At 38.1% G+C, this 72089-nt stretch overlaps 2 protein-coding genes across 2 annotated transcripts in view; both read left to right on the top strand.

The window, feature by feature from the left end:
- Nucleotides 1-27348, top strand: part of KCNH7 (potassium voltage-gated channel subfamily H member 7) — a gene marked incomplete at its 3' end in the record, with an annotated part of 239809 nt that extends 212461 nt beyond the window's left edge. Inside the window, exons 11-16 of the mRNA XM_082001369.1 lie at nucleotides 496-701; nucleotides 3357-3456; nucleotides 16705-16956; nucleotides 21935-22103; nucleotides 25542-25734; nucleotides 27082-27348. Of these exons, the coding sequence (XP_081857495.1) occupies nucleotides 496-701; nucleotides 3357-3456; nucleotides 16705-16956; nucleotides 21935-22103; nucleotides 25542-25734; nucleotides 27082-27348 (1187 nt within the window). The remainder of the gene's footprint in view (nucleotides 1-495; nucleotides 702-3356; nucleotides 3457-16704; nucleotides 16957-21934; nucleotides 22104-25541; nucleotides 25735-27081) is intronic.
- A 14095-nt stretch (nucleotides 27349-41443) lies between these two features.
- Nucleotides 41444-71477, top strand: IFIH1 (interferon induced with helicase C domain 1; the record flags this gene model as incomplete). The annotated part of the gene is made up of 16 exons (XM_082001345.1): nucleotides 41444-41956; nucleotides 43739-43895; nucleotides 47282-47452; nucleotides 54001-54081; nucleotides 57539-57759; nucleotides 58606-58816; nucleotides 61909-62126; nucleotides 63685-63801; nucleotides 64300-64423; nucleotides 64513-64743; nucleotides 66456-66712; nucleotides 68222-68371; nucleotides 69060-69221; nucleotides 69556-69746; nucleotides 71091-71184; nucleotides 71295-71477. Exons 1-16 carry the CDS (start codon nucleotides 41507-41509, stop codon nucleotides 71475-71477), a joined length of 3018 nt encoding a protein of 1005 aa, XP_081857471.1. The 5' UTR covers nucleotides 41444-41506.
- Between the last annotated feature and the right edge of the window lie 612 nt (nucleotides 71478-72089).

The raw sequence follows: 72089 nt of genomic DNA, 5'->3' as shown, positions 1-72089 counted from the left end.
TCTTGCATTCCCTCTGAAAAAAATAAAAACTAAGTCATTTTCTACTAAAATGTATTTCAAGTACCGTCTGTTTCTTCATGTAATTCTTAACAAAATGAGATCCCAGGCCAGACAGGTCCTGGACTCTACTGAATGACAGAAATTACATCTTTGTCATCATTAGAATGTGATTTAAATCAGCAAATAATGTTTTTATGAGAAAGGACAAAGGAACCTGCTCTAGTCATGCTGCTTTTATGGAACTGGAGAAAAACCGTGATTTTCCTTCTAGTTAGTCCAGATGTACGTCTGTGTAATTTCATTGATTTTAATAATTTTACTTTTACTATTTAATAATAATACTCTTGATTTACAACAACATATGTGTAATGCTAATCTGATTGTATCACTTCATGTAAAATCAAATGTTCTAAACCACTATCATAAAGAAATACCTCATTCAATTTAATGGCTTATGTTTAAAATAATAATCTCCATCTAATTTTCTTTCTGCAGGGAAAAATGATATTTTTGGAGAGATGGTACATCTTTATGCAAAACCAGGAAAGTCAAATGCAGATGTGAGAGCTTTAACTTACTGTGACTTGCATAAGATCCAGCGAGAAGATCTACTAGAAGTTTTGGACATGTACCCTGAATTTTCTGATCTCTTCCTCACCAATCTAGAACTGACTTTTAATCTGAGAGATGAAACTGCAAAGGTACATACAATAAGTGATTTTTTTTTTTTAATATTGGGACAAATCTGTCCCACAAAACTTGAAAATAGCAATTGAAAAACCAAGGTTAGCAAAATTAAAAGCTAAAAGCCTGAGGCCAAATCCTATTTTTAAAAACTATACTCACCTGATTGCTCCTACTGAAGTCAGTTAAACTCAGCAGAAGTCAATGAAATGATTCAGGTGATGTTAATCTAATAGGATTAGGTTCTATATTTAAAGAGTAGTAAAGTTACAGCCAGGGAGATTTTAGATGTTTTGTTAAAGTGATGGAAAAATGTGGGTTTTTTCAGATGACTATAGACTGGGTCACCACAAGGGGAGCTTTGGGCACTAAATATAGTTGTACAGCCATAAAATAAAGATAAATCAGATTATCCAGATTCATTCTGTGTCTAACAATAGAAAATACTTAATTACCTTTCAAATATGAATTGTTAATTCTCTTATCTTGGAGTGCACCCTACCCCCTAGGAGACTAAAAGCATACAAGGGACTTTTGAAATTTCACTCAGTCTTCAAATTTGCAGGGATTTCTTGGCCTCTTTTTCCCACAGTGACTCTTCTAAGTGTCCCCTTTTGCCAAGATTGCATCTTCAAGAAAGTAGAAAAATTACCAGTGTTTTCTTATCTCAGACTGCCGGGGTCAGTCTGAATTGGGACAGAAACAGGAGGTTTGGCCAGAAGGGGAGAGGGCAAATGATATTGCCCAGCTCATGCTACTGGGACTAAAGCTTTCCCTAGAAAGCCGCAGGGTACATGAACACTGGACATGAAATGTGGACTGCGCTGCCCGTAGAATGACTAGTTTACATTTCATGACTTCTGAGATACTGCCATTTTGTGGTTTCTGACTGTACATTTAAGGAAAAACAGGTTCAGTGAGAAGGAACAAACATAATTTAGCTTCAAAGGCCTTCTGAGAAACAAGGAAACAAAGGACACTAAGTTTTGGGCTGTAAATGACAAGGACATCTTTGCTAATCACATGTGGATCTTCAGCTTAAAAAATTAAAACAAATATAACTTCTGACAAGAAATGTCACTTCTTTTTATGCTGAGCCTTTTTTTTACTAAAAGATCATTCTGAAAATAAAAGACCAATCCCATTCTTTATTTTAAAAGTCATGCTTTTGTGCTTATTGAAAAGGTCATCATTATTAATTACATGTGAAATACAATACAATTAATTTATAGTCTAGCGATAAATTTAAGTTAAAACTGAAAGTCCACATATTTGAAAAATTCCTTGAGGATAAATTCACACTAATAATTTTAGTCTGAGCAATTATTTCCTGCAATTACATTGTCATCAATGTTTTATCATTATTTTTTCCTTAGATCTGAGTAAATTGAAACAAAATTCCATTTTCTGTGTTGTGGTGTAGAATACACAAAGAAAACCCCCACTGTTCATGTTCCTTAGAAATTTTTCAGTTGTTATTTCTTACTGCTGTACCAGCCACTAAGAAAAAAATGCTAGGCTTCACAGAGACAGGGAAGGGAGGACAGGCTCACCCATGCCTCTGAATTTCTAGCAATTCCACTTGCCTTGCAAGTGTCTATTGCAATCCAGAAAATCATCCCCCCAAAGAAGTGATGAGCACATTCTGATCTTCAAAACACCACACAGATCCAGATTTGTTATTTGAATAATAGGTGCTTCTGCCTCAACTTCTGCTCCTGTCCTCCTATTTATGTAAAAGTGCCTTTTTCTTCCTGCAGTTATTCTACCAGTGGGCCACCACTGAAGCACTTTACCCACCAGGTTTACAATGAAGGGAATAGAGAAAGATGTAAACACTTCCCACTTCTTTCCCTCTGCCCTTCTCCCACATGCAAATCTGCTTGCTTGAGTGGTATGGGAAGCCTCACTAGCACAGGGAAGGGAAGTAGGCTGAAGCCAATGCCATGGGTATGTACACAAAGAGCATAACTGGTGTTATATTTGCTTATTTGTAAATTTCTCAGTTTTAAATAAGTAGAAAGAAGAATTAAATGTATCTTGTATTTATTATGGCAAAAAAGCACATCCTTCTTTTATAAGATGGATAGAAAAAGACAATATTGTGTTCTGCTATGACATAAGTATCTGAATTAACTAAATCCGATAGAGAGCAAGGGAGAGTCTAGTAAGATAAAATAATGAGGGGTAAAGTGTCTGGTGTTTGACAGCCTTACATTTATTGTTTTAAAATGTAACCTTTATAAACATTACCATGTAGTTAAATGTAAATCTAATTACAATCAGTTACCACACTACTTGCAATAGTATACATTCTCTGTTATAGGTTATTTAGGTTTTTTTCATTAATTTCTCTAAGATTACTTAAACCACATCTGTGCAAGTTCAGGAAGCTGATAACACCTGAACATATGTCTTTCCATGTAAACTTGTTATCAGGTTACTTCTATTTCACCACCAAGTGGTGGCATTGTTGGTTTTTCTCAATCTGCATGAACTTTTTAACATTAACATTCAGCAATACCATTAGCTGGGGATGGAGAGGTTGATGGACTTGTGTAATATTGCCTTTCTTAAAGCTTGAACATGATTACCAGTCAATCACCTATTGAAAACCTGCTCTCTTTAGATGGGACTAATCTTTCATTATGTTTCATATTTCATTAATCAAGTCTGACCTCGTAATAAGATCACAAACTACTAATGATACGGATGGAGATAACTGCAAACTACGAAGACGGAAATTGTCCTTTCAAAGTGAAATAGAGAAAGGTAATTAACTTCATTTCTTACATTAGACAGCACTGCTTCATTATTCATTGGTATTTCACTTGGTAATGCTGGGTACGTTAAGGTCCCATGTTAGCTGTAGCAGCTCTTAGGAATCCAGCTCAGCAGCCAAAACAATCTGCATTGTCCCCTATATGGTTATATATGACTAGAGGGTATCAGTTTCACCTTTCCATGACTTCACACCTATCAGTGCAGAGCTGTTCAAACACTAAGCTACCTTACTGCTCTTGAGATACATATACACATCTGTTTTCTGAAATACCAGGTTTTAAACTGTCTGAAGAAGCTAGTCTATTGGATTATCTATTAGCAGCGTTGATTTTATTTCCTCTGCAAAGTGCTTTGTTGAACTTGATGCTAGATAGCGTTTCTCCCCGGAATTAAAATATTTTGTTTTCAGGACATAGTAGCTTCAACTTTGTCTGATTTTGTTTCATATGGTAATGTGTAAATTGCCCTGGCAGGAGTTCAGGTAATATTTTCTGTGCTTATGTTCACCTTAGAGGCTTTTGGGAGTAATCCTAATGATGGAAAATTCAGTTAAATATTAAACTATGTCACCAGTATACAGTACTGCTAAATACCAGGAACTGTAGATAGTAGCTCTGGTTGGAAAGCAACAGTCATGAAGACAGCTAAACTGATACTCATTTTTATGTTGGGAAAGGACAATTCTTTGAATAACATTATACTTTTATGGTCCAATCGTCTGTCTGATAAATTACTGTTTCTGGTATACCTGTCTTTCATACTTCACAGTTATCCTGTGTTATCCACAGTTATCCAATCCTAAATGCAGCATAATACCAATTTTAGAGTTGCAGAGTAGCTGATAATAAATGGGAAGACTTTAAACATACGTAGCAGGTATAATGTTCAATGAAGGAAGACTTTAAACCAGAGTGTGGCTACTCAGAACAATGACATTGCTGTTCAATCAAAGAAGCGTCTTTAGGGCAGGAAGCCAAGACTGACAACAAAACTGTCAGGAAAATGTCCCCATGAAATATTCAATCTGCTCTTCACAAAGAATCTGTTGACAGAGGCGCTTTGCCTGAATAACCTTCACAATTCTTATGGGAAAACATATGCTGCCACCTAGACAAGATGGAAGTGATCTTTCACGTTGTGCCTGCTGCAGAATTACAAATAGGCTCCTCAGGTGTCAATGTGGTACCTAGACCCCCAGGTTTTTATGGTTCTTGTCCAGTAGATTACACTGAACATCCTCTTGGAGACATTTATTTGCATTACTTTTGAAAGAATATAATTTCCCACAGTTTTTTCTTAAAAAAAAATACTTACTTCATTGGCGAAGAAGAGACAAGACTGGCAACAAGCTCCTTAGTACTGGTAATACTGTATAGTATCTGGTAATGTCTGAGTTAGACAGAGCGCGGTACATTGGAAGGCCATTTGAGAAGATGCAATCTAAGAGTCTTTTGCCAAGAACGGAGTATACTTTTGGCCCACTGGCTTGCTGCCCCTCTCTGGTACCTGTTTAGATTCTCTGTATGTTGCTATAGCTACAGCAGACATCTCATAGTCATAGACCTTAAATGTCACTTTTCTGTGGCCTATCCTACATCCTGTACAAGGCTGCAGAGTACTACAGGTTACTACTGGCTTGTAAAGTAGTATTCTAGCAATTTCAATATTTTACATATAGGAGGGAGTGGCATCATATTTTGATCCAGCCTAGTTAGAGTATAAGGATAAATATTTGGGACGATCCTGCAGAGTGCCTCAGAAGAACTGGAGTAGAAAAGATAGAGTTCCTGAACACACAGCTGGTAAATGCATTGCTGGTCACAGTACTCTTACAAGTAAAAAATGTGTCGTATGAAGACTTTTAACAACAGTATTTTTATTTCAGAACTATACTTTGAACAGGAGAGAGACATCCAGTATTCTCACCTTTATATTTTGATATTTTACATCTCACTAAATTCTTATTGATTTGTAAGGGGGTGGGGAGGTGCTCATGAAATGGCCTTCTTGCTGGCATTCTTCACGTTCAGTTGTTGACCTGCTAGCATATTATGCAGCTTGAAATTGTATTGTTTCCATCTTTAGTGTGATCATTAGCGATTTTCTCCCTTTTGGAGTGCTAAAAATGGGATTGTGTTATCTCAGCCTTTAGTTCATGCTAGCCTGATTTGGACCTTGTTGCCATGGTAACTCTTCCTGCATGAGTTTTATCAGGAGTTAAACAAAATCAACACAGCTCTCTGTTATGTACTGGCACTTACTACCGCTACTTTTCCAATTCCATGCAAGACCTTCTCACTCCATCTGTACATATTTCCACCATTTCTTACCTGTGTGAACAAAGATTTATCTTAGCTAGTGCATTGGGCTCTGCTATAATTTGATTTTAAAGGGCACAAGGCTACTTGAGGGACCAGCTTGTTCTCTGGTTTCCAGAAAGGACTGCAATATCACAAGAGGTCCCCTGCAAAAATTAACTTACACTACATTCTTGCTCTCACCCAAAAGAAATTTATTGCAGGTCTTTCAGAATAACGGATGATATTCCTTGCACAGGTGCAGGTGCAGCCTTAGCCAGTTGCCACAGATGCTTGACAGTCAGCCAAGAAACTCTCTTCATGACTGCTTAAAATAAGCAGTATTCCTGCCTAGCAGTTCCAAACAAAGCTCTCAGCTGGGCTGGCAAGTTAGTCTCCTGCTGAAAACTGAGGGACAACAAGCTGCCCCATCTACATTCAGTTGTCTCTTTCAGCAGTGCAGAATACAATACTTTCTTGGCCATTTCTCATTTTCCTCTAGCAGTTCTGTGGGAGTTAGCCAATTTCAAGGGAAATACATTGCTAGTTCTGAGTGCAGATCTATTATCCCATGCTGAATGGGGCATCACTAGAGTTGGTTACATAAATATGAAATCCAAACATAGGGGTGAAAAATGCAAAAGCTCCAGGCAGAGTGTAAGTAAGCTCACTGAGATCTTGAAAACTTGAAGCTTTGGGAAGACTTTTCTGCAGTTCAAGCATTATTATTTTTGTTAGCATCTTGTTCACATTTTGTTAATGTTGGCTCTAAGATCTTAACCTTCTTAGGACTGTTCCACTGTCCAATTATTCTCATTAAAAGATATCCTTTGCATTTAACTTTAACTCATGTAACCCTTAGCTGAAGGCTACCAAAATTCTGGACTGTTCTGGCACGCACTCACACTTAATTTTCTTGAAGCACTAGAAGCAATCAGGTACGAAACCCTTTCCAAGGATAAAACTGGTCATGGGATAAAACTGCACTTGTTACATAGCTAAATTATAGCCGTCCTTTGTTCTTTTAAAGGGCATATAAAAATTTTCCATCATATCCAGAGTAATTAAAATACTGGCTGAATAAACCAGCATGGATGTAGTAACTGGGATTGTAATGATAGCCTCACTGAAATAAATCATTACTCTGGATTTTTAGCTGTGATCCAAAACCAAGAACATCATCCCACAGACTCTAGCAGAGAGGATGCTAAGAATTCTACTGGAGTTATATTGTTAAATTAGTAATTGGAGATTCAGGTGCTAATGATACTTAATCTTTGTCAGCTGGCCCAGGGAACTCATAACAAGGAATTTTTATTTCCATGGATGTGATTTTAAAAGGCCACAAAAGAAAGTTCTTACAGAATGTTGTTACACAACTATTGCATGCACTTGCCCATGTTGACACAGATTGTAGCAATCAAGTGGAATATAAAATAAAGCATATAGAAGACAAGGAAATCTTTCAGGAACAGGTTTTTCTGCCAAAAAGTATGAGCTGAAGCAGTACCTAGAGAATGGAGAAACACACCCTCTGCCCCTGCTCTCTCCCATTCTTGTCCCCTTCCCCTAGCTTATTTATTTAAATGTTTACTTTATGAATAGATGACTCAGCCAAGCACTGTGCTGTGTCCCCAGCAAGAAAGCAGGGTAAGAATCTGGAAGAAAATTGAAACTCTTACTTAACTGTGTTAAACTGTTAGTATTATGCTGATGAAGTTTGCTTCGGCTTAATAAGAAAAGAGTTTCTAACATTCAGGCAGAGTGCCAGGTGGTTAAATGATCAGGAAACAACTAATGTCTTGGCAGGCAGCATATGGCTTGAAACAAGACCTCATGTCCCCTAAATCTTTCCTACAGCATGAAATCCCTAACAAAAAGTATATGGTCATCAGAGAGCCTCTCACTGTGGTTTTCCACCACTGCTGTTATTGTTATTGCTGTTACCACAGTGCCTAGGAGCCACCTCAGGGAGCTTCCACAGAAGAGTCTTGTTTCCAGGATTTGTTTCCAGAGATGCTGTTTACAGAGACCAAATCTGATCAAAATGTTGTATGCAGTCACACATGCCCATAGCCATCCTCTGAAAATAAAAGTAATAATAGTACTACAGTGAAAGCTGAATTTCTTGTAAAAGATAAGAGAATTCTAAACTTGATAGGAGAACTGCTTTGGCCTTTGCCTTGAATCCCTTCTGAGGTGCATGTTTATAATTCTTTGTTTCTGATTTTTTAAGTATAGTATTATTTCCTGAAGTATAAATCAAGAATTGTCCTTCCATTATTATCTGATTAGCATTAAAGTTGACACAAAGCCAGACAAAGCAAAGAAAATTCAGAGATAAGGCTGTCACTCCAACCCTAACTTATCTCATTGTACTAAAAATGGCACAAAAGAATAAATGAAGGATTGCATACTCACTTCAGCTTTAAAATTCTTGGCTTTCTAAATGTGCCTCAAATTCAGTTATACAAAACTAGCTACTTTCTTAGTCCATTTTAAAAAAGGAACATGGATCCTTATGGAAAAGTTACCCAGTCTTTAGTCCAGGATGTTGGGGGAGGTTTCAGTATCTTCTGCTGTTCCCTATTTCCAGAATCATCCAAACCTTCTTAGCTCAGAGAGAAAACACAGCAAAGGACACATTAACTTACCAAACTCTCACAAGCAGCACTGAGACAGAACAGTAATTCAAACAGCTCTCTCCAGTACAGTTCATTTCCTTCACCATCGCTCTCCAGCCTACTGAAATCTTTCAGCAAAATTGCAGGGACTTGCTATAATGATGGAATTTCACTAGTTTGTATCTGTAGGTTCCCCAGTGAAGACTCAGGAGTTCCCACATTATGAATGAAATTAGAATTAAAGGAATTTTCTATCATTAAAAGCAGTCACAGAAAAATAAGAACTTTAAACCTTTTTACTACTGAGAGGAGAAAATGTTTTAACTTTCCTAAAATACCACCAGTAACCTACTTTTCCTAGGAGTAGGAATCTTCCTGCATCAGTTTCTAGACAGACATTGATTTTCCTTGGTGTTAGTGAAACACCACACACATATCTGACAGTACATTTTGTAAGTAGGGGGTCCTAAAGATAGGTGGGAAATCTGAAGGGAAACTTAATGAGTAGAAGTGAGGAAGGAGGAGGAAAACAAATGTGTGCTGAAGAATATAAGGATTTCCTCACCCCAGGTTTCAGCAGCCATTGTAAGTCTTTGGCATTGTTTCACATTTTGAAGTCTGACAGGTATACAGACATCTGCTGTACCAAGGTACCGAACAAAGACTTATAGATACACAAATCCACGTGCCTGGTGGAACTTCAGATAAATTCTCTCTACCAGTTTATGAAATGTCTCAAGAAATGTGTGTGTTCTAAAAACTCTTGTCTCCATGATGTTCTGAAAATGGCCAAGCATTGGTATAACTGCATATGTTTCAAAAGATTATTTTTAATCCAAGAAATCTCTGATGGAAAGAATCTATATTCACTTGTTCTTCATTATCTGCCAGATATTATGCTGTAGAAGGGCATAACTGTTTATGATGTTCACAGAAGGAAAAACTGTAGTACTGTAGCCAGTCCTCATTTTACCATAAAAATCCAGCACTGCTCCTAAATTAAATCATTAATGAATATGTGATGACTTCAGGTTTCATTACATTGCTCTTTTTTATTTCCAAAATTTATAATCCTATGGTCCTCAAATGTGAAGAAATATCTTTATCACTGAGTAGGCACTGTGTGCTTTACTACTTCCTCTAAATATAACTAAAAAGCTGCAAATGTAACTTTCCACTTTTAAAAGAGAATTCTAGTGCAACTAACCACCAGAATACTATGTGATTATTTAGATTAACAAAAGTAAATAAAGTGTATGTGAAAGGCAGCCTTTATGTTAATTCTCTTACTGTACTAAGCTTTATTACTACATTATTTATTGACGATCTGGATGAGGGAATTGAGTGCTCCCTCAGTAAGTTTGCAGATGACACCAAGTTGAGTGGGAGTGTTGATGTGCTGGAGGGTAGGAGGGCTGTGCAGAGGGATCTGGACAGGCTGGATCGATGGGCAGAGGCCAACTGTATGAGGTTTAATAAGGCCAAGTGCAGGGTCCTGCACTTTGGCCACAACAACCCCATGCAATGCTACAGGCTTGGGGAGGAGTGGCTGGAGAGCAGCCCGGCAGAAAGGGACCTGGGGGTGCTGGTTGACAGCCGGCTGAATACGAGCCGGCAGTGTGCCCAGGTGGCCAAGAAGGCCAACAGCGTCCTGGCCTGTATCAGGAATAGTGTGGCCAGCAGGAGTAGGGAAGTGATTGTAACCCTGTACTCGGCTCTGGTGAGGCCGCACCTTGAATCCTGTGTTCAGTTTTGGGCCCCTCACTACAAGAAGGATGTTGAGGTGCTGGAGCGTGTCCAGAGAAGGGCAACGAAGCTGGTGAGGGGTCTGGAGCACAAGTCTTATGAGGAGCGGCTGAGGGAACTGGGGTTGTTTAGTCTGGAGAAGAGGAGGCTGAGAGGAGACCTTATCGCTCTCTACAACTACCTGAAAGGGGGTTGTGGCGACGAGGGTGTTGGTCTCTTCTCCCAAGTAACTAGTGATAGGACGAGAGGAAATGGCCTCAAGTTGCGCCAGGGGAGGTTTAGATTGGATATTAGGAAAAATTTCTTCACTGAGAGGGTGGTCAGGCATTGGAACAGGCTGCCCAGGGAGGTGATGGAGTCGCCATCTCTGGAAGTGTTCAAAAAACGTGTGGATGTGGCGCTTCAGGACATGGTTTAGGGGACATGGTGGTGCTGGATTAATGGTTGGACTTGATGATCTTAAAGGTCCTTTCCAACCTAGTGATTCTGTGATTCTGTGATTATATGTGATATATAAATAGTTTTCCTGTTCAGAGACGCTTGCTATACAAAGTGCACTGCAGATTTTAACAGTACAGTTTGTGTTCTGAGCTTTAGGACCAACTACTTCTCCTCACCATACCGATTTCTAATTTTTCATCTGAGATCGTTTGGAAAATATTTAGATCTGAACTTCTCAGGCTATCCAATACACATTTTACACATCTTTCAAACTACTTTCCCTTTTTCATGCACACTAAATTTGTGGGTTTTCCATACAGTTTTCATGCATTAAAACACATCCAAAAAGTAGGTAATTTTTCTAGTACTAATAATTAGACATTCTGTTAACTTAACTTGAATAGCGCTATAATAATCAACAATGTTTCAACAAGGAGCAAGAAAAACCTCTAGAGATACTAATTTATGCTTTCTTATCACTTCAAGTTATTAGCTATAAGGACTTTATGATTAAACTTTCCTTAAATGTTTTTGCTTTTTTCTGTACTATTTTGTCCTCAGGGATGTATTGGTAATGTGCAGATGTTGGAGCACGCTATGCTTTCAGCAGGCACTCAAAAATGTTTATGAAGGCAGCACCTCTCAGTTTCCCTGATCACCAGTCATGACCTAAGATGATCATGACAGCAATAGAAGATTGTCCTGAAAACAGACAAATTTCTCTTCAGCTGAAAAATGGTAGAGTGCTTTGTTCAAGTTATTCATCTTCTGGAATGGACTTTCAGATGACCTTTCCTGGGACATGTTCCTTGTCAGGACATGAGTTGAGGCTGGTTTTGACAAACATCCAGATGCCACGATATGCAGCGTCAGAAATCTGAGGCTGAGTATAGGCCAAGTTCATTCTGAGGGACAAGAGCTCAAGCACTAAAATTCAAGATTTATAAATGTCTTAGGTTTGTTTAAGTGAATTCAGGGTAAGTTATAGTACTTTCTGACGTTTGAGAAGGGTTAAATAGATCTATAGGCAAGGCCAAAATCAGTTTTCAGACAAATTTTCTGGTAGCAAAGGTGGAGTAGCTCTTGTTTCAAATGTCACATACCAAATGAAGTCCAGAATTTTATCTATTGCTTGTCATGCATTTGTAAAGATTGTGGGGATCACATCCTTCTCCCGTTGGAAAATAAATCCACTAAAGTTCTTGATACTGTTTCCCATAAGACTGTTTGCAAATCAGTACAGTTTTCTCTCTGAAGATTTTAAATTCATTAAAATTAAGCAATAAATAGTTAATAGAACTTGTGAATTAAAAATACATTCTGAAGTCTGTCATTGGAAGGTCCTGTATGAACTTAATTTTCAAGGAAAAATGTTAATTGTACATTGGGTTAAGAGACCAAATCTGAAAGACCCAAGTCAAAGAAAGGACAGCAACAGGAACAAAAGCCTCAGAGATCTTGCCTGTGGATTTCATTGTTACAGTAATATATCTTAAAGGAATACAAATTACTGTAACTTTTGTCTGTTATTCTTAGACACATGAAAAATACAGCAAAAGGGTGTATCTTGACCATAGAAACAGTTACCCACTGGATGACCAGACAATGAGTTGCTTTTCATTTTCATGTTCACAAGCAATCAGCTTCCTCCTTTTTTATATTCTTCTGTTACCTAGTCTATCAGAAGGCACTCAATTATATTTAGCAATGTACTCCATACTAGTCACATTCAACTAAGTATGAAGCAAACAGCAAAGAAAAAGAATTAGGAGCATTTTAATTAGCGGTTTAATAATCCTAAAATCCCTGATAGGCATTGTACAGAGTAGTTTAGCCTACATACGACTGGAATAGATTTCTCTGGAATCACCCCTCATTATATATTGGTCCTGCTCCACAGTACTAGTAATTTTTGATACTACATAAATATTATGTATCGATTATATTGTTCTTAAGCCACTAAGTGAAAAGCAGCGATTGCAAGAATTAGGATTACCATTTCCCCTGACTGATTTTATGCTGCTCCCCATCTGTATAGTGGAAAAGATAGGCATGGTTTGAACGTCAGTGTTCAAATTATGCACCAACAGCTTTTGATTTTTTTACATCTTTGAGATTTTTCACTTTTTGTACCCTGTTTGTGGTATTGTATATAACATACTATCTGTCTGAAATGCTTGGTCACTGACTTTTCGTTCCAGATATTTGCTGCCTGTGTTGCATGGGTGGGCACATAAGGCATTTTTGTGCTCTCTGACAAGGTAACTGACATTTCTTAAATTAAAGAACAGATAACAAATAGTCATGATGACTAGCAAATATTTTGTTCATATGTGAGAAAGACAGCTAGACCACCACACAGGAATATTTGTGAATATCACATAAGAAAGAGCTAATAATAGTTGCACCTAAATACTTAATGGGAATCTGAAGATCGGCAGACCCTTTGAGCAATCAACCATACCTCCTTCCAAGTCAGAGTGTGCATTTCTCCTTATGAAGGGACGTACTTGGTGTAGTGTGAAAATCATATGGTAGGTTTTTTCAAAGGAAAGGGAAGATGTCCTGTCTGCTGAACAGATTTATAGTTATGCTGATCATGTTAATGATAAGGATTATCTGTTTTATGATTTGGGATATAAATTGCTTTCTGTGGGGATGAGGAAGTTATTCACCTCATTTCCTACACAAAATTGAATTTGTCTAGGCATATTATGGAACTCTTTATTGGATGGCTGAAAAAGGGAGTAAAAATTTGCCACCTTCTGAAACACTAGGCTATATAGTTAGCCTGATTAGGTATGACAAATTCCACTTAATGGAAATACAGTAATATTAAACAATGCTGCTCTACATGTAATATATTACTGACACTATCACCAATATTGTTTGCAGCAGACTAATACATTAAGAGAAAATATATCTAGATCATGCAGACTGCCACTGTTTGAATAATGCAAAAGCCACTGTTTGAATAATGCAAAACTTCAATACTACATGCTGACCATGGCACACAAAAGAAACTTGTTTGACCTCTGGTAACCGTCCCACCAAGCTGGATTTACGCCAGTATTTCTGTGAGTCTGTCATAGCTATATTTCATTGTCCTCATGACAACGCCATTTCTTCCCTTCCTTCACCAGTGCAAGCACAAAGAGCAGGACACAAACCTTCTGATTTTGGAAGACTTTGGAATTTCCAGACAGCAAATGTCAGAGGACATTATCTGTAAACTTGGCAGGCACCCAAAACACATAACAGGCTAAAGCAAGTCCCATAAAGAATGTAAATTATGTTTGTGCATGTTTGGTAAAGCAGGAAGTTACAAAATAATAATCTTCAGCAAAACATAGTTTCTAGAAATCAGAATCAGAGAGTGAAACTTGTCTTACTGAAAACTGAAAAAAAGAAGGAGGAAGCACTAGGATGAGGGGGGTTTTTTTAATCATTACATTTATCTTGGGAAACAGAAGAGAAAGGAGAAGAGAAACCGTTTGAAAACTTGAGTCTGTGTGATAGAAGGTGAATTTATCTATACGTACACATACACAAATAGAAAACTCTTCTGGAAAATTCATTACAAACCAATGACTGGATTTCGTTATAAAAAGAAGGAGGAATTGGAGAAATTCACACTCTGAATAAAGCGCTATCTATATATTATTTAACTGAGCTACAGAGGCACTCCTAAGATGTTGAGCTGAGTTACAGAGCTTACACCATCATCAGGTCCTGAAGAGCCAAATAAAAAATGCAGTTCCCATTTTAATTCCTACTCTAGGTGCAGAGTATCAATGGCAGTAAAGTCAAAGATGCATATAGCTGATGAACAAATATTCCCTGATTTCAGTAGGCAGGACCATACATTCAACAGATCTCTGCTTTTATTCTAATGCCAGTGAGTTCATTATAACTGGACAGCATTGAGAAAAGAATACGTTCTGTTGTTCTGATATAGATAGAGACTAAATGCAGGGATATCAATTGAATTACCCTGGTTTTACAGCAGTGTAATCCTTCGCAGAATCTGGCTTCTTGTTTTTAGATATTTTAGTAGTCTGTGAATATCACAGCTAAGACAGTCTGCTATACTTCAGCTGCCATACAGTTTTTTCATTAGAGTCTCGATGTCCTCTTAAAATTAGTCCACTGAGTGATTTATATTCCACAGGGTGCTCATTACAGCTACTGTTAGTTCACAAAATCCCGTGAACATAAAAAATTATACTAAAAAATGGCAATTTCAAACTTCCATTAGGAGGTCTTTTTCACAGGTTGAAGTCAGTCAAGTAGTAAGTAAATAAGAGAATTTACTGTAGTGTGACTGTATGTATTTCACCATATATTCCCACAAGAAAAGCCATGGGAGACATCTACATTAGAATTTTCTTACGAAGCTTTATTTTGCTTTTGTACTGTTTTGGAGATGGAATTGCAGAGAGCATGGTACTTGACTCTCCAGTCTGAGCATCCCCTAAGAGCTTTACACCAGCAGTCCATTTGCATTTGTGTTGATGCCTTCGCAGTATCAGAGTATCTCTTATAGCTAGTAATCTTGCTTAACAGAAGCCAAATAAAGTCACTTCAGTCCAGGGCTGTGTTAATTGCCCTTGGAGACTCTAGAGGGTACAGTTACAGGAGCTTTAGTATTGGTTTTGTTTTGTTCACCATTACCTGCCCTCACTGCTCACAGATGTCTGGGCTCCTGCAGAGTGTTCTGTACAGCTATTGCACTCTCTTTATGTGCAGATAAAGAGGATTGGATGAGGCCACAGTTTCATTTTCTTGTAGTGACCACAAAACAGAGAAGAAACCTAGGGAATATACTAAACGTTGTATTAACCACTGCTGTAGGCTGTAAAGACTACAGACATTGCAGAGCTATGTTGATTAGTAATTAGCACAAAGCAGATGGGAAATCATGCTGTCTCCCCATGAAGTTAATGCAAACTAGTTACAGTATTTATATGTTGTTGAGACTACCCTGCTAAAATGTGTTTTAAATAAATAGCAAAATTGAAATTATCTTGACATTTCAGTTAAAAATAGGTAAGACCAAATATTGAATTGGAAATTAGCTTCAAGTTTATGTTGAAAAGAGATCAGGAGTTCTCCACATTCATAAATGATCATTTTTGGGTTCAAATCCTATTTAATTCTTACAATGTGTTTTTAAAGGCATCTACTTTAAATCTAGTTTTATTTGCCACTTCTTAAGAGGACTGAATCTGCTGTTCCTCACTGCAGACCTTGAATGTGATTAATGAAAGATTCATTCTCAACTTGATCGGTATTCTGCTACTATATATCACAGCATGTTGTGTACTCTTCTTGTTCAAAAGACTGGAGGTTCAGAGAATTAATTGCAATTAATTCTAAAGACTAAGGAATTTGGGCTAATTCGGAAAGTTGTTTTGAGATGATTCCACAAAGACAGACAAGGAACTCCCTTCTTTTTGTACAAGTAGGGTTTCTCTCTACCATACCAATCCTAAATATAGGTTTGACAATAATGAGCATGTAGAGCTACGCTCTCTATTTAGGTGGGCCCAGACATTTTGAGGTTGAGGGGTTGATTAATACATTTGCCCTTTCTGGGAAAACTATAATCAGCAAAGATGCTTTTATGTGGGCACAACTTAAATGGGTAGTTCTGATACCAAGTCCGAGATCCATGACTTAGCCTGTCAAGACTGTGAGAAATGCCCAAAAATGTGAAAAATTGGAAGAGGGAGTGGAATAATAAATTATTTTTAAAACTTTGGAATATAAGGCTTTCTCAAATCTCAACCTCACCTGGAAAAAACAGTGAGAAAACAGGAGGACTGTGTTGAATAAAGCCTTTGCTGTTTTGATGTAAGCAACTTTTTGCATAATGAGTTATGGTTTAGGGACTGCGAATCCTTACTACATACATGCAAATGTCTTCTAGAACTTCAAAAGAAATATGAATCTCCTCTGATACAGGAATCAAAAAAGGCTTTAAAGTAATTTATTCTAAGAGACAGTGAACTTCCTAACTGATATCATAATCATCTCCATCCTCAGACCAGAATAAACTAGAACACAGTTTCATGAACTGCATATTATCATACACAATTGTTTTTATTTAACAGATTATTTCAAAGAGGATGATCAGAGTGATCCTGAACCCTCAGGGGACACTACCAGATACTATCAATCTATTAAGAAACATTTCGAGGAGAAACGAAGTGGGTCATCATCTTTTGTGTCCTCCATTGAAGATGAGCAAAAGCCCCTTTTCTCTGGGATAGCTGATTACCCATCTGTAACAGAGAAAACCACAGAGGTGGACTTTGAAGAAATGGTTCATGCCACAGAAGAAATTCTTATTGGCAAAAGAAGCAATTCTTGCAAAGGTAATCTATCTGATGCTATTTTGTAAAGTTTGAGTAGACAACTTTTTTTAGTCTAATTATAAAAAATCATTTTCTGAATGGTTCTATTGATTCTTTACATAACATTTTCTTTTGTGTTTCCTGAAAGGTTAGCGAGAAAAAACAGTTTAGATAAAAGATTATTATTTCTCAAAAGGATTAGTGTAGTTTAATACACTGGCTGTGGGACTGGATTACAGACCCTCCAAAAGGCTATTCCAGGCTTTTTTAATAAATAATCTGGTAACTGAACCGCCTTAGGAAAGTCATTTAAACAAACTCTTTAAAGTTGTCAACTGGTACTGGCCTTCATTGAGTGTCCATGGATGAAAACTGCACTCAAAGCAGTAAATAATCCCTCAAAGGATGTTTGATATGCCAGGGTTGGGTGACAGTAAAAAAAACTAAATAATGACAGATAGATAAACCTAGTGATGGTTGCACATGTACAAAAAAAATGTTTTCAGGTAATTAGTTTCATTCTCTGTATTGACAAGGCACAAATAAAATTAAGTGAAAAAAAATCATAATAGCTTGAAAGAATGCTATCCCATTTTGCTGCACGTGTTGGTTAAAAGGAATACCATTACATCACACAGATGAAATCCTGACTTCCATAAGTAAAACACAAGAACAAAGATTTGGCCTTTTGATAATGACAAATGATCAAAAACTATTAAGCAATTTGTTAATTTCACATAGAGTTAAATCACGTAATTAAAATTACATCTAATATGTTAAAATATTAATATTCTCAGTGATGTGAAAGGAAATTAATGAAAAGACTCAGATTAATAAGCAATTTAACTGTTACTGAAAGTTCATTTGTGATTGTTTCACTCTGAAGATAAGAATTACATATTTACTGTTTAACACTCTTTTCCCCAGCAGTTTGATTCCACAGAGGCAATTTAACCATTTAACCATCACTCAATAAAGTTTAGGCTTTTAGGCTATAATTTTAAAGTGTCATAATGATTAATCAGGTGAAACAATGTAGTTTTTACATTTCAAAGGTATGACTATGTGAAGCCTGGTCTCCTCGGGTTAGGGCTACATAAATCTGCACCACATAAACTTGTTGCACACATAATGCAATTTCAAAGCTTACCTTTCCTCTACCAATAGCCAGAAATGTGTCCTTGCAGCTATAGCAACGTTTTCCAAGGCAACCTATCACAGATTTTATTTGAGCTAAATTTGGTGTGCCTAAAGGTTACATATTTTGATTAAGACCACATTCTTTTTTCCACTTCGTAATCTAGCACTTCTGGTAATGTGTGTGAAAGCTCATTACCTTTCTTGCAACTTTCATAAAAATTTCAAGGTCAATAAAATGGGATCAGCTTTGATTGATACATGTTTTAAGCTAAATTCTTATTCCTGCTATTAATTAGAGGGTGGTTAACTTACCATAAAAGTAGTTATAAACATAATGAAATTTTGAAATAAACTCTGCTTGTATGTATGTATGTTTATAATCCACATATAATTCTTGAATACAAATGCACTTGTATAAAGCTACCACGATTCATTACCACTGTGACCGATACATATTTAATTACCTTTTGTTTTGTTTTAAGCTTTGGTCATTATTGTTGATGAATGGAAAGACTATGCATTGGATAATGTGGGCAGAAACTGCATAAACTTCTCTCTCATAATCCTGAATTGCAACTTGTAATGTTAAACACACGGCTCTTTTGAGAAGACTGATAATTTTCCCATAGCTGGCAATCTATATATTGTGGGAAAATGCGATTTCCTATTTTCAATTGGTCATCACTTGGGCTCTAAGATCGATTGTTCAAGTGAACCAAGTTATACATTTATTGATTTAGTTCTCAGTCTAGGATTCTTCAAGCCCTGGAAGAATATAGTTGGTTATAACGTTGTAACTGCTGTTAGGCTTTTCTAGGGATACATGTGTATGTGGAAATTACCTGAAAAGGTGCTTAGAACAGTACAATACCACATCTTATAGTGTATTAACTTGTTTATAGTGTATGAACTGGTTTTATAATTTGAGTGCCAATTCATTTGCTTTGTCACAAATTTAATGTTTATTGTAATAGTCCACAAATACATATTCTGGGACAAAAAACAGCTGTGATATCCCTGGTATAATCCACGGCATTGAAAAATATGTGATTTTATTGAATTATTTATTGTGTAAAATAACCAACAACTTGGTTTTTACAGGACATTAAAAAGCAATGAAATGTATGGCCTATATTTTTAGTTTATACTCCTGAAATTCACTACTTAAAAGTAAATCCAATGGATTTACAACATCCATAGTATAGAATTTTACCTCTGAATTTGTCCTTGTCTGCAACCTTCACTTTGCTGAGAGCTTTCCAACTTCCTTGGACACTGCAAATTGTGCCACGTGTGCCTGCTAACACTAAATTACATGCTTCTCTGACACTGTTTTGCTATTTCCTTCTGTTGGCTTAAGTGGTTGAGAAGCTGAACAAGTTTCCGTGTAGCCAAAACAAAATCTCTTTCCCCTTCCTTCTGCTCAGTACACAAAATCAGTTATAGGTCATGTCACATGAAATTCAAACACTCTTTACAGCTCCAGGAAACTTTCTACCACCTGCTAACCGAAGATCAGACAATGCAGTAAGCACCTTCCTCCAATAAAAAAGAGAAGCAAGCCTCCCTCTCCACGTCACGTAGTCAGAGCTCCCCTTCCTGGCTAAATCTGCTTGAAATACTAAATTTAAGCATGATTTTTTTTTTTTTAATTTCTTTACTTAGAGCAGCACTGCTCAAAGATGTGTTTGAAAAGGATTAGCTAATAGCATTTGAACAAACCTCTCACATGTCACCCACACTATGTTTTTTTCTCTTTTCCTTGAAACATGGCTCTGGCTGCCGTGGTTGCTTAGAAATAATTCACAGTGTGAAATGAATGTAACCTATGCTGAGTTATCAGCATGCAGTGCCAAGAGAAGTGTTAGGAGAAGCTCTGAGCACACCATTCAGGGACTACTGGGGCATGTGGGATTCAAATCCAACTGCTCATACAACAGAGGCGGACACTTTGTAAGCAGTCAAGGATTCTGTCCAGCTGTATGTTGAAGCAGCAGCCTGAGCGCAGTAAGAACTTTTAATACGTTCTGTAACTTCATGAAGTTAAATAATTACAAATACAACCCTAATGGGAGTTCTACTGAACAGGTGTTAAAGTTTTAACAGCCTTTTTTATGACAGCAGAGGAGAATCTGAGTGGTACTGAGCAATTTTTGACTGTGCGCATGACAACAGATTCACTCAAAGTAACGAAGGCTTGAGGGGGCTGAGGGTAGATGTAGAAAAAGCACTGTTCATCCTAAATATGTCACCTGTAGTCGCTGCAAAGCTCACAGCATTATCTTCATTCTAATACAACTAATATATCCCGCGATAAATGATTTGTAACCTTTCACCAGCTTGGCGAACAGGAGAAACAGCCTAAAGCCAGGAATGTAAACTAATTAATAAACGCACAGAGGTGTAAATTAAGTGAATTGAAAGAAGAAGGAGAAATAGCTCAAATCAGAAATCCAGGCAAAAGGAAGGAGAGCCGCTGAGTTCTGTTTGGGTAGTAAAGTGCAGTGTTTGATCACAGAGAGATCCAAGAACTGAGAGGAATAAGAGAGATGGAATTCAGGCACAGCAGGTACAGGGTGGGGCCTGAAGTAATCATCTTTTTTTTTTTAAAAGGACTGGAGATAAATAAGTAATTATGAATGGCTCGTATAAAGAGTATGTTTTTGTATACTTTCTATACTGTATATACAATATATATGGATTAGAAGGAGAACTAAATTCATCAAGCTAGCTGAAACTCATAAGATCATAGTTATGCAATTGGACCTCTTTTAGCTTGGAAAAAATTTATTTTCTCTATCTTAATGCAAAATTTTACCTCTAGTTCAAACAGGAAAAAAGAAAAAGAAAAAAAAAAAGAATTATTATTTACTGTGAAGCTTCATTTAATATTAAAGTGATCTCTGACTGACCCAGCAATGCTGAATATTTCATTCTTCTAGGATTCACAAATTATTAAACACAATGAACAGGTACCTTCCACCCCACAGCACTGTAAGAGCCTCTGAGACATGCTTTACACTATGATGTAAGGGTTGGGTTGGAGACTAGTGATATTAAAAACTACATCAATGAGAATTAATTTTGTTTTTGAAAATAATAACCAGTATCCCTTTGCAAGCAATATGAGCTGCATTAAATGGTCTCTGTCTGTGAGAAAACATATTACACTTCACCAACCTTGTTAAGACAAGCAGTGTTACAATTGTTGGTAAGAAAGGCAGCTAGCTGAGGTCTGGCAACTTTATCTAAAGGGGGCATTCCAATCCACTGTAATGCATGTCCAATGCTGTAAATGCAATGCAGCAAGTCCTGCTTTTACACCAGAAAGCTAAACAGTAAATACACTTCAACAGCACACTCAAGGGCAAGAGAAGAGGTTTTAGCCAGGTCTCTGAAATACACACAAAGACATTCAAGTACATCATTTAATCCGCTTAGCTTAGATCAAATATTTCTAACTTCATTGAACAGTGAACTGCTAAAAAAAAAAAAAAAACAACACACGTTGAAAAAAACTGAAAATTCATTGGTAAAATAATAGAAAGAAAACTAAAGAAATAAGAGCTATTCAGTGGCAGAACTCTGATAATGTTGACTGGACAAAGCTGCTTGTTTATCTACAGCTTCAAAATGTTAGCATGTTGATATTGTTAGTTTAGAATTTTATAACTTTTGGATGTGACCACTTTTATCTTTACTTAAACAGTAGTAAGGAACAAAGAGAGTTGTTCAGGCAGTGTGCCAGCATACCAATCTGATTTTCGAAGTTTTGAGAAACACCAGTAAGTGGGATGCTTGAGGGGTGCCAACAGAATGTATATGAAACGATACTTTTATATGGTTTGTTTTTCATCAGATATCAGTGATAAAAGAGACTGGGAGCCAGAGAACATCCAGGAGTTTCAGGACTCCCCAACTCAGCCAGCATTATCCCATGTTACATGGGGCATTTGTGAAACTGAAAGTGACTTTATATACGGGGAAGTGGAGAATCGATTAGATTTACTTCAAGAACAACTCAACAGGTAAAAACAGAGATATGACCAAAAAAAAAGATATATGTGAAAGAGTACATAATACAACTGATATTAATGATGTTACAATAGGAATGAATTTGTGCAGGAAGTTTCCAAAACCATTCAGACCTTCAGAAGTTCAAAAGTACAAAAATATGCCTGATGGGACTATCACTTCGTTGCCTATATATATTTTGAGAAGCCTAAATATCACCTATGTTCAGTCTTCCAGATTCTTGGGAAGATCTGCTCTGGGAAGGCTGGGTACAAAATTTTTAATTCATTGCCAGAATATTCATGTCACTTACCTCTGGGTACCCACATTAGCTGCTCTGAATTGCCTTGCAGAAGAGCCTTTCTCTTCAATTGACTGTTTAGGAAGTCAACGTTTCAATGAAGAAGCTGTAATGATGCACCTAAACTTGTTAAATTTAAATTTCACCTCACCCAGAATGTTGTTCTCTTAACGGTGATCCCTAGATATTTATAGGTCCACAAAATGATGATTTTCAGTATCTTCGATATCTGAAGTACTTTTTGTTTCCTGGAGATGCAAAATAAAACAGTTGCCTTGTTTAAAAAAGACAAATTCCCCTTTTGATACATTAATGGATTTTGCAACTGCCTCTATAATAAGTAGGACATGGGAGTTTGCAAAGGCAAAATATTTTTACTTGTTACAAGAGAAAACAGATGCTTTCTTTGTCAAGTATTCACAAAACATGTGGACATGGCACTTCAGGACATGGTTTAGTGGGCATGGTGGTGTTGCACTGATGGTTGGACTTGATGATCTTGAAGGTCTTTTCCAATCTTAATGATTCTGTGATTTTGTAATTCATTATTACCTTTGCTTAATAAAATGGCTCTTCCTTCTCTCGTTTGCTCTCTGATACACTACTCTGCTGGCAGCTAAGCAGCATAGCTTATAGCATCTTAAAATATGGTTACAGAATTTTGATCCATCCTACACTATAATTTACCATGTAATTTCACTTAATTTTAAATTGCCCTATGCTCAGGTCTGTGGTTTTTTTATTTTCATTCTGCAATTCCATTACTTCCAATATTTTTCCACGACAAATGCTATGACACACATTCAGCCCTAATTATACTTTATTAGCTCTTCATTGGCATTCTGTGCTGTATATTTTAGCAATCAGTTTAAAACCAGGTTAACTGCATATTGCTTCCTTCATCTACCATAAACCAATCAAACCATAGTATTTTTCATTTCTGAAGACTGTATAGTACATTAAAAAGACATTTTTAACATGTAAGCTTAAATTGCTGTAATTTCTAATTGCAGTGAAGTCGTGTAATCTAAGTAACTGTAAATGCCACGTAACTAAACAGCTGCATGTTTCCCATCAACACTGTGTAGTCTTTTGGTTACATTTCTTTTCCTGAAATCTTAAGCTCTTGAAACTGAAGTTATACCTCAAATTTACCCATAGTTTTAGCAAATTCTTATGCAAGTTCTCAGTATTTTTTAAGGGAGAAAATATCATTGCTGTTGATAAACTAAAATTTAAATTGTTATGGATTTTATGAAATAATTTTATTCTTTAACTCTTCACATGTTTTTAAAGCTTTTTATGCTTTCAGGATTTTGGGCCTTGCTGGGTCTTCTATGAATGTAAAAGACAATATTCTATCCTGCTTATGTTAGATCTGACCTGCTGGACTGAAAACCAGGGTCACTTCTTTCTGACCTTTTCCATGCCAAGTTAGAGGCTTGGCATAACACTCAAATTATTAAATGGATAGAGAAGGATGGAAAGCCATTGTATGAGGAATATGTCCCTAGAGCCATCTCTGTTTCTCCTCTTTAAGCAATTGGAATTTCATGGAGTCTGTGGGCCAAGTATCTAAGGTTCTCCTGTTTGTTCATCCTTGGGTGGCATGACATGAACTTATTTTAAACTTTGGAGAAAGGAGGGAGAAGATGTGTATGGAATTATGATGAATAAAGACTACCAGAGGTATTCTTTGATTTGAAGTACCAGGAAACTCCCATCAAGTGCTAACAAAGTAAGAAGGGAGCAATTTTAGAGTTAATTCAAAGCCAAAGACAATTGTTGATGCAAGTCCTCCAATGCTACATGCCTTTTATTCACTAAGATGTTAAGGCCCAGGTTTAGCAGATGGAAGCTCTCTGGATGGTGGCATGCTGCTGCTGCTGCAGTATTTTTCCCTGTGGCATCAGCATCATGCTTGCATGGTACCAGCACAGTTGCAAGTATCAAAGAACCAAGGGAGATGAACAAAAGGGGGAGTAGGGTATGACTGACTGTAACCTCTGGGTTTGGGCCTTTCTTCATGAGAGCTGATGTCACAAAACAGCTTCTCCCGATAGAGGACGAAACAATATCCTAAATATCCTTTGGGTGTACCCTTTCGGATTAATTTCATAGGTGCTTTTATAAATAAATGACACAGGCAATGGACAACTCCAACATGATAAAAAATAATACCAAACAGTGAGGCACCTGGTGAAAGCAAAAATCTGTCAGCACAGGATCAATTCTGCTGCTGTAGGGAGCCCAAGTAGTAATATTCACAACATTAAAGGCTGCTGGCAAAGGTTTGTTTGCTCTGTCAGAAGATGAGTTGCAATACAGAAGGCTGTATATCTGTATTACAGTCTGTCATAGCATGTTTCGTAGCCTTCCAGCAGCTGGGGAGGCACCATAGGCATTACCTGCTGCTGAGTTTGTCATGGATCTTGGCAAGACCATTTGAAAATCATTTCAGTGCTATGGAATTGTAAGTATGAAGAACATAAGCAGCTCAAGTGTTTCAAAAGTCATGTACAAACTTATGAAAATGAAAAAAAGAGAGAGAAAAGCTACTAAATTTGAACATCAGAAATGTTGACAGTAATTCTGAGGCCTGAATAAATTTTCACAGTAAGGAGACTTGGACTGTTGCTCTTTTTAATGATCTTGAAAACATCTTTCATTTTCTAAGTGTGGAAAAACATAAATGTCATTTTCTGCTTATTTCAGTGCATTGTATTAGCATCGGGATTGTCAGAATTAATTGTCAGATGCATCAGAAATAATGTCCCATCCTCAGACAATACAAATCAATTTAGTTACAATGGTACATATATTCCAGTTAATTTCAACCAAAGACCTGGTCCCCCATGTCACTTTTTGTTGCAAACATAAAGGACAGTAATGAATCCATTCTTAATGTAGCAAAAAGATCAGAGACAAGCACGCAGATATGTTCTGCAAAGGCAAGGTAGAGCCAGCAAGCTTTGGAAGGGCTCAGTACTCCCTCTTCTGTTCTTTCCTGTTTAAGACATGGTCATGTCATAATAAGCAATAGTTTGTTTATTAATAAGCTGCAGGTCCCTCTTGAATGCATCTGTAATAAGTATGTTAAAAAATACCTATTCCTGACCATGAGTTAACTAATTCTGTGTTACTTCTCTAGACTTGAATCCCAAATGACTGCTGATATCCAAACCATCCTGCAGCTTCTGCAAAAGCAGTCAACACTCATTCCGCCTGCCTATAGCATGGTGACTGCAGGTGCAGAGTATCAACAGCCAGCAATCCGGGTGATACAAAAGCTTCAGCCTGCAGCATCAATTAAAACGGACAGAAGTTTCAGTCCTTCATCTCAGGTGTGTTCATGTCCCATAGGATCAAAAGAGGTTTGCTCATCTTTTTAGCTTATGATGGAAGAAAAGCATACCAATCTAGGTGCTTGTTCACTTACTTAGTTTAAGGAATACAAAATTATTATTTTGACCTGGCACCTCCACAGTGGACTTAGATGCCACAGTTTCAGAGGCTGCATTTTCTGTGATCGTTGTAGAGATCCATACAACAATCTTATAATCAGACTGATTTACTTAATTATCACGCTCTTCTCAAAAGTTAGCAGAAATCACAAATACTAGACACGGCTGTAAACCACAAACACTTCCTAGCATCAGACCTGCCTGCATGCATGCATCTGCCATAGATCCCATTCATTAAGTCCTGAGAAGCACCATGACTATGTTTTCCTCAAGGTACAGACCAGACAAGTCCAGCTGATGCAGCGGCTAAAACCATTGTTATGTCCAGTCCCTTGATACTGCTGGAAATATGAACCTACAGAGCTGTGACATATCTGCATTTCCCGATACGTTTTCCACTCCAGCTCTGTTCAGGCAAAATTTGATGATTTTCCAAATTTTGGATTTCTGGAGTTTAACAGCTTGGGCAGAGATGTGGCATATTATTTCCAAACAGGCTGCTATATATCTAGGAATCCTAAACCAGTCATGTAGCATACGATTAGTAAATCCAGCATGCTTGGCTGTGTCAGATTCCTCATGCGTATACTGGAACACATATGGGCATAGTAAGTCCAACACATTCAGAGGCATCAGTTCACATGCATAAAGTTTTTCAGGGCCGCAAATGTGCAGCACTTTTTCAGAAGTGTAAACCTACTGTGCAGATACCTGCACAAAATATATACACATATCTCTGAACAGAAATATGGGCACCCTCTGCAAACATCAGCAGGCACACTGCACACTTCACCCAAATTCCAAGTTTAACAGTGAAGAAGAACTGAATGCTGAGACTGGAATCCAAATGGTTATAATGTTCAGAATGTTGAAATTCCAGAGTTATGTCTGAAACAAAATTGCAAATTCAGAAATGTTGAAATCCATACTCTTAGGTCAGGTCTCAAGAATATTCAGTCCTTGAGAATGGGCTGTTCATGTGTGTATCTTGATGCCACAGAAGTCTGAGAAGGGGACAAGATATCCAGGCTTCTACAATTAATCAACAGAATTGCATTTAATTACATTAAATCAAATGCAGTGCCATGTAAAATTATTTCAGTACACTGCTTAATTTTCAAACATGGTTTTCCAGCAACCATATGAATGTGCTAATTTTGAGCAGAACAAGAGGCTGGAAGAAACCGATTTAATTATTACCATCTTGTTTCTTCTCCTCCCTTTCAGTGTCCTGAATTTCTAGACCTTGAAAAATCGAAACTTAAATCCAAAGAATCCCTTTCAAGTGGAGTGCATCTTAACACAGCCTCAGAAGACAACCTGGCTTCTTTTTTAGATCAAGAACATGACCAGTCTGTAGAGTGTCCACCACAGCATTGTAAAACTTACCTCCAGCCAATTAGGCACCCTTCCTTGCCAGAATCTTCACTAAGCACTGTAGGAATCTTGAGTCTTCATAGGCATGTTTCTGATCCGGGTCTTCCTGGGAAATAATACTTTTATACTATTATTTCACATAAAAATGTAAGTGCTTTTAATGGCTGTTTTTCCTTTTTTTTGTATTTAAATCCTCTATACTTGACTCAGGGGCTACAAGGAATATACCATTATATGCAAAAGTACTGTATATTTTCCTAAATCTGAAGCTTGTAAGGTAAAGTTGGGCAGTTCTGATGTAAATATATATATATACACACACTAACTGTATGTTCCAAATGTAAAACTGCCAGCATTCTCAAGGCACCTTATATTTTTATTTTTTTTAAATAACATGCATGTTCTGAAATTACAGTTTATGTTGCATGGAGATTACCATTTACTACTGTCATGGAAATAGTATTTTATTGTGGATATGTCTTCAGAGCAAATAGGAGACCAATAACAGTAATTCACATAGAAAATACGCCTACCTGACCAAGCTAAAATTCAAGCAAAATCTTCTAGCTCACTTTTGAAAATTGATTTATCTTTCCTGTAGTGAGCTTTTTACAATAAACCACAATGATTCTGAATCTAGAAGTCTTCTAGGTTGGTTCTGAAGGTCTTCTGAAGGTTCTTTCTCTCCTTCAATTAGGAGAGAAAAACCAGCCTCCTTCCAAATCAGTTGAAGTAGGGCAGTATTTTTAGAGACAGGAAAACTCTGCCACATGCTGGAAAGTATCACCATAGGCCACATCCACAAAACCTCATGAACTGAATAATTTGTTTTGAGTATCCTATTTTTTTTTTAAATTGCATCATAGAAGTTAGCTGTCATGAGCAGGCAGATACTCTTCATCTGTCACACAAACATAATCAAATGCAATAAATCTAATTTCTGTATAATACAGAAGACTGTGTTCCTTTTGTTCAATACAAATTATTAACAATTTGTTTAATTAAAAATAATTTACGCAGTTTTGTTTTATAATTTTTAGGGTGGTTGTTTGTAGTTATCTGTTTTGACTGACTGGCCCCTCTACAATGATCCTAGATAGGGTATATATGTATGTGGACACACACATACACCGTGCACACATTCCTGTATGTGTGCATGTGTGTATTTTATATATGTACATATGTGTGTACGTATGTGTGTATATATTTATATGCACACATACACACAAGTGTGTGTATATACCTACACTTACATGTAGGAGTATAGATATAGAGCTATATATATGTATATATGTAAAATTACTTTCAGGAACAATTGTAAACTTTCTTATTACAAAACAAGTAAGCTTAGCTTGTGTCCAAAGCTGACTACATTAGAATAAAATGATTTAAGGTCTGTAGGCTTTAAATACAGTATGTACTGTATGTGCATAATGCTTTGTGAATACTTAGATTTAATTTTATTAAAATATTATTCTGCTTCAAATGTTGTGTTTATTTTAGAAGGAACTGACCTTTTTATTACTGTTTTTAAATATTCTAAAATGTTCACATAATTTTCTAATGTTAAAGCTTTAATGTGAAATTCCTCTAGGAAGAGAACTGGTTTCAGAAAAGCTTGTATCCCAGTTAGTGGGGGAGCAGTTAAATTTTAACTAAAACCAAATTAAACCCTCAGTGCTACAGAGTAATGCAATAGTGGTCGACCCTCACATTAATAGATACTTTTACTATATGTTGGGGGCAGAATGATACATAACATTTTTATTCATACACAGACAGTAGATAAACCCAAGGTGGCTGAATCTTCTCTCATTTAAAGTTAGCGTGCGTGCTGACCTAGGGCCTGCTTTATCTTTGCATTTAAAGATACAAGAATGAATTAACTGAATACCTTTGTAATTTAAAAGAGAAACCAACCCTTCCCATACAAGATCATAGTTTCTTCTGCCTCATGCTACTGTTGAGTGTTGAAGGGTCCACATGCTACAACGTGCTGACCGCTCTTCCTTCTGCCACGCTGACAGGTCGGCACTGCTCAGTGCCTTGCAGGATCAGGTCCTAGGTGACAGAATCTCTGCCTTCATACACTCCGTTGAAACAGGAATGCTGAATAACAAAGTGAAATAGCTTCTGCTTCTTTTTTTTAATAGCAAGCATTAACAACTTCTGCTCTATCTCAATCTAGTAATTAATATTAATGTCTGTTACAAAGAACAAGCTAGCACATTTTCTAAAAAAAGTATTTGTGGTTATGCTACATTTAAAGGAGTCTGGTATAAATTAAAAATAAAATCAATGTAAGAAGTATAATACATGAGAATTGCTTTACAAAATTCCTTTTGTCCAATTTCATCACTTGGTATTTCACATTAATACAGAGACTGAGCAAAACAGGTAGAGGGGGCAGGAGTGTTGGGGAAGAGGAAAAGCAACAACTATTTCAATTAGTCCAAGTGAAGGAAAAGCTCCATTCCTTACTCCTTTTCTTGGCTCAAAGAGGCTTTATCCCTTCCCTTCTCTTTGTCTGTATTTATCAAGAAGAAAAACCTCAAATGGGGGAACTAAGGAAGGCTTGCAAATTTATGGAGGATCTAAGCTTCCTAGATATCTGCCAATGAACGAAAAAACAAAACATGAAAGATGACAACTTGGTTGGCAATAGTCTAGCTGCCACTGCCCTGCCAAAGAAAGATCTGCCTTCTCTGATATCTTTTCTTGTTGAGGTATAGTGAAGCACATGAAGACCCACTGTTTCAAGCTTTTCATTCTGAGACAGGTACAAACCATTGTTTTTGGAAATGTGTTGATTTTCTAAACAGCAAAAATTGTCTCACTTTTGTTTTGGTTTTGGGTTTTTTTTCTGGGCAGGGTTCCCTTTAAGCCCAGTCTGTTTCTGACTTGATAGAAATGGGTCTGTGTTATCCAAATCAGGCTGGGAATAATGTAAGAGTTGCTTACCCACACATCATAATACACAACTCTAACATACCCGTAGAGGCTTCCTGGACCTTAGGAGATAAGTTTTGGTCTTGCTTGAGCTTAGGAACACTCAACTTGGCTACTTACATTTAAAGCCTGTGGCTAAAAATATGTATAAATTATAACTTGGAGATACAGAGAAATATCCTGGAAATTCAAGAATAGCTAATGTAGCTGAAGTATCAAAGCAATTGGGACAATCACTCCAAATGTGAAAGGTGAGACGGTGCAAATCAGCAGAGCTCTTCACGAAGTTCACTAGCTTCCACCAGCTGTGGGTCTAGTTCAATGTTTAAAGCATAGATAGATTGTGACGCTTTTCAATACTTAAGCTGTGCAGCAACCTGCACCGTTTGCATGTGCATGTCCATCTACATGCACAAATTTACAGTAATACACGTAAGTCATGTGTCTTGACCTACTTAACTCTGCTGTTTCCAGGAAGCATGTGACCAATTGCATGCCTTTCTCTCCTTTCATGTTCCCACTGTGTTCGCTCAGTGAACACATGTTTTCTGGTCTCCCATCTCACACCTGCTGCCCACGGATGAACCTGTCTTTGCTTTTCCTGCTGCAGATTGTGTCCTAGCAATGTCCTCTTTCTGGTAAGCACAGATCACTCATGAGAGCTTCCACATGACTCGCCAACATTATAAGTAACATCCAAAAAGCTGAAAAGCACTACTTCGTATGGCCTCCAGCTGCCTGCTTAGGTGAAGCAACTTTGAGTTTTGCCCACAGATGAATTCTGTGTCCTCCCATTTGAGAGCTGCTGAGCTAGCCAGGACACGAATCGAATCGAATCGAATCGAATCGAATCGAATAGAATATTCTGCAATGGCAGCCTAGCAGAAGGCATGACTCCTCAAATGAAAGTTGTACAAATGCCACACCTGCAGATCAGAAGCTTTGATGTTTCTATATTCTCCCACTAAACATTCTTACATTGTGGACAGATGGCTACGCTAGTATTGAAGGTTTGACTCGTTGTATGTTGGCTTAAATCTGAAATAATTAATTCCAATGCAGACAGCAGTTATATGTTATCACATTTTTTATGTGATTGGGAACTGGGTCTAGTGGGCACCTCCTCTGCATTCAGCAGCAGGCTCTCTCTGTATATACACAGAGAATGATTTTTTCCTCATATACTGACCTCAGTCTTAGAACAACGGCTTGTTATTTTTTACAATACTCCTGCAGACCCAGAAATTGGCTTTTGGATGTTTCTAAAATGTTCTTACGGCATTGATAGTACAGTGGTATTTTCAGTATCACTGAGATAGTACAAAAATTTACTTTATTAAAGAAAACATATGAATTTTTCTTCACAAAACATCTGCACAGGTTCCTCAAAGGCACCACATAAGTGTGATATATTCCAAGCTAATTATACCAAGAAATAACACATATAATTTTGTAATTCATTGGTACATTGACAAATTTAAATACTTATTGTTAAATACTTTCTACACTTTGGGGTTAGTATTATAGACATTACTTTCCTCCCTCTTACATTTTTCAGAATCTCAAATTGATGGTATTTTGTCACAGCAAAAGCAAATGGTTTCTAAAAGGCTACAATTCCCAGAGTTCTTAGTTCCTGTAGAGCATTATAATTATATTCAGTCACCTGGAGTTGACGAAAACCCAGTAAAATTTTGACAATGAGAGAAATGATGGAAACAAACAGACAGTATTTTTGAAAAACTATTATCAATTATGCTGACATTGTACATGATTTTAGCACCTTCTGACTGTTATATGTGAAGTTCTTCCTCGTGTTGTTAATTAAGTGATTAGGCACAATGAATTTCTAGGTCAAAATCAAAAAAATTGAAAGCTGCTGCTTTCAGCAGATCTCACTGTTTCTAGCTAATGGCAAAGCTATTGCAAGACAATATTTTCTGGAAAAACAGATTAATTTCACCTATGGACACTCCAAGAATGACTCACACTTTCTAGTTAATTTAAGGTTACAAAAACAAAAGCCTGTATAGTTAAACTGACATCAAATGTTGATGCATGAAGCAGAAAAACCCGTTCTGCTCAAGGCAACCAGTTTTTTTTAGTTTTTCATTCCAGCAGGCTTTTAGAACAAGGTAATTCGATTCTTTTAGCATTCTTTCAACCTACATGAAACCAAGCCATTAAAAAAGTTTTAGTAAAATATAGGATATCCACAAGAGCTCAAGCATAAGCCTCAGAGCCAGAAATAAACAGTAGATTTAGTATCTTAACATCTTAATCCTTCACAGAAGGTTACTGAAGACAGGAGACAAATCTGATGGAAGATAACTGAAATTCAAACATTAGCATTTACTCCCTGTTTTGAAACCTCTAGTTGCCAGGTATTTCCAAGAATGAGAAAGTGGTGGCCCAGATGATGAGACATATGAACTCACACAGCGAGTTTTACATTCAAGGAGGCAGTTGGCAGTAGCCAACCACCCCTCTTCAGATCTGATTCTCAGAGTTCATCTTCTTTTTACCAAGACTGACATTTTTGAGGCTCAGCACTTAGCTCTTCTGAGAAGCAAGCAAAACTTGTCACTGAGCCCTGTTACTACAGAGGCTATACACTCACTCTATCTGTTGCAAAATAATGAATTTTGCTCGTAGGAGATTGCTGTCAAATTAATCTCATGCTATACTTGGTCAAGTCCAGATTAATTCTGTTCAAGTCAAAGAGATGGCTGCCCTCCACTTCCTAACAAACAGAGGTTCCAGATTCAGTTTGACTTAACAGTGGAGTATTAAAGGCATTATAGTGACTGACAGAGCAGGGAACACTAACCTGGTGCCTATATGCACTAACAGGAGTAACTAAAAAGTGAATTAAAAAGGGTCTGATAAGCAAGTTCTGTGTGCTGAGGCTACTGGTTTGTGGGTTGGGTTGTTTTGTTTGGGTTTTTTATTATTATTTTTGCTTGGTTTTTTTTAAATTTTTGTTTTGTTTTTGAACTGTAATTTGTGACAATTTACTCAAACCCACAGCATTACTTGCAGCTGCTCCAAATGGTTGCAAAGTTTCCAGAGTTGGATGGGGTTTTTTCCACCCCCCTCCTTTCTTGCACACAAACACAAATGCAACCTCAATGCTCCCCATGAGTTTACTCTTACTTCATTACCACTAATGCAAACCACACTAAAATACAGGGGGATGCACTTGTTTGATCTGTAGTATCTAGCAGCCATGCACAAAAATCAAGGGACCTAGTCTCACTTTCAAATTTAACATAAAATTTTTAATTACAATATTGGTAAACTGTAAAATTGATTCAGATTGGAGACAGACTTGGTATGCAGCCATTGGCATATTTTCCACAGCTGTCCAGACACAGAATTAATTTTTAAGTAACTTCTTTCTTTCTTGGAATAAAAAGAGCATGCAGAAGGTCCTTTAACATGATTACTCTGAACCTAAACTTTCCATCAGTTTTATTAGCAATGATATGTACTTAGACCATAGAACGGTCCCAGTGCCACTTACATACATCTTCTCTATACAACTTTTTTTTTCTCGACTTGAAAAAGAGTATATTAGAAGTTAAGCTTAATGGGAGAAAAACAAACAAGATCCACAGAATAGATCACATATGAAAATCAAGACAACATTGAGTTTTATCAATGACGCTAAAGGAGCATGTCCCAGAGCTTGTAATTGCATGAAGGCACCACTATGGCAAGCTTAATTTTTCTCACTGTACCTCTATGTATGAGTAGTAGATAGAACTGCATTATTAAAGACGAAACATTTTTCTTCATCTAGCTACTTGGGGGGGGGTTTAATGCCCACTTGGGAAGTTCTCTGATTATTAATGAATGCAGAATATGGCTATTCTCTTTGGAATGGAAATTAGATGGACCAAATTAAAGCCTCCCACAGGAGGCATTTGCCCCTTTTATGTATTATTTATATTTTCTATACTATGATATGTAAAGTTGGAAATACAAAGAAAGTTTTGAAAACTTAATCTAGATAAATACTTTACTACTATGAGCTGTAGCAAATCCTGTTTGTATAACAGGTTTTTGTACAATGCAGTTAATACAAGTTGTTATTTTGCTTTCAGAAAAGATCTGGAAAATTGTTTACTGTACAAATAAAAGCACTTGTACACTGCACATATATTCAGTATTTTATACCACCATGAAAACTTATTCGCAAGAAATCTAAATATGCACAAATAAATGCAATGCACTTATTCCACTCATAAGCAACCGGATGTGAACATTTCGTTTGTGACTGACTTGAATTTAGTTACTATAATGCAAACACCACTAACAGGGATCCAAAAAGGTTGAATACATCTCTGTATCAAAAACATTGAGCAAAAAAAAATGTAATTATATTTAGTATACTCATAACACCATGGGAATAAACGTAAAAGCACAGGATTACACAGGACACCACTCACTGGCATGAAGCACACAGAACAGAGACAAAAAATTAGACCTTTTCAGAAAACCCTACGCACACAGCAATCTCCATGTACCATATTGACCTCCATCCCTCAAGTAGAACTGGAAGTTATATCCATGTCTACTCCCCCTAACTTCACCGACTGAGGAATTAAAAAAATCTAAGATAACTTCTAGTTACAAAATCTGGGTAATACAGCTGAAAATTGCCATCTCTTGAGGCCCAAATTTTCACAAAATATTTTGATCAAAAGTGCTCTCTAAATATCTGTCTTCAAGCCAGACACTTCTGTTGCTTGAATTTTCTTTTAGAGAATTTAGAGTGAATCATGGAATGGGTTTACCATGCAAGACCTATTCAGCAAGTGATTTAACTGATCCAGATGAACAACCATTGAAAGCTTTTGAGATAAACTGAGCTCTTAAAAATAACAACAACCAAAAACCACAACCAAAAACCACTGGAAGATCACACCCATAGACCTCATTGGAGAAAAGCCTTAGGCGGGATTAAAAAAATACAATCAGTTGGAGACCATTCTAGCTGTAGCCAAACAGTATTATCTGAGCTTGCCTCACAAAAAAATGCACTGTATTGCAACAAGCTGGAACAGTAAGGAAGTTTTACCTAGAAAATTCTGGGTTTTTAATGGAATCCACCGATTCCAACATCCAACATGAATGAAGCTACTCTGTAAAATTAACAAAGTGCAAGACATGCAAATCACATAAAGCAGTTATATAAATAATACACCTCCATAACCAGTATTAAACTGCATTATAAAGGCTCGAACAAAACTAATATCAAACATTATCAACTTAGAGAATTCAAAATCCAAGTTTCTCATAATCACCAATAGGTTCAAAGTGATACCAAGATTCCACTGAAGTCCTAATATGTACAAGGATATATATCCTACATGGATGTCATAACTCTGCAAGTTCCTAATCTGAATGCTGAAAAGGTAATTAAAAAAAAAACAAAAAACAATCAGAAGTTTGTACTTGGCATTATTTTTAATAATTAGTTTCAGCAATGACAGTGACCATGAATTCATTTTTTATTTTTTTTAATCCAATTTAAAAAAAGAAACAAAAAAATTTAAGTAGTTTGATACTAGAAACACCTTGAATTTTTTTAGTCTTCCTACTACAGAACCAACTGATACATTAACTTACTATCTTGGAGTAGCCTCTTTAACATCATCATTTAATTTTGAAGGGTGACAGAATTAGATTAGGTATAAAAGCCCAGTCTTCTCGACTTTGCACCTCAGAAGGCAAGGCAGTGGGGGTAACCTCTCTTTAACATTGAGCTGTACCTGCCTGGCTGCCATAGCAAAACACTCAGTATCTTACAATAATAGGTCGCACCGATTCCAGACTGCATTAGTTATCTCTGGAGTTTTTTGGCATCTACTTCTCCACCCTGTTGAACAAATGCACACATTTGCCACAGCTGACAATTCACATTTAACTTGCAAAAACTATCAGTGATTTTTAATGCATTAGATTACCTGTAGCAATACCTTAAATGTTCTTACACTGTTAATAGTCACCGTAAGAGAAGAGCAACTGATCTAAACTGGAAGCAGTAAGCAGAATTCTCTGCTCAAAGCATATCAATGGCAGTGAGCAGGTAAACAGGTAATTAAACATTCACTAAACATATTCAGAAACACTATCAAAGTTACAGAATTTTCTAATGTAGAATTTACATGTGAAGTTAATCATCAAGTTTATTAAAATTATGCCACTTTTGTTTCCAATACTTAGTATCCAAATTGTTAGCATTTCCATTTTGAAATAATGAATAGATGTTTTTCCTTTTACCTATCAAATCTCCTCTTGTTATTCACTTAGTGCAGGGATGTTAAGCAGAAATTGAAGCACTGAGGTCCAGAGCCTATGCAATTTAAAATATACAGAGAAAAAAAGAAGTTCCTTTAACCTAAAATAGAAGGTCACTCACCTGTAGCTGGAAACATTCAAGGTCAGGTTGGACAGGGCTCTGAGCAACATGGTCTAGTTGAAGATGGCCCTGCTCATTGCAGGGTGGTTGGACCTCAAAAGGTCCTGTCCAACCCAAAGATTCTATGATTCTATGATCTTCCAATACATTGCTTCTGCACATCCACATTCTTGAGAAGGTGCGTGTCGGCACCGCAGAAGCCAGAACCATTTTGTAACCTGTGGGGCTGTGCACATGACCTCTGGGAATCCTTGCCACCTTCCATAGCTCTTTTTCCACCACATTGCACTACTGAATTCCCTGACTATTACTCCTTTTAACATGTGACATTGCAGTGGTCATATTACCATCTGCAAGTCACATGAATGTTAACACAGACTCTTGGAATACAACTACTCCTATCACTATCTATTAACAATATTATAAACATATCTACAGTATTTAATACTTCCTTTTTAAAAAGAACCATGTAATTTTTCAAAGCCAGCACATCCCATACAGATCTACAAAAACCAGATTTAGTCTCACAACATTTATGAGCCTGCCTGCCACTCTAAAAATTGTATGATCTTAAAGAACATAAACGTCAGATTTACGACCTCATGCCAGAAGAAATACCTTGCAAAGCATGCATCAACCATTCTGGAGACTCCAGTTCCTTGGGATGCTAACCTGGGAAGTTATATGTCTGCATCATACTTTTCTAGCCAAGCTCCATATGCACCACAGAACAAAGTCAATTGAAATCCTAGTCTCCAAAGTTTCACAACTGGCTTTTAAGGTTCTGTTAGAGAATTATACATTAACATGTATAATAAGGTACAGCGAACCTAAAGAAGAAACACTATTTCGAGATGGCAGTGAGAATCTGAATGTGAACTGCCAACATATTTTGATTAATTTTATCTTATTGTATAGCAACATGTCTATCACGTCTGTAGAACTGTAAACTCTACTGTTAACTATAATTACAATTATTGTTGAACACTGTATACTTTACCTGAATAGGAATGATTATCAATGGAAACATTATGCTAAGATATTTCTACTGAAGAAAAAAAGCATGAAACAAAACTTTACCAGAGTTGTTTCCACGCTGATTGTATAGTTAAATTGTTTATATTATCTTACATGTCCAGCAATAGCACTGCAGTAAGTCAACATGCCGTCAGCAGCAGCAGAGTAAGTACAAGCATATGCAGAACATCCAGAGCGTGCACCATGAGGCATGTCTGGTACCGCTCCTGGCATTGGCTGTCCCGTTGTCACTGGCATTCCAGGCATCTGTAACTGCAATACTTTGGAAGAAGAAAAAAGAAAAAAAAAAAAAAGAAAAAAGAGTATCTTCACCTTGATAGCCTGAAATACTTCAATTTTACAACAAAAATGTACCTATGCATGATTAAGAAATACCTGTTGCACTGTTTATTTCAAAAAATAAATCCATTTCAGACTGAGTCCTACAACTGGATTTATTATTACGTTACCTCCATTTAAAGGAATTTTGAAAACACCGGGTGACAAAACAGAAGAGTACAACTCCAGAACCAGTTCAACATGCCTTTGTCGGCATTACCAAGGAAGCTTTCTAAGAAACAGAAAGAAGTTACTATTATACTTCTAAGTTTTATTTTGCCTTGGCGGTGTGGGGGTGGCAGTGGTTTGGTTTTGTTTTTAAACAGATACCTTATGGGCAATAGCGATATTGTTCGGAGGACACTGTAGTCGTTATTTTAGATATGCTAGGAGGTTTTCTGTTTGGTTTTTATAATGCAATTCTGAGCATTAAGTTCTAATCACCTACTTTCCCCTGCATTTGCTATTGGATCAGTCTTTGCCTTTCGAAGGTGTTAAACTGTTCCTGCAGGTGCCACAACAGGCAGCAGGGGCTCCCTTCTTCAGGCTGGGCCACGCACAATTTGAAGTGGCTTCGAGTATCTGAGAACTACAATTTTATGAGCAGCTTACAGACTTTGGCATGCTGATATGTCGCTCTTACTTATAACAGCAAAGTAAAGCTTAATCTACCTATATTTAAACATGGGATGTTTTACCCAGGCATTTAAGAGACTAAGAAAAACAAAATACAGTCACATAGTTGAAGTTTTCCAGATACAATAATGCAAGGCTTATCAGGCCACACAACCACCTGAGAGGAACATTGGAGTTACAGCAACCAACAAAAAAGTGGCAGAACGCAAAACCCATGGCCTTGTAAAAATAAACACTACGCTGAGCTAGCTAGATCAGCAAGTCTTTGGGCGAACAGAAAGAGAAAGAGGCATCTTTTTCGTCCCAAGTTGCCAGTGGTACTCCTTAGCACAGTTGCAAACGGAAAAATGCAGAGCACCTATAAAAAAGTATCTTTGTTACACTGCAGAAGAAATCTCTCAGGTGTATAGTCCTGAAAGGAGCAAAGCCCAACGAGCCATCACTGCCACAGCTATCATCTATGCCACTTTTGTAACAAGAATAATTTTCAGCTGTAGCACCACAAGGCAATTTCACAGATTTTGAAAGATCGAAGATAAGAGATTTTAGAATCCCCAAACACACAGTATCAATATTTAAATATTTAATTTCAACTAACAGTGACAAAGGAGAAGCACACAAAGGTCCGGTTTGCTTAAGCAACATGGAAGCTACTGAACAGCGCAAGAAGCCTCTGCAGTGGCTGTACGTGCAACGCAGAAGCTAAACAATTTAGAAAAGTATTTTCATCTCTTATGCAGCAACCAAAAGCACCTGAGCAGCTCTCCTTCCGCTCAAGGGCACGTAATGCAAATAGCATCCAGTTCTTACACATTTCTCTTTGTGCTGGTTGTTTTAAGTGCTTTCACATTTCCTAACAACTACTAGTAGCGTTTCCAGCTACTATCAGTTCCTCCTAGAATGCTATTTTTACAAAAGGTAGTGTAGTGTCCATGACCATTGTAGCCCCACCACCGGTAATGAGAAACACGACATACAACGCAAATCTTTCTGCATACAGGGCAATAACCCCCTCCAAACTGTATTCCAGGACCCGGGCAGTAGGTAAGCAGCGACCGCGGTCCTCCACGGGTCCCTAACTCCCCCTGTGTTGGGCCGCGGCCGGAGGGAGGCGCTCTGCCCAGGCCGCGGCCGGAGGGAGGCGCTCTGCCCAGGCCGCAGCGCCGACGCACACCCCTCCGCAGCCCGGAGCGCTCCGAGGAGCCGCAATAAGCCGCAGCGCCGTCGCCCCAGCAACGCCGCGCCAGCCCCGGCTCCGCTATTGGCCAGCCGAAACCCCGCCCATCGGCTGGGGCCGCGAGCCCAGCCCGGCCGTCGGGGGTGGGCGCGTGCGCGGCGCCGCTGCGCTGCCTGAGGCGCTGCTGTGGTCTCGGGGCGCCGTGGCGGCGCGCGCCGTCCTCCTGGTGCAGGTAACCCCTAAACGTAACACCTGGATGCGTTGAAGCGCCAGTGTTATTTTTGCGTACGCTTGAGTCGCAGCCGCCTGCTCAGCTGTACGCGTGGAGTTTCACCGAGCGGGGCCGGGAGTTGGCGCTGGGAAGCAGCGCTGCCTCGGTGCCCTGTGGGGGAGCCTTGTGCTCCAGCCCTGCCCCCGCCTGTGAACCCTCTGACTACTTTTACGTCACATCTGAAAGGGACAAAGGCCTCAAAAATCACTGAGTTTATGAGGAGCATAAGCATCCTGCTGGAAGAGAGCAACAGAGTCAGGATATATGCATCATCACTGGACAGAGTAGGAGCTCAGCCATCATCTGTGCAACCTAGCAGTAGCTGGAATAACCCACGTGGCACTGATTTTTTTTCCCCTCTATAAGTCACAAGTGCCCGTTTAATGTCTGCAAACTCTTAGAAGCTGTAAAGGATTGTTGTGTAAATACACTGACTTACCACTGCTACATACACAACTTGGGAAACGAAGCAAACATAAATGCAACTTACCTACACACACTACACCAAAGTAACTGCTGCAAGCTCCTGAGGCCTTACAAGAAAGACTGATGTATCATCCAAATAAGGTGCTGAAGAGAGAAGAAAAAGTAGCGGGGGGAAAAAGTCATGAGACTTTTTTTCAGAAATCTTTCAAAGGAAACTTGCATAAAGCAGTAATAAGAAAGTAATGACAAAATAAGAGTGAAACCTGGGATAATCAGAAAGGACAAGGAAATGAAAGTAAAACAAATTCAGTTCTACAAAAGAAGCCTCCAACTGAAGGAAGCTCCACTGAGAGCAGAATGCTGTAGCACATCTCAGCAAGACAAACAGCTGAGGGCAAGTGTTGAATATTTCTATTGAGGAAACTCCCACTACTTCTCTGGGCAATATGTTCCAGCGTCTAATTGTTTTTACAGTGGAGAATGTTTTTTCCTATACCTGGACAGAATTTATCCTGAAGAAAGTGTTCCAGTTGCCTCTTGTCCTGTGCACCCTTGTGAAGAGGGATCCAACTTTCAGGAGTTGGAAAACTGTGGCTGGATGCCTGGAAAGCCACCGGCGCAGAAAACCCTGACACACCAGCAACCAGCCCTAAAACTCATAAGCTGCCAAGTGAAAGATATGCTTCAGTTTATGTTTGTTTTTTTTAAAGTCATAGTTCCTGTTAAAGGTTTCCTTTTAAATATTTAGGAGTAACAGTGAGTCGTGCCTTTCCCTCCAGGTGCCGCCGTGTGCCGGCAGGCCCGAGCCCTCACGCACCGAACCCGCAAATGAAAGCGAAAGCGGCGCCGGGGCTGGCATAAAGCGGGGCGGGCCCGGCGGCCGCCTGAGGGGGTGCGGGCTGTGCTCCTCGCTGACACCGGGTCCGACAACCGGAGACTCCGGCCGCCCCTGCAGCTCCCCCCCGCGCCCACCGCCGTCCTCCAGCGGCCGCAGCGGCGTCCCGCAGGGCCGGGCGCCGGCAGCGCGGCGATGGCAGAGGAGTCCCGAGACGAGCGCTTCCTCTACATGATCTCCTGCTTCAGGCCGCGGCTGAAGCAGTTCATCCGGGTGCAGCCGGTGCTGGACCGGCTTCCCTCGCTGAGCGCAGGGGAGCGGGAGAAGGTGCGAGCGGTCGCCCTGCAGCGGGGCGAGGTGGAGGGGGCGGAGGAACTCCTGCGGGCCGTGGAGCGGGGGCCCCGCGGCTGCGGCTGGTTCCACGAGTTCTTGCAGGCGCTGGAGCACGGCGGCTGCAGCCTGGCTGTCTGCTACGCGAACCCCAGCCTCACCCAGCTGCCCTCGCCGGCCCAGGAGGCTGACCACGACCTCTGCGTGCACTTGGTGCAGCTGCTTCACAGCACGCTGGTGGATAGAATGCAGACCATACAGGTGGCCGAGAAGTGCCTGCAGATGGGCATCTTCCAGGACGAGGACCTGGACCGGGTAAGTGGCCCAGCCACCAGGCCGGGCGCCAGGCTGTGCCACAGACACTGGCCACCCCCAGAGCTGTGGGGCAATAGGAAACCGTAACTAGAAATCGCCTTGTAAGTGCAAAAATGAAAAGGCAGTACCCAGACTCGGGGCGGGGAAGAGAAATGGTGCTACAAGTTAAGTCAATGAAGACTGTTGGCAATAGGCCAGCAGGTGGGATGCCTTCTAAAAGCCAGGAAAGAAAAATGCCATGAGCAGAGAGAGAGACTAGGCCAGTGTCCAAATGGAAGGAAAGAATACGGCCAGCTTTACTTATCATTTTGCCACAGACCTTAGGTTGAGAAGATCATACCAGGGAAGCAGGCATGGCCTGTAAAGTCCTAGAGAATACCTGAGTTAAAATAAAGCAAGATGTTCCCTCCCCTTCTTTGCCATAGGTTCACTAAGGAGTATCAGGCAGTGAAGCCAAGCAGAAATACCAGTTTGACACAAAAGAGCAAGTGTTAATCTTTGCTGAAAACATTTGCCAGTGTTTACTCCATGTGACTAAGAATGACGTGCCTGGACTAGCATGAAACTTACTTGGAACCCAAAAAAATGTATACTCGGTGTTAGAAGAAGAAATTAAAACAATACTTGCTATAGCAATAAGGGGAAAACTGCAAACTAAGGGTGGAACTACATCATATTTGCACTCTGAGCTTTTGCATCCATTTTTTAGGTAGTTTAATGCTCCATCTCAGTTAAATGACAGTCATATACGTAATTTAATCTGGTGACTGTCAGGCTGCAGTAAGGGCCAGTTGCACCCTAAGGGATGGGGAGCTGAGCATGGTAACAGAGCAGGCAGAGGCAGAGGCCTTTGGGTAGGTTACTGGCTCCATTCCCCAGTAATCAGGACACGTGTTCCTCCGGGTCTTTTTGCTGCTGGTATTGCCATTAAGCCCTTCATTACCTTTCACAATCCTGCCAGTTTCAACTCCAACAGTGCCTAGGCTTTCTTAATGTGCTTCTATATTGCTTTTTGTTTACCTCTTCCTACTCCCACTCCCATGCACTTCCTTTTAGTGTTCAATCTCAGTCAGGGGTTCCCACTGCTATGCCTGCCCATCTTCTTGCATATTAGGGTGGGTCATTCCTGAACCTTGAGAAGATTGCCCTTGAGGACTGAACACCTGTCTCAGGCTGCTTTGCCTTTGGGATGGTCATTTTGTTTCTCACATGATGACATGTCAAGTTCTGCTCATGACAGCCTTGGGACACTTTTCCATAGCTTCTTCAAGGGCAACAGCCACTTTCTAGAGGCTTAGCTATCGTACCTTTAAGTAGTAATTGAGATGATGAAGCCAGAGTTTAAGAAGGGAAATGTTCCATTTTATGTATGAGGTCATGTTACAGATTAAGTCTGAGCTCTGGTAAGCTGTATGACATTCCTTTTCCTTAATCAAGGTTGGCTATTACCTAAACCAGTGTGAACACCAATTACTAGTCCACAATAATAATTATTACTATATAGTGGTTATTATTATAACCATTGTCCAGTACTACCAGTCTCTCCAATTAAATTTCGGGTATCATAAGTTTTATATATCCTACTTAAAACCATCTGGGATAAACATGAGGTTGGACGAAACTTCAGTGAGTCTCTTCTGATGAGTGGCAGGCCCGCTTTATTTCTAAGTATGTTTTAACGATGACAGGAAAATGCTTTTGTACCTATACTATTCTTACTAACTGCCCTGAACCATTTCAAAAGTCTGTCTGAGGGTTGGGCTTTGTTTTTATTCTCACCAGATCCACACTGTTACTGACAATCGTGGGAATAGAGATGGTGCAAGGGAGCTATTGAGCAGAATAGTGCAGAAGAAAGATTGGTTCTCTTCGTTTTTGATTGCCCTGCGTGAAACCCAACATGGAGCCCTTGCAGATGATTTAAGTGGAAATACAGGAGGTAATCATCTTATTTCACTAGTACTGATGTGTGGAGTTTTTAATATCTCTTCTTTTGTGCCATTACTTAGGAAACAATGCCATGTTCTCACCGTATTGATTTTGCTGTGACACTGAGACTAATGCTTTCACTTGTCCGGGGATTTCAAAATGAGGTTCTTTAACAGCTTATTTAATAGATTCTTAGACACTAAAAATCCTTATTAAGCAATATCAAAATTACAATAATATATTTGTGGTTTTAATTAAACTGAAACCTTACCTTGTATAACCCATTGGTTTTCAATGTGATGTTTTTATAATCATTCATAAAAAATATTCTGAAGATTAACTTGAAGAAACAAAACAGAACTTCTGTGCATTTCTCCTTCTACACAAGGATTAGTGTTTCCTGAATAGAATGGTTTACAAATATATGCGGCATTTTAAAGTAGACTGCAGTATGTCTCCTTGGGGATAAGACATTCATAATTCTCAAGACATTGTATAAAATTTACTATAAATAATAGAATAAACTAGTAAAGAAATTATTTACAGAAATGAAACTAAAAGAGCTATAGGCTTTTGGTTACTACTTTTTATTCATGTACAATGATTATGATACTGTAAAATTATCCCAGTGCTCCCCTGGATTCTAAAATATGAAAAAGGAAGCAGCCCCCAAATACCGTATTCCTCATTTTTATTGGGGTCCACGTATGTTTTATAAGATTTCTGAGACTGAAGTTTTTTAACAGATTTCCCATTTAACAGCTTCAGCTTGAGGAGCTTACCAGAACTACATCTCTGTACTTTTAGTTGCTGCATATGGGACAACGTATTAAGATTGGGATAAGAGGGGCGTGAAGGTGTCCCTTCCAGTTGAGGACAGGAATCAAGCTGTCTTCTGCTAGACACAGATAAGCAGCTGCCATATTTGAGTGTGCAGTTCAAAGGTGGTCGAGTGTTCCAGTCTGCAGTGCAAGACCAACCAAGTTAGAGCCTCAGAAGATGGTTCTGAGTAAAAGTCAGATGCTGGGAATAGCTCAGCAGCTACCACAGTCCTAATTTTCATTTTGTGTTGCAGCTTTGTTAGGCTAAAATTCTTGTCTTCATTAGTTTGCTATCAGTGAGGTAAAAAAAGTAACAAATATTTAGCAAATATGCAAATTATTAAAAGACTTTTCATATTTTTCTTTTCAGTTATTTTTAAACTTTGCATTTCTGAATTTTCAGTATAGTACAGACCATATAGGGTAAAACTTAAGTTTAATTAAGTTGTTTGGTGTAATATTGAATGAATGCATTTATTCCACAGTTTCTCAGTAATCTTGGGCAATGCAGGCCCTAAAAGAAACTGTACAAATTAATACGTAAAGCATAAACTGTGTTGCTTTTACCAGACGATAAGAAATTTTCCACGTACACAGTCCTGTACATGTGTAGATATGTGTGGTGAGTTGACCCTAGCTGGACACCAGGTGCCTGCCAAAGCTGCTCTATCACTCCCCCTTCTCAACTGGACAGGGGAGAGAAAGTCTAAGGAGAAGCTTGTGGGTCGAGATAAGGACAGGGAGAGATCAGTCAGCAATTACCATCACAGGCAAAACAGACTCAACTTGGGGAAAAATTACTTTATTATCAATCAAATCAGAGTAGGATAATGAAAACTAAAACCAAATGTTAAAACACCTTTCCCCCACCCCTCCCTTGTCCCGGGCTCAACTTCACTCACGATTTTTCTCTACCTCCTCCCCAAAGCAGCAAAGGGGGACAGTGAGTGGGGGTTGTGGTCAGTTCATCACACATTCTCTGCTGCTCCTTCCTTCTCAGGAGGACTCACACTCTTCCCCTGCTCCAGCATGGGGTCCTTCCCATGGGGTACAGTCCTCCATGAACTTCCCCAACGTGAGTCCTTCCTGCGGGCTGCAGTTCTTCACTAACTGCTCCAGCCTGAGTCCCTTCCACAGTGTGCGGTCCTTCAAGAGTAGTCTGTTCCAGCGTGGGTCCCCCACGGGGTCCCAAGTCCTGCCAGCAAACCTGCTCCAGCGTGGGCTCCTCTCTCCACGGGTCCACGGGTCCACAGGTCCTGCCACCAGCCTGCTTCAACGCAGGCTTCCCATGGGGTCGCAGCCTCCTTTAGGCATCCAGCTGCTCCAGCATGGTGTCCTCCACAGACTGCAGGTGCATATCTGCTCCACCATGGAGCTCCATGGGCTGCAGGGAGACAGCCTGCCTCACCATGATCTTCACCCCGGGCTGCAGGGGAATCTCTGCTCTGGTGCCTGGAGCACCTCCTGCCACTCCTGCTTCGCTGATCTGGGTGTCTGCAGAGTTATTTCTCTCACATATTCTCACTCCTCTATGCAGCTGCAATTGCTGTTGCTGGTTTTTCCCCCCTTCTTAAATCTGTTATCCCAGAGGTGCTACCACTGTCGCTGATGGGCTCAGCCCTGGCCAGCAGCAGGTCCATCTTGGAGCCAGCAGGTACTGGCTCCATCAGACACCGGGGAAACTTGTAGCAGCTTTTCAGAGAAGCCACCCCTGCAGGCACCCTCCCATCAAACCTTGCCATGCAAACCCAATATGATATGTAATGTGTATAATTGCTGATATAAGGTCATAGATGGGAAACGTTAAGAACAGGTTCATTGGGTACCTTGGAAGAAGAAGAGTGGTGCTACATTTATCACTCCAGGTTGATCCCAAATGATTTATTACAGTAAAATACGTTGTTATTAGCAGACACCTACACATAGAAATTGAGAACTTAAAAAAAATAAACCTTTAAATAAATTAAATCTATTAATTTCTTTAAATGTAATTTCTAATTGCAGAGTAATTGAGTTCCAAATCTGGAAAACCCTGGAATGCAGTCTTACGCATTTTTTGTAAAAAATATTTATAATTTATTGAACAGCATTTTTTGCCTTTGGAGATGCCTAGTTCTAGATGAGTCTAATAAAAATAAAAGAACAGAGAAGTCAAAGAGACATTATTTCCATATTTGAAATAAGACAAAGAAGTGGAAGGAGGGAAAACATTTTGTGAAAGCTCTCTCAGGTTTTCTGTTTTATGGGCAAGTTCTGAAGTCCTGCTGTAAGGTACATCCATTTATGAGCTTACAGGACCAATGGAATTGAGAAGGTAGGAAATATCTAGTCCACAAATTCAATTTTCAGATCTTTATAGTGACCACAAACATTTGAAATTTATGACCAGTAACTTTCTTAATAAATGTTTATTAAAACATGACAATTCCAAACTATAATGTTTAAGTCAAGACCATATGTTACGGCATTATGTGCATGATAAATACAGGTTAATCCTATGTTTTCTGTGCTCCACACCAAAAGAAATTAAAAGTTTTACAATGCTGCGGAATTTCTGTTTATTTTCTGGGAACAGAGAATAGACGAAATGGGTTGAAGAACAGTCCAAACACAGAAACAGAAGTTACAAGCCAACCAGGATATGCCATAGTGGAGGATTTGAAACAGCAAGAAAATGTGAATGGTAGTTTCAGCAGTGAGAACAGTGTATTGGAAACATCTACTGGAGAGAATTCCGTAGTTTCAGGTATGTCCACTAACTGGTATTTTGTGCTGGTACGAGTTAAACTTTAGTAACTGCAAGTAACTGAGAGAATGTTCTTGGTGCATTAGCTCCCATCTTGCTCAAAAACTCAGGAACATAAGGTACTGTAGAGGTGAAGGGAATGAATGGAAGAAGTAAGTCTTGATTTATTTGGAAGCAGTAGATTCCATTGCTTCCTATGAATTAAGAGCAGTTTTTGATTTGATCTACAAATTTGTTCAGTTCAAAGATTTGCTCTAGGACAGGAATATGTTGTTGTACTGAACTAATTAATCTTAAAGACAAGAGATGGTTCAGAAACCAATTTGCTAGCACAGTACAGAATGGCCAAAACATCTGTAGCACACTGTGTGCCGCCTTCACGTAGACATTTTCTGTATCCTGGTTGTAGGCGTAACGTTTTATCTACTATGGGCTGCTTGATTCTCTTATAAGTGAGCAACATTAATATCTTCCTTTCCTCTTAAATAGCACTTTTAACAACTTTATATTATTAATTTTTAATTTACTGTGTGAAGAAATGAGTCATTTTTACACATATTTAATATTGATTATTAAAATATTAATAGTATTAAATTGATATTTTATTTGAGACCTATTCATCATAGCTTTATACTATCAAATAAAAACATTAAGTTTACATTGACAACTCCTCTCAGTGTTGAAAAAATATAAATCAAGAGGAGCGTTTCTGTACCCCTATAACTGCAGCTGTATTAAGCACTTTTTACAAGGGTGCTAAGACCTTTAGTGCTGTCCAACAAGTGATTTTACTGTTTAAGTATTTGTATTTACAGAGCATCAAACAACCTTTGTCACTGACGTCACAGGCGCAGAAGTACATTTTTTTAGTACAAATTTTTAGAAATCATTGTGGCCTGTTGTTCATATGGATCCATTTTTAAAAACGTGCCTTGGGAGTTGATTATGAGCAACAGCACTTACCAGCAACAATTCTCAGATGTAGCTGGGAACCAATGATTCAAACACGATTAAAGATTAAAGTATGATTAAAGAACCATTCATATGTGATGCCCATCTACAAGAAAGGCCGGAAGGAGGATCCCGGGAACTACAGGCCTGTCAGCCTGACCTCCGTGCCGGGGAAGATCATGGAGCAGTTCATCTTGAGGGCGCTCACAGGGCATCTGCAGGACAACCAAGGGATCAGGCCCAGCCAGCACGGGTTCATGAAAGGCAGGTCCTGCTTGACCAACCTGATCTCCTTCTATGACCAGGTGACCCACCTAGTGGATGAGGGAAAGGCTGTGGACGTTGTCTACCTGGACTTTAGTAAAGCCTTTGACAGCATCTCCCACAGCATTCTGCTGGAGAAACTGGCGGCTCATGGCTCAGACAGGTGTACTCTTCACTGGGTAAAGAGCTGGCTGGATGGCTGAGCCCAGAGAGTTGTGGTGAATGGCGTTAAATCCGGCTGGCGGCCGGTCACAACCGGTGTTCCCCAGGGCTCAGTTTTGGGGCCGGTCTTATTCAATATCTTAATTGATGATCTGGATGTGGGGATCGAGTGCTCCCTCAGTAAGTTTGCAGATGACACCAAGTTGGGTGGGAGTGTTGATGTGCTGGAGGGTAGATGGGCTCTGCAGAGGGATCGGGACAGGCTGGATCGATGGGCAGAGACCAACTGTATGAGGTTTAATAAGGCCAAGTGCAGGGTCCTGCACTTCGGCCACAACAACCCCATGCAATGCTACAGGCTTGGGGAGGAGTGGCTGGAGAGCAGCCTGGCGGAAAAGGACCTGGGGGTGCTATTTGACAGCCGGCTGAACATGAGCCGGCAGTGTGCCCAGGTGGCCAAGAAGGCCAACAGCGTCCTGGCCTGTATCAGGAATAGTGTGGCCAGCAGGAGTAGGGAAGTGATTGTAACCCTGTACTCGGCTCTGGTGAGGCCGCACCTTGAAACCTGTGTTCAGTTTTGGGCCCCTCACTACAAGAAGGATGCTGAGGTGCTGGAGCGTGTCCAAAGAAGGGCAACGAAGCTGGTGAGGGGTCTGGAGCACAAGTCTTATGAGGAGCAGCTGAGGGAACTGGGGTTGTTTAGTCTGGAGAAGAGAAGGCTGAGGGGACACCTTATCACTCTCTACAACTACCTGAAAGGGGGTTGTGGTGACGAGGGCGCTGGTCTCTTCTCCCAAGTAACCAGCGATAGGACGAGAGGAAATGGCCTCAAGTTGCACCAGGGGAGGTTTAGATTGGATATTAGGGAAAACTTCTTCACCAAGAGGGTGCTCAAGCATTGGAACAGGCTGCCCAGGGAGATGGTGGAGTCACCATCTCTGGAAGTATTCAAAAAATGTGTGGATGTCGCACTTCAGCATATGGTTTAGGGGACATGGTGGTGTTGAGTTAATGGTTGGACTTGTTGATCTTAAAGGTCTTTTACAACCTTAATGATTCTGTGATTCTGTGATATATGTTGCAAGTTCAGATGGTGCTCAAACAATAGTTACAACTGAGATAAATCCCGTCTGAAATTATTTTAGTGGGCTTACTCAGCCCAAGGAGTAAGACAGCTAAGACTGCTCTTCTTTTATCAAACATGAATAAATTAAAAAAAAAAAGTTGGCTCTGAAAACTGCGGCCTTTCAGTGTGCAACAGTAGTAGCCTATTTCTCATTTAGCATGATATTAACAGCAAATCACAATATTTTGTAGCAAGTAGTGAATTATTAACTACAACAAAAATATCAAGTTGGTTTTCCTGGATTAGAATGTAATTTGGCAGTCTAAAGAAGAGGTGCCAAATATTTAATGATGATTCAGAATGGATCAGACTGAGTTATCTTCACTCTTGGGATCATTTCAGGGCAAGGCTAAGGCTCTTAACCTGCCCTCAGTTTTCATTGCTGTTAGCCTGATCTTTTACCTGACCCTTGCCAGGTTGAGGGTTACAGGTAACTTGGTCTATCAGCTATTAACTAGCCTGCCAAAAGCTAATTCTAGCCTGAAAGCTATGGTCTCCTCAGCACTGAACTGTACTGAAATTAATAGACAGTGGTATTAGCAGTTTGTGCAGTTGAGCGGATTTGTTCGGTGAAATGGTACTGAGGGTGTACGTGCTACATGAATCCTGCCAATTTGGTTCAGACTGGCTTCCGTCTGGCATGGACTGTATGCCTGCAAGTGGCTGGAACACATCTCATTTGGTTTCAGCTGGTAGGAGTTCGTTTCTTCTGATCCAGACCAGCTCTGCGATAGGAACCAAAGTAGTGTAAGTGGGGATGATTGACAGATTCACTGCAAACATGTGCTTCTGAGTTGAACTAAACCGGCAGTGTCGATGCAATGCAGCAAGGGCTGCCAGGAGGCAGTGCTGCGTGAAGATGGCTGTAGAGGAACTGGCTCTCATTCAGCCATCTTGAAGTGCAGTAAGCTTTGATCTCTATGCACTTGTACACAGAGATTTTACTGCACTCAAGTCTCCATTTCCAGCCTTTCTCATGATCTCGTAAGACTGTATTTTTAGACCAGGCAGCTGAAAATACAACTGGAGCCCAGATTCTACTTCCAAGTAGGCAGGGAACCCACCTAATTTGCAATTTGATGCTGTCGCGTGTTGTCAGTTTTGCAGTACACTCCCACCATTCCTTCATGTATTGAGAAGGATAAATTTCAAGGAGAAAGAAGCTTTATCAAGTCACTTGAAATTGCTGCAATTTGCATTGCATCTAAAGCCTCCCCTGACCCTTTTATTTGGAGTAGCTGAGACAGAGGGAGTCAGAAGATAAGAAGGCAGTAGGGTCATAAAGACAAAGTAGAAATAGATAATTTAGCCTAAGAGAAAACTAGAGAGAAACTGTGCATGTAAAAACGCAGCTAAGAAACTGCACACTCAAAAAACAACAGGGAAGCAGTAAGTTTGCAAGGTCAGAAGTGAAACATTTGGATTAAGGCTACAGTTACCTGTATAAGCAACACTTTAAATGAATAGCAGCTAGTTTTCAAGGCCTGTTTCATAAAAAATAAAAAGTTAATTGGAACAAATAATTGCACTGCTATTAACTGGAGATTTCAATAATGTCTTACAAAATGTCCCTTAACGCTTCAGATTAGAAAAACTGCCCATTAATTTGAAAGTAGGACCAATTTTAATAGCCTGGTTTTATTTTGGTCCTTCACTTATGTTTTCTGATGTTTGAAACTTTTTGACATAATGTAGCACAGGAAAGGAAAGAAAGAATTTTTAATTAATATGCGTAGATCCATTTCTTTTCACTGCATTCCATTGTCTTTATACTTAATTATTAGTCAGTGCAAAGCAACTGAAAATCTTTCTGTGGAATATGCTGTGTTACCATATGCAAGTAGCACTGTAACAGAAGACCTAGTGAAAGTGGTGAACACAGCTGTTAGAATATAAACTCTTTTATCTTCATCGGTTTGAAAAGGCTTACTGGAGGTTTTTTAAATTTTATTTTAAAATAATTCAGGAAAATTGCCACAGTTGAAAAAGGAGAATATTATTCTATTCACCTTTCATTTGGAAGATGAGTTTTTTGCGCTTCACCACTGACATTTTCTGTTGAGAGATTATTTTGTAATGTATGCTGCACATTGTAATTCAGATAATTATGTACAAAACACTTTGTGAATGCATATTCTCTACTGCATATACATCTTTCAGTAGGTCATTTTAGATGGGAGACCACATGGAATAGATGCATAGAATTTTAATTCTGTCCTATTTTTCATATCTGTGTGGATTCCTAGAAAGTGAAGATGAGAGACAGCAGTGTCATCTTCATAGTTGGAATTCCCACTAATGTTACTTAATAGTTTGTCACAGGTGTTTGAACATGGATTATAACTGGTGAGTTTTTCTTCTTTTTTCAGGACAATGATGTATTTTAATGTGATATTAAATGCATGCTATTATATAATAACAGGGAAATTTTATATAATTCGGGCTTCTGCTGTGAATATATTTTTTAAGTGCCTTTCTGTTGATTGCATTGATTTCTAGGAGACTAGGCTTTTGATTTAGGTGCTTAAAGTCTTTATGCCCTTGCCCATCATAGCACTTCCTACAGATGGTGGTGATTCATAGTTGGATCAGATTCTGAGGTCTGTATGGAATAAACTACAAAAACTATGGAACAGCAAGACAGATGTTTGTATTGCTTTTTATGGTTACGTTAGAAAAACTAAAAATAAACAACCTTAAACAAATACCTGACTCCAGTGGTAGCTAAGGTAGCTTCATTTCAGTTGTCTCTATTATACTTGTTCTGTGAAATAGCAGTTTTGTTTCTGTTATTTATTCACCTTTCAAGGAGACCAAAGCTTGCATAAAGGAAAGTCAAAGCTTCATATTTTTACTGAATGCAGACTAGCTTTAATTTCCATCTCACTTACCAAGATTTGATAGTGTATATTTCAGGAGTACCACTCTAAGACACTAAAATTTCCATTTAGTTCTAAACTCTCATTCACAGCATCTATTTTGCTTTATGAATTATTTGTTGGGGACAATATGGGTATGGACCATAATGGGATATTCACTGGGAAAAAAAATATGAAAAACTTGATAGGACACAAGTTCACAACATAATTAAGCAAAAACATAGGTCAATGCAATTATTCTGACTGGTTTCTTATGAACACTATAAGCTCAATTGCAGAGTGCTCCAAGTAAGCTGACAGTGCAGGGTGAGGCCGTTTGCAGCAGATTTTTCCAGAAGAACTGTTTGTCTCTTTAGATATTAAAAGGACTGAGTTTTGTATAATCTAGCTATATAAACACTTGTGACCAAAAAAAATGTCAGTGTAATATATTGATTGCCCAGCAGAGGGAGACCTTAACGTTAGAATATCTACGGTAAACTTGCCAGATTTCTGTGGCAGTGTCCAAGTATTCTATTGGGTGTAACAGGATTGTTGGTCTCTACTTTTACTTGCAAACAGTTTGGAAGCTTTAATAATTCCTCTCCGGTTTTATTTACCTGGGAACTACGGCTTACTTTCTTCATGTTACATGAAGAAACCCTTTTCTTCTAAAAAAAAAAAAAAAAAGACAATTCTGGTTTTGATTTTCTTCTACTGCAGTTATAACTCACATGGCTTACAGAGAGTAAAAGAGAATGTCTTCAGTTTGCCAGCAGTGCAGTGCATCCAGTAGACCCATATGTTTTTCTTTCTTTTTTTTTTTTTTTTTTGCTTTTCACCCCCCTCTGAAATGATACAGTAAAATAGGACTAGAGGGAATCATGCAGGCATTCATGATTGGACCCTTGCTTTTAAGCAAACAGAACATAGATGCCTGACAACAGTAAATCATGACCCATATTGCCTTACCTCTGCTATGTTTTGGATTTTCATTTTCCACTCCGTATTTTCCTCAATAAGAAAATTAATTATATTGTTCACAGTTTAAAAGAAATTATACCTCAGCCACACCTGCCAGACATTTGTCTAGCCTATTTTAACAACTTGGGGAGAGAGCAAACAATATGCTTTTGCTATTTATATTTGTATAGTAAATATACTATACATTTGTGTTTTTCATTTAGAGTCAGATGTCTATACAGGAGAGGGAAGTGTCAGTAACTTGAATGAAAACCTGGGACAGAGCTGTACAACCAGTGATTCAGGTATGTTTCCCTTCTGTTATTTAGTAATTGCAAAATAAGCTCTGGAGGGTAAGCACTCTGTGAATGGACTAGAACAAAAATCAGTGGAAGACTTTCACTGTGAACGCTAGTTCACAGTACTTAGATGCCAGACTTCCTCTTATTTTGTTGGACGACAGATGCCATTTTTATCGGTCTGGACTTAAGTCCCAGCCCCAAAAAAGTTAATTTACTGAGATCGTCTGAATATATCTCTAGACACCGTCATCATACAAAATGGTCAGTGATGCAGAATGATAGAATCACATAGGCTGGAAGGGACTTCCAGAAGTCATCCAGGGCAGTCGCCTGTACAGATATTCATAATGCCACCGCATATATGTGCTGCTTTTGCTCTCAGAGAGGAGCTAGATTGTGTCTGGCCTCTGCATAGGGTGACTAAGTGAGAGGGAATAGGAAATGTTTTAGAGGCATTCAAGGGTGAGGAGAAGCATTTCCAGGGTACCCGCAGAACAGTAATGAAGGTCTGCTTGGGATGTAAGTAATTTAGTAGCCCTATTTGTAAAAGCAACCTCATCAATGGAGTTTACTATCTGAAGACCCTTGCAAATCTCACATTTAAACATATGTGCACATCCTAAATATAGTTTTAAATTAAATATTAGACTGTCTTTACGTAATACTTTGCAGACAGATAGGAACTTGCTATGTATATACTCTGAGCCCAGTTAAACTCTGCTGTTGTAAAAGACATCCCATGGGGTTTTTTTCTTTTTTTTCATCTTTGACCTCAGGCAGAACGAATTTGCAGCTGTCCACCTTGGTGAACAGCCTGTGTTTGCCTACACAGAATTCAAGAGGGACCAGTTACCTTTTGGAATTTAGCCTTTATAAAGTTTGTGCTGGGACTGTATCTTGTGCAAAGGCTAGAAACAATCTGGGTACCTTTCAGGCCAGCTCTGCCTGATAAAGCTAGTATTAGATCAGTAAAGTCAATGTAAATGTTATATATCATATGCCTGCAAAATGTTTACTATAAATGTTTTTAAAATAGTTTCAAGCTTTTTAAATATTAAAATCCATGTATTTTATAAGTACACAGAAAATTCAGGATATAAGTACACAGAAATTTCAGGATATAAGTACACAGAAAATTCCTACCCTTTAGCTAGGATTTTAGTCTGTGTATTGCTAACTCTGAAGAATATACTTTGCATTTCTGCATCAACTGAGGTGACTCATCAGTCACATTGTATTTTTTTCCTCACTGTGTCACATGAAATGTCTGGGCACAGAAACTTCTCTGTTCTGTGGACAGTCACGCTATATCAGTTGGTCAGGCTGATACAAGCTACTGGTATGTGGCAGCACATATGTATGTATGGCCCGATCCTTTAAGATTCCTGAAAAATCTCCCATTAAGTAAATTGGGCTATGTCCAATAGTCCAGCAGAAAAAAATAAATCACTGCAGTTATGTGAAGAATGCAGAATAGATTTTTTTTTTCCCCCAATGTTTACTTGCTGTATGTTCTGTTTACATGTGGGCTTTAAAAACAGCCAGTTACAATGTTTTTAAAAAACATTCGTGCTTTTTAATCATGCCTAATAAACTCAGCGAGAGCAACTATGAGGGGAAAAAGCTAAGGAGATACAGATGGAGTTTGTGATATTTATGGATTTTATAATCTGAAATTTTGCAGTAAGTACCTTGTATTAACAGAGATGTTTAGATAGTGTCTTAAATGCACTGACATGATTTGGATTTTAATGCAAAGAATCATGTGGATTTAGTCACAGTTTTCTGTGCAAGGATCATTTTACATTTAAGAAAAATGGTGGAATTAGGACAACAGAAGAATAAGTATCATGTTTCTTTTAGCCCAGAGCAGCAATTCATATGAGCCTTGTACGAAGGCAGACAACTTCCCTAAAGTTATACTGTGCACAATGAAAATTCTTTAATGGAATCATATGCTCTGAAAAGATTCCTGTATTAGCTTTTATCTAAACAGGGACTGAGGAAGCTAAGAGAGAGCTAAGTTAAATATTTTTTAGGCTTGGATAGTTAATTGAGGATGTTAAGAAACTGAAATTTAACCAAACAGATGGGTGATAAAGTGCTAGTTTCAATATGATTGAACTATTTAATTTAGCCAACCAGAAAGCAAACAGTGTTCTTCCTCAAAAGAGAGTGGTAGAAGTCAGATAAGTAACATCAAGTACTCTCTGGTGTGAATTTCCCTGTGTTCCAGGTAGCAGCGCGCTCACACTAAAAGGCAAAACAAACAAAAAACACTTAAGAATGGCATTCGGATGTTTCCATCAGCAGTATTTTATCAAGCTTCATTACTTTTTGTTAGTTTAATTTTATTTAATGGAATCAGGGATACTAGAAAAATACACTTATTTTGTGTGTAATGTATCAGTGATAATAAAATCCTCATGATTCTTCATTTAATGATATCATCAGGAAATACAACTATAGGGGTTTTTCCCTCATTTTTAGTCTAGTCAAATGAATTTGTGCCTTTTCTTCACTGAGGACAGTTAATGCTTGGAGGGTGATTTAAACATATCCGTAGCAGGGGAAAAAAAGCCCTAAACTCCATTGAAATAAATCCTTCTGATGTTAACATATATATAATTTCTAACCTCCTAAGTATATGTAAACTCAAGAGACTTTATATGTTTTTCTTACTGCCTGAAATAATGCAACAACATTTTTCCACTTTTGAATGTTGTTTGTTTCACCCGTGAGCCATAGAGCTGAACTCTCTGCCATTGCATTTTATATGATACATGGAAGGTTTTGGCTTTCAGGTGGCAAATGTATATGGCTTTTTAGTGAACAGCTTGATTGCATTATGTTTGAGTCACTCTGGAAGCAGCGCAATCTACCGTGAATAGGTGTGATACATTCTGCAGTTAGCTCTATCTTGTATGGGCAATTTAATTTTCTTATCTATTTGATTTTGTACTTTATAATTCCCTTCCTCATTTTTTAAGTGGTCCCTATCTCTTTTTCTTTCTATGTCTCTATCCTTTTTTTCATCCTCTGTGAAGTATTTAAAAAGGTAGCTCACTTGCAATCAAATAAATTTCAATACTGATGAAAGAGAACGTCACATAAGATTGGCTAGATTATAAATACTGCAGCTCTGAACACAACTTTTTTTGGTCCCAGTGCTACTGAACATTCCAATTCACACATAACAATAGTCATGTCAACATAGATGGGTGAAGACATACTGTGGTTTATTCCACATGTCCTGGTTGGTGACTGGATGTAAGCAGTTCTGATCCATATTTGTATGTGTCCACAGAGCAGCATTGCCTATGCTAATATGCCCTTGTTTCTATTTATTCAGAAGATGCTTCTCATAGTAAATTAATATTTTTCCCTTTGATATTTGTTCAATATTCTGATAAATGTTTTATGCCTCCTGTTTGATACTTATATTTCTTTGTACCCTTAGATGAAGATGAAGTGGAGAGCAGAGCTTCACCTGAGCCAGATCTGATCCTGAGAGATTACCAGATGGAAGTTGCAAAGCCAGCTCTGAATGGGGAGAATATTATAATATGTCTCCCTACAGGCAGTGGTAAAACAAGAGTGGCTGTTTACATTACCAAAGATCACTTGGATAAGAAAAAGAGATCATTAGAGCCTGGAAAAGTTATAGTACTTGTTAATAAGGTATGTTGGTCCATTTTTTTTAAAAGCTAGTATTTTTTAAACCTCATGCACTGTTAATATAGAATTTGTAAAATGAATATAAACACATTTCTCAACTTCTCCAAATGTAGCTATTGTTAAAGGCATACAGCTCTAGACTGTCATCTCCATTGCACCATGATCATGGTGCAGGCATGAATGATTTTAGTTTACTCCAGTGCAAGTGCAAATTTGGATGTACCCTAATAACCACATTATTGGAAGAAGTATAATTTCATGTTAGAATGAATAGAACTAAAATAATTTTTTTTAAATACATTTTTCACATTCTGTGTTTGAATTTGGTAATGAAGGCCACCTAATGAGTGTCACAGTAGTTAGGGAATATTCTGCTGGATTTAATTACTGTAATTTTTACAGTTAAATGTAGCACATATAATTTTCTATTGTAATATTAAAATAGAGACATACATTTAAGAATTTTATTAAAAGAATAAAACATATCCATATCCTCCTATAAGAATAAAATTCATAGCATGTTATAAGCTCAGTTAAAGAGCCAGAGCATGCATGGTCTGTTCGTTCTTTCTAAGGCACAGTTAAGGCAAAGTTCCTGCGACAAAAAGGTCTTGTAGGAGCAGTTGGAGGAGAGGGGTTGGTTTGGGGATTTTTAGTGCTCGGTTTTGGTTTTTGTCGTTGGGGGTGGTTAATCCTACCTTGCAGTGAATAGAGGGTTGGGGTTGTTTTCTTTTTTAAAAAAGTATATTTTGCACAAAGCGTATGTTCACCTGACAACATTTCTGTCAAACAGGCACGTATTTTTAATCGTATGTATGCCCTGTTTAAATTCTTTGGAAACTTATTCAGGTACCGTTGGTAGAACAGCATTTACGAAAGGAGTTTAATCCATTCCTGAAGCGTTGGTATCATGTTATTGGTTTAAGTGGAGATTCTCAGCTGAAAATCTCATTTCCTGAAGTTGTCAGAAGAAATGATGTCATCATCAGTACAGCACAGATCCTTGAGAATTCACTGTTAAATGCAGCCAAAGAAGATGAAGAAGGTGTCCACTTATCAGGCAAGTTTTTATTTCTGAAATTTTTACAGAAGGGCTAAAAGTATGTCTGTATTCTGGAAAAATGCAGAGTGAAAATGTGCCACATTCAGTAGTTAGTGTTTTTTCAGTTGCCTGGTTTTATAAATGTAAGCTGTACTCTGAGAGTCAAAACCAGATCTTAGTTAATGAGCTTGCAGTTTTTTCAAGTCAAATTAGACTCTTACAGTTCATTTGTACTAAATATTTGTTATGCTTCCTATTTTATCTACCTCAAGCACAACTTCGTGCAAATGCAGCCGTATTGTTTCCACTTTCCAAGCTGGTAGAACTTTGAGTTATGTCAGATAGGAGCCATAAACAGGATGAGAAATTATTATAAAAACTCAAATGTAGTCAGTAGTTTGAGAAACACAGTGGAATACAAAATAAAAGCCAATCTGTTATAAACATTTTATTCTTTAAACTCTTACCATCTTTCTAACATATAGAGATATGATTACTTGTAACTGTATCTCTCTGAGGTTGGCAAATATAATGGTCTCCTACAACAGCTGAAGAAAGTTGAAGAAAACAAAAGATATAAGATGAGATGAGATAAAATTGTTTGCCCAGAGTTCTAAAGTGGCAAATATCTATTGGACATCAGAAAGGAGATGGTATTATCTGCCAGTAATGGAACAGCCCATGACTTCAGCTCCAGGATTTGGACTGCAGTGACCATCCTCTGTGAGATGTTAACTTCTCCCTCTATCTGCATGCAGTCAGCTCTTTTAGATGGGGCAGGATTAATATCAGAGCTATGATATTCAAAATAATGGATCTGAAATGAAAAAGTATTTGTCTGGGTGTTACAGAGGCAGCAGAGAAACCTGAGGGGGTCAGTCTGTATCTATCAGTGCCTAGTGCTGACTGCAGTACTCCTTGATCCAAACTAACTCCTGCAGAGCCACTTGTGTACCCCAGAATTGCCTCCCCTCCTTCAGGATGCCTTTTTATTAACCTAGGCAGAGTACCAGAGATTTTCTTGTATTTATTTCCTTTCCACTGCACCTAAGTTAATAAACTTTCCCAAATCTGAATCATTTGGGAATGCCATGTAGAGGCACCTGAACATTTCTACAGGAACTGCTGACCTGATTAGAATTGGGCTGAGTCCCAACCAGCTTGTGTAACGAAGTGGCTTCTTGAATGGGTTTCACACCTTGCAAAGCTTCCTTCATAAGGAGTTATATTTTTTCCAGAACTGAGGTGTCCCTGCAGACGGGGCCATGTTTCCATGCTAGTATGCCTGTGCTAGTAAGTTCAGCTGGACCAAAGCCAAGCAAGCCTGAACAGAGTCAGGTCCATTATGATGGCTAGTACTTGGTTAACTCGCAGCCTATGTAAACCATCCTAATTAGTTATATGGGTTTTATTCCTAATTTCTGGAAATTATTCATAATTTTTTCATCTGTTTCCACAGAGGTCTGCATTACATGTAACACAGAATTCCAGCCTCAGTCAAATGGAGGGGACTCTCTTAATTCCATTTTACCAAATGTTTACCCTCTTTACCAAGGGCTGAAGTCACTGTGTGGACTTTCTAAAAGCTGTGTATCACTTCCTTAGTTCCTTAGCACATCTATTCTGGTGGGTTAGGTCCTTCCTGAGTAATGATAGGAATATGCATTACAAAGATGATGGCCAAAATCAAAAGGAGTAATTTAATGCTGGAAAAATATCTGAGAAACTGCCAGGACTGCTTCTGAAATCTTGCAGTATGTAGAAATCTTAGAAATAAATAGAAATTTAGGTTTAAAACCACATCACTCCACTCCAAACTGGCTTCCTGAACCACTTGTGTGAAGTCAATCGGATTTCCCCAGTGACATGGAGCACTAGCTTCCTTTCCTAGCAGTACTCTTTGGTGTAGCCTTTAAATAAAATTTCCATTGTTCAGTCTTCACCTTTCTTTAGGTTTTTCAAAAATGAAGTTACATGATAGTTTCTGTAGCAGAAAGGCCAACTGAGAATGTTCTAGCTCTCTGTTAGTTTCCAACTTCTGCCAGTTTTTTCAAACTCATTTGTAGCAATGCAACTATTTGAGCACACCAATGTGTAAACAAGACCATGGAAACTGTACAGATCTAAAAAAAAAAAAAAATTAACCCTGATCATTTCAGTGACCTGCTTTACAGTCATTTCCACAAACATTTGTCAAACTGTGGGAAACAATGTCAAATTGTAGGGAATTCAACATGGAGAGTTACTGGCCAGCTAGGGGAAGAGTGGGAGCTCTATAAAACAATTTTGCTGTTAGAGAAACAGAGAAATGTTCATGAGTCTTTCAAATCAGTGCGTTGAAATATATGTCACTGCCTGCATACGCAGATAGATTAAGGAGATGTTTTCAGTGTTTGTGATAAATTTAAAACAAACAAAAAATATTCTTAATTTTCCATACTGTATAGTACTCTACCTGTTGCATGTTAACATGATCCAACTAAAAAGCACATAATACCTGTCTGAATTGTCGTTTCCTCAGGGAAGGGAGATGATTGGTAGTGCTCTCACCATCTGTTTCTTTCCAGTGACACATCCATAAAGTAATACAAGTCTTTTAACTGGACAGGAATAGGGAGGAAATCTCTGTGTTGCTATAAAGTGGAAGCATATTTGGTTAGGACAAGCCTTTCTAGAATGTCTGAAAGGCTTCTAACATGTTATGTACCTTCTCATAAACAGACAGTATGTAGTTTGTCAGATACAGTTATGGATATAAAAGATAGGATTGAGTTAAATTATGATATGTTCTTATCACTGGTTATTAAAAATATCTCTCTGAAATTCTTTATACCATCAGATTGATTTTGCAAAAACAGAAAAGCTTTCTACATTACATGAAATGTAAAAGTACTTGACACATCAGGAGTGCAGCAAAGATTCCAGGGTCTATTCAATATGTACAGCTTCTATCCACGCCTTCCTCCAGCACTACAAATTTCCTAATACACTAGGTCTCAAACAAACTAACTGGTTCTCTTCAATGGTGTCCTTACCTATAAGAAGATTTAGTCACATAAATTCTACATTTGAAAGAAAATTAATCATTTTGGGGTTCTTTTTTTTTCCAGATTTTTCACTCATCATTATCGATGAGTGTCATCACACTCAAAAGGAAGGTGTTTACAACAATATAATGCGACGTTACTTAAAAGAAAAGATGAAGAACAAGAAGCTGGCAAAAGAAAACAAACCACTGATCCCACAGCCTCAGATTCTGGGACTTACAGCCTCACCTGGTGTAGGAGGTGCAACATCCAACTCAAAAGCAGAAGAACATATTCTGAAAGTAAATAGCCCTCACATTTGCAAACCACCAAAGGAATATTGTCTTGTTCAAGTAAAACTTTTGAAATCAGTGTTAGGCTCCAAATATATAATCTGATTTTTTGTGTGTGTGTGTGTACATAGGAGTTTAGCTCACAACCTTTCAGCAAATTGACCCACTACAAATTAATGGAGATCCATGTACAAATAAAGGTTACTTTCCAGGGAAGTAGGGCTACTGAAAAGGGAAGTAAAAAGTTTACATTACTTGAAAAAAGTTCTTAAGGTCAGAGGAAAGAAATTCACAAAGCAGTGACATTTTTTAGTTAATAAAAATCTTATTTTTCCATTGCTGGATTAGAATTTACTGTGTATTCCTAAATCCTGGAGAGATCACAGTATTTTATATCTGTATTTCTGGAGTGACTAAGCTGGGCTTTTGTGTGGATCCAGGAAAGTGAAAAACAAAGTTGAATACTTAAACAAGTGGAAACCATTTGTGAGATGCAGATAGCAAGGAAATGTGTTTCTTTACAGCAGTTAGTTACTCATTGAGAAGGGAGTAGTATGTAGTTGCATAAACAACTGACTGGAGATAATTTGTTAAATTCCGTACTGAAACAGCTGTGACTCTAAAGAAACTATTTTACTTGGAATTCAATAGATTTATATTAGTAATACAAAAGTAGAATTTAGCCCAGTACTCCAGTGAAAATTCCTGACGAGCAAATCTCACAAGAGGAGAATGTGATATTGAATAGGTGAGGCCTTGCAAGAAGCGCTTATGCTGTGTTGAAGTAGACAGAATTGTGAGGTATTTTGAGACAAAAGCTTTCTGGCAATGGAAAAAGCAGAGAATTCCTTTTCATCAGCTCTGAAATCTTAATGATGTGATGCTGGGTTTTGCATCTAAAGAAATGTAATCCAAATGTGCAAGCTGAAATAGATAACTACTGCTGAAGACTTTAAAAAGGTTGACTGCCAGACTTCCTTTCTCATTTTCTCTGCTTATGAAAATTTTAAGGTTTCCCCTTATTACTTTAGACTTAGTGACAGAAATATTTTCTTCTCAGAAAAGATCAAAAGCAGAAAAATACAGTTCAGTCATGCAGTTAGCACAGAAATTTTCTCTATCTCTTCCTTTTCCAAGAAAGATAATTTCAATTTATTTTCTACTGTCATAACTAGCTCTTACTTTTATAGTTACTCTCTAACATTTATTTTCTTTTTTTCTATTTCACCATTATTTTTGTTTATTTGTTCTGTGCTCCAAAATCTTCTCTTCCAAAGTATCGATGGTATATTTTCCTTTTCAAAATACCTTTTTTGCACCCTGATCTGCAAGTTTTTTTCCTGTGTGCAAGGATGACTTCTGGCCTAAAAAGTAACTTGTCCAGCTGATCTCAAAATGCTTTTCAAGGACTTGGCCTTTCTTATACTGATAGTGTCTGTATCCAATTTTTGTAGGAAGAAAATAAAATTACATAAACCCGAGTATCTGAATGAGAAGCTCTGTTGCATTAATTCAGTTTTCAAGTGGAATAACTCATTAAAAGAAATAACATTTTGTTTTCTCACAGATCTGTGCCAATCTTGATGCATGTAGAATCATGACTGTGGAAGAGCATGCCCCCCAACTGAAGAATCAGGTGAAGGAACCATATAAGAAGACTGTGATTGCAGATGACAAAAGAAGGGTATGTTGCTTTTCAAACAAATCAGTGTTAAAGTTACATTGCCCTTTAAAAGTGTGCTGTATGGTATCAAAAACTTTTGGCTAATGCTCTTTTTCTATAGATTTAGGGTGTTCCATAGTGCTAATTTGAATATATGTGTATTTATCTGCTGCTTCCCTGGGTATGCAAAAGTATCAGTAAAGTGAAATAGATCTAAATTTGTGTGTTATATAATTCAAGTTATATTTTTGAGGTATCTGGTCAAAAGACCTTCTGAACCATAGTTGAAATGTTTGTATTGGAGTGACATTATCTTCACTAAAAAATATGTTATTTCACAGCATAATTTTTGTAATATTCTGTACTATTTATTTCTATAACTGTAAATGCACTTAGCGACCTTACTTGTTTTTTAATTTAAGGTTTAACATTTTAAAAAATTACTCACTGTGGTACTAGCCAGAAGAGTTTTTATTGCCAGAAGATGCTTGCTTACTTTGGTAATCAATTTATTTCTAGGATCCATTTAGAGAGAGAATTACTGAGATCATGACAGACATTCAAAACTATTGCCAGCTCCATCCAAAATCTGAGTTTGGAACTCAGCCATATGAACAGTGGGTCATTAGAGAAGAGAGAAAAGGTAACCATACAGCAAAAATATCCTAGCTTTGGATTTGTTTGGGTTATTCTATATACAGGTGTGGTTTTGTATTTTTTGTACACTTTTAGCTGCAAAAGAAGAAAAACGCAAGGAACGTGTCTGTGCAGAACACTTGAAGAAATACAATGATGCTCTCCAGATAAATGACACCATACGAATCGTGGATGCGTACAATCACCTAAATAACTTTTATAAGGAGGAGAAAAGTAAGAAGACAGTAAGGAGTGATGATGATGATGATGAACCAGCAGTATCAAAACAGGATGAAACAGATGAATTTCTAATAGGTTTATTTCATGGTAAGTTTGAAATACATTGTGATATTTAATACTTTAAATCCATAGAAATAACTAATATGCACTAACATGGGCCCATTAATTACTACAACCTAGAGATTGCCATGTTGTTTATTATGACAGTATCTTGATGTCCCAGTTCATATAGTATGGAGTACATTAAACAACATCATAGTGTGATCATGTCCCAACATGATCATGTCTTCAGCTTTGGCCCAAGGGCACTTTCTATTTGCTGATAGTGAGTATAAACTGTTCTCTGCTTTTTCCAATTAAGTGTCCCTGAGGACACTCTGATAGATAAACAGAATGTGTATTCCAGTAGACAGTCAGGAAGGGGCAAAAAGTTGAGCAAATGGAATACAAAAGTAATGAAATGACGGGTTTTTAACCAATACTTTCTACCAAAGTATGTTTGTCTATATACTAAGAGATGGGAGTGATGACCTTAAGTAAGTTTCAAGTAAAGAGCAGTTAGTGAGAGAATTAAACAGACGATTAAATTGCAAAGATCAAAGTTAGTTGCCTTTTTTTCAGATCATTCACATTGGAACTAGGATTCATTCAGTCCTTGACACACTAATCTTTTCTTGCCTCTCTTTTTTTCCCTTACTGCCTTTACAATGAGGAAGAGGTAGACAAGTTTGCTCCCATTGCCTATGGCACCTGGGTGGTGCAAAAGAAAGTAGACTTCACTGCAACATGTATCCCAACTTCATGTATCCTATGAACTACAAATTTAGAATGCCATTATCAAGACATTAGGGAAATGTTAAAAAAACTTTTAGAAGAATAGATTACATTAAATAATGTCATTGTCTTTTTTAATGACTCTTCGTACCTGTATTTATGCTCCCATATTTAGAAATTCAGTAATGAGCTGTTGCTGAGAACCAAAAAGTTAAACTAAGTAAAAATTCTAAAATACTAATAGGACTGTAGTCAGAAAGCCACTGCCAAAGTGGTGTAGTAGTTTGTGATACAAACTACCATTGCATTGGACAAGGCGCAGTGCAATAATCTGCATGGAGTGACTATAAGATCTTAACACACAAGGCTGCCCCTTAAAGTGTTATTATTGTGTTTGCATGATCATCTGACAACAACACAGGCTTTTAAATATTAGAAAGTCATCATCAATAGTGCATGCCTAAGGGAGTCATTCGTTTAACATTTCACTGAGCACATTGAAATGTCTTTAAAACCTGCAATACCAATAACAATGTGCCCATCCTGGTGTCTATTACATTGCATGGTTCTAGTGAGGTTTCCTACTCAAATGGATGTCCCAAGGACAATTTATTTCTAAATTTATAAAAAACATACCAGCTCTGAGGGCTTTGCATATTAATCTGCTTCTCCTTGTAAGATCTTTTTTCAGTTACTTTAAAACTGTTTTGTAAATATTTTAAGCTAGGATTTAGCTCTTTAACACAGTGCACTTAATTCTGTACCACTTCTGGTGTGTAGACAGATTTTTTTGTCTTTTGCTTATTCTCACTGTGAAATATAGGCAAAGTGTATATTAAAAAGTTAATGATGATTTATTTTGATTGATTAGTGTGTTTTTAATGAATGTAAACTCACTCAAACTGGATGTGAATTAACCATGCTGGGAGAATTATATAGAAAGCTGCTCTTTGCTTTCCTTTTTTTTCTAGAGCTGTTATTTTACATGATTACTTTGTCTTAATTTACATCTGCTATTTTTAAAGCAAAAAAGAAACAGCTGAAAGAGTTGGCTAGAAAGCCAGAATATGAAAATGAGAAGCTAATACAGTTGCGCAACACTTTAATGGAGGAGTTCACGAAGATTGAGGAACCTAGAGGAATTATTTTCACAAAGACTCGGCTAAGTGCCTTTGCTCTATTCCAGTGGATTAAGGATAACCCAAAATTTGAAGAAGTGGGAATTAAGGCCCATTATCTTATTGGTGCTGGACATAACAGTGAAATTAAACCCATGACTCAGGTACAGAACTATGCATTACAGTATTCAAATCTTATACATGTTTTGAGAAAACAGCTTGTTTTAGTGCTACAACAATGGACTGAAATTTGGAGCCCAGAGTTCTAGTTTCACACCTGCCAGCAATTTAGTGTCATAAGCTGCAGGATAGGTGGATAATAATGTCAGAATAATTTTACTTCCACAAGAAACAAGCTTTTTTGCTTTTGGATTCTATGGCAATAGGAGCAGCCATTTCCTAGAGGAGTGTATAGCCAAAAGGGACAGAAATTATAGTGGGGCATAGGAAGAAAAAGTGAACAAAATGGCAATAGCAAAAATGTGATACTTAAATGACTTTACATTTTTCAGGACAACTGTAATTCAAATTATATTTTAGTTGCTGAATTGAAAAGTGAAATCCATTACAATGTTGATTATGCCTGTCTTTTTCTGATATCATTGCTTAATCAACTTATACCAATTTAAATGCATGCCTCACACTGATGCATGATCATCGAAAGAGAATTTGTCAAAATTTGCAGTGAAAATTTCACAATTGATCACTCAACAGTCCATCTTGTACCGTTGTGTTGACTTTATACTCAGCATCTCCCTGATGATTTATACCAACATATATATATATCTTTATAATGTTATACTTCAAAACGAAGTACCTATCCTAAAAATGCTGTCAGTATCCTAAAACCTCTCTTCTGTTCTGCTCTTTACTCCCCATAAAATTGCCACTTTGGCATTTAAACGGAAATGGTATGGTTTACTGCTGGGCAGAGTCCATTTCTTTCAGCTGCTCTCATTTTCAAAAAAAAGTTAGGAATCGTTCTCTCAAAGTTGCGTGTTTTCTATGAAAATTTTATATTTAACCTGTGCACCACATTGCACAAGCATAGCATTAGCTTCTACGTTTTGAAACTGAATATAGCAAATAGAAAGTTTCTGTCCCTCTGCTCAAGCTTGTTTGAAGTATTATTCGGAAGTCCATGTTTTGGATGCTTTATTTTTCAAGTGTATCATTGCTGTGCTTTTTGGTGCTCCCCAGATCACCAAAATTATGGTCTCTGTTTATTATTGAAAACTTTAGGTGCTTTGGAACCTGACTTGGAAGCATTGAAGTCTGTACTTTAAGCTGAAATCACTGAAGTGGTAGAAATTCAGAACCTTTGGATAACTACTTAAAGAATTTGCAAATGATAGAACAAAAAAACCTGTATTATCAACCTCCTAGTGTTTATGAAATGGGCTACAAAGTTCCAAGTTCAGTTACCTTAAAAAGACTGGCTTCTGCTCCCTCCTTCCTCAAAAACGGTGCTGAACGCCTGTTACTTTCAATAGGAACTTCTTGTTTGTGATCGTGAAAGTTGCTTAAATGCAATTGTTGAAGACACTAATGTTTGTCACTCCACTCTGAAATGATTGGTCTATAATGCCATAAACCTCTTAATTAGAAGAAACTGATGACAGAAAATAACACTGACAATTAATATACTGTAGTTTTGGTTTTTTTATTTACAGAATGAGCAAAGGGAAGTCATTGATAAATTCCGAGGCGGAAGTGTAAATTTACTTATTGCTACTACTGTAGCTGAGGAAGGCCTAGACATCAAAGAGTGTAACATAGTTATTCGCTATGGCCTCGTCACCAATGAAATTGCTATGGTGCAGGTATGAGTTTACTGCATACATAACTTACTTTTTAAAGTGCTTTTCTGTTTAGAACATGCAAATGGTGAATGATATACCTGGGCTTTGAAGATAATTTTGAAATACTTGCCTACTAAAAGAGAAAATGTTCTTTCAACAAGATTGATTTCCAGTTGCCGTCCTCAGTTTGCATGCAATATAAAACTTGCCTCCATGTGTAATGGTGTAACATCCATTTAAAGCTCTACATAAACAGTAAGCTCTCTTAGAAAAAAAGGCATAAGAATGTGATCAACTGACCAGTTGGTTAAAAGACATTTGTACCACCAACAACTAAAAAGAGATAACTGCATAAGGAGAATACCATTTTGTCCATGTTCTCACTTAATTTGTGAACACAAATATTCATATATTTAATATTTAAATGCATTCTTATTTTTGGTGACAAAATACAGTTTCTGTTGTGCAAAATGTTATGCGAATCACAAATCTCCTGAGTACTATTTCAAAGGTATCTTTAATGATAATGCAGAAACAGTTTGTGGTATTCACTGATTCTTTATCTTCCTGAGTTAAGTGGAAAAAAATGCTCTGTGGGGACACTGCATAAGGAACAGTACATGTCTTCCATTACAAAACTAGGAATAAATATTGTGCAGCATTGTAGGGAACACTGTGCTGTTTACATTGTACTCCTTGCAAATTGTAGGCTCGCGGTCGAGCTCGAGCCGATGAGAGCACGTATGCACTTGTGGCTTCCAGTGGCTCAGGAGCTGTTGAACGTGAGGATGTTAATATTTTCCGTGAGAAAATGATGTATAACGCCATTCAGCGTGTCCAGAACATGCCACAGGAAGAATATTTAAAGAAGGTATTTACTGCAACTCTGCACTTGCCCTTTAAAGAACACTGATTTATATTGGAAGGAATACATTCTATTTGAAATCTGTTTAGGGGAGGAAACCATAAAATAATATTAGCTACTACATATGGCCTTGAATCCTTGTTCCAATATTTGTTTTATAGTCTATCTCTTCAGGGCCTTTAGAAAGGTCTGCTTTTCTTTTGTTAAGGGGGGAAGCACACAAATTGGGAAAATTGACTAGAAGTCACGTTGTCAGTGAACTCAGTAAAATAAATGAAAAAGAAAACTACTACTGTTATTCCACCAGAATGATACAGTGCTTTTACTGATCTGTTTCTAGATTCAGAATTTCCAGTTGCAAAGTATAGTGGAAAAACAAATGAAAGCGAAGAGAGATGAGCGCAAGACATACAAGAAAAATCCTTCACTAATAACATTCTTATGCAAAAATTGCCACAAGCTGATATGTTCTGGAGAAGACATACAAGTTATTGAAAACATGCATCATGTCAGTGTGAAAAAAGATTTCCAGTAAGTGTTTATGAACTACTTTATCTCTTTCAGGCAAAACCAGGTTTTCTTTTCAGCATGGCTATACAGGGCCTGTAACCCTCTAGGCCTTGTGTGGCAAGAGAAAAGATTATTCCAATATTGTCAAGTCCTAGGCTCTGTGGAGTTTACAGGTAATGAGTTTGAGGGAAATGTTTGTTCTTACCCCTGATTTTGAGGTGACCAGAGTTTGAAACTTCGGAAAAAGATACAGGTCCTGTGGTATATTAACTAGGTCACTTATTATATAATGTATACCACAGAGTAAGTCTAACCAAAGATGAATACCAGTTACCCACATACTTACACCAGTAACGGGCTCAGGATAAGAGTTTGACTCAAACAGTATGTTGGCCATGAGCTGTGCATTGATAGTTGTGTATTTAGAGGAGGTACTGGTGACACACCCCTTTTAGTTCTCCCAGTGTTATGTTATATTAAACTGTGTTTAAATTTTCAGTGCCATGACGGCAGGAGGTGACTTTCTCTTCCCACTCAAAATGGAAATTAAGAGACCAAGAAAATGGTTTAATTCAACTTCAGTGGCACTTGTAATGGGTATTGTACATTACAGATCAGTCATGTTTTGTCAATTATATGACAGACACCATCCACCACATTACTGTCCTCCAAAGTTCTTGTTTCTTTGAGACATATCTCTGGTATAATTTGTAAAGACGTTTTGAAGAGTTAATGAGAAACTAATACCCATATGTTGAAAAAATTAAAACTGAGCTGCAGCCCTAAACATTAAACTGCTTTTACTGTGAAATTGTCTTGTGAGCATAGTGTTACCAATCAATTCAAACTACAGGGTAATAATTCTTAGAACCTCTCAGCAGAGGCTAATAGTAACCTTCAATATCAAGTACTCCCTAAACTAAATGATGTAAGAATGTGCACATACTCTGCAGCTCCGGATAGTCAGAACCAATTTATTCTGTTAGGGGGTAAGACTGGACTGCAGGGAATAAAAAGAAAACCTCTAACTTTCAGGTATCATTTCTTTGATGGCTCCATGGCACCTGAAAAAAACAAGCTAGATCTATCCCCTATTATAACAGAACCCCCCTCCTACTTTAAGATGTGTGAGGGAGGATACAGCTCCTGAAATGCTACAAAAGGAGTACAGTTGTATTTCACCATTACTTAGGAGCATGAAATATGACCTTGCATTTTCTCTAACTCATGAATGTGCACAACAGAGAATTTACCACCTTTTAGGTTTCATCTCTGACTTCAGCAATTGTAGTCACTGTTTTTAAGGCTATATGTAGCATTGAATGACCAATGTATTCTGATGCATGCTTTCTGACTGTTTTTCAGAAGTCTTTACCATACAAGAGAAAATAAGACACTGCAAGATAAGCATGCCGATTACCAGACAAATGGGGAAATTATATGTAAAGATTGTGGACAAGTGAGGAACAACTTATTTTCATACTTTTATGTTGTTGTTGTCATCTGCATTTATTTCCATCTAATGATCTTGTCTATTTTATCTGAAACGTCATTTCCTTATACTTGCAGGCTTGGGGAAATATGATGGTTCACCGAGGTCTTGACCTGCCTTGTCTAAAGATTAGAAATTTTGTGGTTGTGTTTGAAGACAAGAAAACAAAAAAGGAAATTTTTAAGAAATGGGGAGAACTGCCTGCCAGGTTCCCTAGTTTTGATTATGCAGCTCATTGTCCTTCGAGTGATGAAGATTAAAGACTCAGAATGAAAATAAAAGCCAGTTTCAACTTCTCTCTAACTGCTGATTAGAAGCTCTCCTATAGAGAGTGCTGCATCATAAACACTAGGAAAGCTCCTGGGCATGAGGAAACTGTCCAGAAGAGGAAGAAGAACCAAAGAAGGACAAAGTCACAGGCTGCTGTCTGTGCTCAGATTTGCAGTGGTACTCTGGGAAAAAGGCAACCAAATACATTGCAGTCGTGTGTATCCAAATTCCCATCTCTCAGTACATTCCGTCATGGGGTGACAACACAAAAGTGTGTTAGGTGACCTGTCGTCAAGCACAGAAATTCGACAGACATCTTGAGACTTGCCAGGGTGATTATTTTCTGTTTTTCTTCCTGCTACAACCCTTTTGAAGATAAAGTGTCTCAAAAGAGAAGCCATGTAAAGAGAACAGATTAGCTGAGTGTTATTTCTGAATCGTTGGTTCATCTGTGTTATCATGACTGAGTTCTTCCCCTCTTATCTTTAGGTGTAAGATCATACATTTTGACAGACAAAAATTAAGTTTCCATTAAAAGACATTTCAAAAAATCAAGCCCTTAAACTGACTTGAAATTGATTATTTTAATGTCAAAGCAGCAC

Source organism: Phaethon aethereus (assembly GCF_964289735.1).
Source record: "Phaethon aethereus genome assembly, chromosome: 6".
Classification (NCBI taxonomy): Eukaryota; Metazoa; Chordata; class Aves; order Phaethontiformes; family Phaethontidae; genus Phaethon; species Phaethon aethereus.
The sequence above is the reverse complement of the archived record's forward strand: the minus strand, read 5'-3'. Positions and strand labels throughout refer to the sequence as shown.